This window comes from Oncorhynchus masou, chromosome 18, assembly GCF_036934945.1.
Source record: "Oncorhynchus masou masou isolate Uvic2021 chromosome 18, UVic_Omas_1.1, whole genome shotgun sequence".
In the NCBI taxonomy this organism is placed as follows: Eukaryota; Metazoa; Chordata; class Actinopteri; order Salmoniformes; family Salmonidae; genus Oncorhynchus; species Oncorhynchus masou.
Window position 1 is genome coordinate 33,184,264 of NC_088229.1, and position 72,089 is coordinate 33,256,352.

The 72,089-nt window shown below is 42.5% G+C and overlaps 3 protein-coding genes and 1 pseudogene across 5 annotated transcripts in view; 1 reads left to right on the top strand and 3 right to left on the bottom strand.

Moving 5' to 3' along the window:
- The window catches only part of LOC135504442 (methylenetetrahydrofolate reductase (NADPH)-like), a 16,849-nt gene extending 14,093 nt beyond the window's left edge, over positions 1 to 2,756 (bottom strand). The window contains exons 1-4 of one of the 3 annotated variants that reach the window (XM_064923051.1): positions 2,641 to 2,756; positions 2,029 to 2,149; positions 1,500 to 1,751; positions 1,128 to 1,366 (exon numbers count right to left, since the gene is read on the bottom strand). In XM_064923051.1, the coding sequence (XP_064779123.1) occupies positions 1,128 to 1,366; positions 1,500 to 1,750 (490 nt within the window). In that variant the 5' untranslated portion in view covers position 1,751; positions 2,029 to 2,149; positions 2,641 to 2,756. Of the gene's footprint in view, positions 1 to 1,127; positions 1,367 to 1,499; positions 1,755 to 2,028; positions 2,316 to 2,640 lie in introns of those variants that run through there. The other 2 variants (XM_064923049.1, XM_064923050.1) reach the window with 2 other exon arrangements.
- A 3,313-nt stretch (positions 2,757 to 6,069) lies between these two features.
- On the top strand, positions 6,070 to 51,622 carry LOC135559351 (H(+)/Cl(-) exchange transporter 6-like; annotated as a pseudogene).
- A 4,919-nt stretch (positions 51,623 to 56,541) lies between these two features.
- Positions 56,542 to 57,427, bottom strand: LOC135503674 (brain natriuretic peptide-like). The gene is made up of 3 exons (XM_064921823.1): positions 57,258 to 57,427; positions 56,807 to 57,101; positions 56,542 to 56,629 (listed from the first exon to the last, which is right to left on the bottom strand). Exons 1-3 carry the CDS (start codon positions 57,372 to 57,374, stop codon positions 56,613 to 56,615), a joined length of 429 nt encoding a protein of 142 aa, XP_064777895.1. The 5' UTR covers positions 57,375 to 57,427; the 3' UTR covers positions 56,542 to 56,612.
- Positions 57,428 to 66,805: 9,378 nt separating this feature from the next.
- Positions 66,806 to 67,845, bottom strand: LOC135503675 (ventricular natriuretic peptide-like). The gene is made up of 3 exons (XM_064921824.1): positions 67,735 to 67,845; positions 67,226 to 67,520; positions 66,806 to 66,834 (listed from the first exon to the last, which is right to left on the bottom strand). The coding sequence occupies exons 1-3, from the start codon at positions 67,843 to 67,845 to the stop codon at positions 66,806 to 66,808; spliced, it is 435 nt and encodes a 144-aa protein (XP_064777896.1).
- Between the last annotated feature and the right edge of the window lie 4,244 nt (positions 67,846 to 72,089).

Sequence of the window (72,089 nt, forward strand, 5' to 3'; positions counted from 1 at the left end):
CTATGGATTTCACATGACTGGGCCTTGGAGGGCATGGGCCCACCACTGGGGAACCAGGACCTGCCAATCAGAATGAGGTTTCCCCAAAAAGGGCTTTATCACAGATTGAAATAGTCCTCAGTTTCATTAGTTGTCCGAGTGGCTGGTCTCAGACAATCCAGCAGATGAAGAAGCCAGATGTAGAGGGCTGCCGTGGGCTGGCGTGGTTATCCATGGTCTGCGGTTGGGAGGCCGGTTGGACATACCGCCAAATTCTCTAAAACAACGTTGGAGGCAGCTTATGGTAGAGAAATGAACATTAAATCCTCTGGCAACAGCTCTGGTGGACATTCCTGCAGTCAGCATGCTAATTGCACCATCCCTCAAAACTTGAAGACGTCTGTGGCATTGTGTTGTGTGACAAAACGGCACATTTTAGAGTGGCATTTTATTGTTCCCAGCACAAGGTGCACTTGTGTAATAATCATGCTGTTTAATCAGCTTCTTGATATGCCACACCTGTGAGTTGAATGGATTATCTTGGCAAAAGAGAAATGCAAACAAATTTGTGCACAAAATTTGACAGAAATGAAAACTGTGCGTATGGTACATTTCTGGTATCTTTTATATCAGCTCCTGAAACACAAGAGCAACACTTTACATGTTGCATTTATATTTTTGCTCAGTATAGATAATTTAGCCTATTTGCCACGTTATGGACTGACTTGTTGCCATGCCTCTTGCTATTTTGATTGTATTGACATGCACAGCCTTTGATACATTTGTAGGTTTTTGTAAACCACAGCTGGCCTGGTAGACAAATTGATAGCAATATTTGTTGGACTACCAAGAATAGTATTGGTGAATTAGCTAATTAATCATGCATTGAAATGCATCCATCTATTCTGCCAAAAAATGCCTTCCTCTACATCATGAAGTTGAATAAACTAGAACCACATTTTTTATTTCTCATGTCAGTTTTGTAGCATAAACAATGAATTTGATATATTTGACTGATATGAATGTCAGTTTCAGAGCTGCAAAGTAATTAAAACGCTGTCAGTTCCACTTTAAGAAAATAAGTGAAAACCGACCTTAGAACTGGGTCTGGGTATAATGTCACCCTAGTCCATGCAAAAAGGCCCTACCTCCTCTTAGAGCCATGATGTTCTTCAGGCCAAGGCGTTTGGCTTTGCTCAGGTACCCAGTGATCTTTTCTTTGGTCTGGTTGCAGCAGGTCAGGTGCAGGATGCTCTCCAGGCCACAGTAGTTGACCGCTGTGCTGGCGATCATCATGGAGGAGGTCTCCTTGTCTGAACCCGGGTCCCCTGCCGGATGCCAGGTAACGTCTATGAACAGGGGCCCCCCTGAGCCCATGCGATCAAATCTGAATTGGGATATATGGGAGAGAAATTTGCATTGATTAGCAGGTGATACATTTCCACAGGTGATAGTTTTGAGTTTGAAAACGAAGTGCCGGGTTACTAGAACAAGCCAACGCCAAAGTTTCTGCTACATACCTAGAGATGAGGTTGACAGCTCCACTTGCAGTGCGAGGGGGGAAGAACTCGAGGGAAAACCAGTGGTCGCCCGACTCCGTTCGGCGGCGCATCTTGTCCCGTAGCCTGTCCGTGCGGTCGGTGTCCAACACCGGCGTCGAGGAGCGAGAGCTTTCCTTGGAACTCTCGCAACCACTGTTGCTCGCGCCACTTGAGTCGCTTTTGCTGCATGTTCGCCATGTGTCTTCGACTCTCTGCACTTGATTCACCATGCTGCTACAGCCAAAAACAGTGTTTGAAGTTTGGGAGTCAAACTATCACGAGTTAGCTTACACTGAAGTTCTCTCACTCACACACAGTCGCTCGCACACGGGCGAAAACATGAATGACTGAATGACACGCTAGCCAGCATGTATTACTGTTAGCTAGCTAGCTAACGTTACCCACTGAACATAATAAACAAAGCAGCTAACGTTACAAAGATGTTAGCTAGCTAGTTAACGTAAGCAATCATGCACAACATTCGGCAACAAATGCATAACTAACTTACCTGTTTCTCTCAATTCTTCCACAAATTCTTCTACAGGCGTAACGTTAGCTCACAGGCTCGCCTGCTTTGTGAGCTGCTACAACGTGCGACTGGTCTTATATTCCTCGTCCTGCTCCAGTGTCTGGGCAGAGGGGGAGATTCAGTGCTCAAACAATAGCCCAATTAAACACGAGTTACGACTTTGTTATGTGTGCTATTCTTTGGGTGCTTAAATAAGTCGTTTTAAAACAAAAATACAATTTTATGTGAGGCCAGAGCTCCAGTCCACTCACACTACTTATCGCACAACTGCATCGTAATCGTTGAGTTTAGTCGGCTAAAAGGGGGAGACAGACGATGACTATGAAAAAATACGCCTCGATCACACCGAAAGTGTAAAAGTTTTGGTACATACATGTCGAATGTAATGCTGTGTTTGCCTTGCACCATTGTATTGCAGTGCGTTATGTGTGGTGCATAGTTGGATTTATCGAACGTATGCATCACATTGTGTGCATAGATGGAATGACAGAAATGGTAGCAGATGTTACATATCATTTTTGCACTGCAGGTGTGATCGAGCCGTTAGACAGCTCTGCACATGTTAATGTCAAAATATTTGAATTTACTAACCAAATATGGAGTTTGGCTGAGCAATTATTTTCATTTACTGCCGTCACGCCCAGTATGTACTTCCAAAAAGGTATAAATAATGATGTACAAGCAACCGAAAACAATGTATTGTCTGGAATTATGTAAATGTAATGAATTATGTAGTGGTTTTGGCCAAGTGCGCATGCGCCAAATCACTCATTATTGACAGGTAGGCTGATCCAGCAGCAGTATAGTCAAAACCAGCAGTAGGAGCATGAAGGTAGGCAGAAACTGCTTCTGAAAACGTCAGTTTGTCACTTTCACGAGGTTGGAGTAGTGTTTAACTACTTAAGACATTGGACAGTGGCGATTTTAGCAAAAAAAAAAAGTGGATGCATGCCAGCAAAGCCACTACACAACACAACACAACACTAAACAATACAAGCATTGCACTATAACGGTGACAAACCGTGCCCACAAACTGTTAAGGCCTACATAAAGCTGTCCCAACAGCAGAGTCACAACACCTTACCACTGAAAAACCTGGCTCTAAAACAGATTATAGGCTATTTGTGCACCACCAAGTTAGAACAGTAGGCGAAATTAAGAGGTGAAAATAGACCAAATGATTAGGGTGAGGCACATTGAACGCCGTTTGGCGTTCTGAGAAGATTTGGCATGGCTCCTCAGATCCTCAAAATGCATCATCGACAGCATCCTGACGGGTTGCATCACTGGTATGGCAACTGCTCGGCCTCCGAAGACAAGGCACTACAGAGGGTAGTGCGAACGACCCAGTACATCACTGGGGCCAAGCTTCCTGCCATCCAGGACCTCTATACCAGGCGGTGTCAGAGGAAGGCCAAAAACATTGTCAAAGACTCCAGCCACCCTAGTCATGGACTGTTTTCTCTGCTACCACATGGCAAGTGGTACCGGAGCGCCAAGTCTAGGTTCAAGAGGCTTCTAAACAGCTTCTACCCCCAAGCCATAAGACATCTAATCAAATGGCTACCTAGACTGGCTAGCCCCATCACCACAGAAAGCACTGAGCTAGGCTGAAACACCTGCATTTTGGAGCTGCCTTACTCAAGAAAGCAAAAAAGAGACCATGTTTGTGTGGCTTTATTAACTCAATTACATGTTTTAATATATTTTTTACATTGTTTGCAAACTGATATGGAACAGTGGAATAGAGATACTAAGTGCAGGGATTTTTTTAAAGTACAGAGGAAAGTCCGGGAGGGGAGGACGGCAGGAAGGGACAGAAGAGAGGAGGCTATTTTTACAAGTTTAAGGGTGGGACACATCAGGTTGAATAAGACCTTAAATGTGATAGGAAAGTATCCAACAGGAAAGTGTGATTATTGCCTGGAATCAGAGACTGTGGAACATGTATTGCTACCATGTGGGGCATATCAGAGGGAAAGAGAGATGCTGAGATCTAGTATGAAGGAGAAGGGGATACAGGAAGTGTATATTGAGCAGTACGTTATTAGATATTATCTCAAATATTTTGTTATCTTTTTTTAAGAGCAAAGTGGCTGGAAGGTCGACTTGAGTTTCTCCCTGTCTCTGGCCCACACTCCAGTACAGTAGGTGGCGGTAATGCTGCATAACGTTGGATGACAGCTGTCAATAAAACCCACCGAAGAAGTACTTAATCGTAAACTAGTCTCTCCGGTCTTTGTTCATCACATGACATTGTGGGAGGTGTGGTGCTGAAGAGACAACAGCGAAGATGGCGAGCTGTGGGAATTGCTTATGTTGTCAATGCTGCTGCAGGGATGAAGAGACCCGCACACCCGAGGAACTGGTATGAGATAATTTACATAATGTGTTGAAATGCCTAAATTTGCATAATATTTTGTGCGTGATTTCCAAGAAAAACCACGCCTGTGTCCTGACTTCTTCGCCATGGCTGGAGAAAGCTAAACCCTCTTCTGTTGTGATGTTCTCATACGCTAAACATTTATGCACGCATGACTTAGTCGCTTTGGATAAACGCATCTGTTAAAAATGGCATATATTATTATATAATAGAAGTTTAGCTTGCTAGCTGTATTGTATGATAGCTAGATAAATGAAGAAATATTGAGTTAGACTATGTTTGCTATTTTGCTGTCGGAATAGCAATGGGCTGAATAAATGTTTTGGAGGAAATGTGTACTGAGTCAAACTAAACAACACGACAGCTAGCTAGCTGACAATGGTTAGAAACTAGGCTGATTATTAGCCACTGGCACTACACTAGATTGATGCTTGGCAAGCACAACCCATTCCATTTATCAAGAAACATTGTATGATCATGATGTTCATTGTTTAAGAGGCCCTTGTCAAACACACTGAAGAAGTGTATGTTGAAAGAGAGTTAAAACATCTAGCTGTTAATTTCCCTCAAACTATTCACAGCCTTGCACGATGACCCAGGAAGAAACCTCTGCAACAGCTTGCTCCTTTGTTGGGGGTATTACTTATGTGGCACTATGTGTAGTAAGTGCCAGCTATCTTCTAATGAGGACTGGGAAGCAGTACTGCAATAACCTTATTTGTCAGACATAGTTCTGCATTGTTTTTTTTTTAAATTATTATTCATGCATAGGGCCTAATGTCAATGTCACATTCTTCAACCATCTCATTTCCAGACTATTCTTGATGAAACTCAAGATGAGGAGGATGAGATCCTTCCAAGGAAAGATTATGAGGTGAGAAAATCCCTTAGAAGCAGATGAACATCAAGATGTTGGCTTGACAATGGAGTAGGCAAGAGCACAAACAGATCTGGAACCAGGCTAGCTCTTGACCACATATTTTGCCAGTGTACTAATATTGAAATATGTCTCGCCAGATAAAGATACTAGAGACTCTATACAATTAAACACACTCTGACTCATTTCCAAATGGTTCTCTCTCTATCTTTTGGCAGAGCCTGGATTATGACAGGTGCATCAATGAACCATATGTTGAAGTTCTGGAGGGAATGAACACTAAGGTATACTAAGAAATTAACCTTTGTACTGTGGTATTGTTTAAGTGATAAATGCATGTTTTAAGTTAGTTACAAAGTTGTTACTTAGTGATTAAAATGCTTTTTTTAAATTGCAGTTAATTTCCACAAACTGCATATTGCAATTGCGAGGAGTTGGTCTATATTTACATTTTATTCTAACAGGTACTCCTATCACATATTAGAAAGCCCAAAAGTATGAAGCTGTGAGGTGGATGCTGGTGTTTGCAATTGGAGTTTCAGTAGGCCTGGTAAGTGCCTTCATTTTCTATCCTGCATGTAGAGTCAGAGATGCTGATTTTTGGTTAGCTTACATACCGGTAAGCAAAAAACAATGACACTCTGTACATTCTCTGGAAAAAATGTATGACAAATTTATGGACGATGCCAAGTGCTACTGCCAAATGGCTGCATTCATTAGAAAATGCATATGAAACTCTTGACACTATTTTCTTTTCTTTCATGTGGGCCTTTTCGTGGACTTTTTTGTAAGGCTCTTCACTAAGCTCAAATTCAACTTGGTGGGAAAATGTATCTATTTTTGGAAGATGGAATATTTCACTCGAAAACTTCAATATTTCTAATTAATCATGTCTTTCTGATATTGAACATGCATGACAGTAGTCATAATTCCCAAATCAACATATTAGTTAGTTGAGAGCAGTGAGGTGTGTGACAGACAGGGTTTTTCCTTAGCCAGTGTTTGCTAGCTGTGGAGGAGTGCAGTGAGAAAGGCTGCCTGACACTGTCGCTTTTCGAGCTGCTGGCCTTCAACATGACCTTCATCTTCATCACCAGTGTGTTGGTCCTCATCGAAGTAAGGCCGATCTACACAAATACCTAACATGTCCTTTCATGCTATTGTTATGCTATTACAGTCGACTCCTGAAAAATGCAGTGTCTTGGGACTGTTGGGATGGCGTGTGCTAAATCAAAGCATGCAGTTATCAGGAGCAATTAAAAAGGGACGACCAAACTATAGTGCACTTCAAGAGTTCGCATTTATCTGAAGTGCACTTATCAGTAGTCTGCCTGTACTGACCATACCCTCATTTTCATAAGTAATGTGCATGCTCATAATCCCTCTGACAATACACTTATTTTCAAAACTGCTGTTTTTTTTCTAACTGTGGGATAGTTCTTTACATTTTATTTGCTTGTCTAGTGGTATCATATTAGAATTTTCCCAACTCCTACTGAACTTCCCTGTCCTGTGTCATTTAGCCAGTAGCTGCAGGCTTGGGAATCCCCGAGATCAAAAGCTAACTGAACGGAGTAAAGATACCCGGAATAGTCCGACTACGTACTTTCCTCTGTAAGGCCGTCAGAGTCCTCTTCACCGTAGTCTGAGGTACTTCAACATAGATGGAACTGGGTCGTATCCACTAGGCACCAAACAGACTGCAACAGACTATCTGAACTTGTCCAATAGAACGGTTAATTTTCGTTTTCTGTTGCAAAACATTTTGCTTCGGTGTGGACTAATGAATACGACCCTGACTTTCCAGATGCAACCATTATAGGATTAAACTAAACGGAATCCAGGACCAATGCGTCTGTTCCGCCTCTGACTACGTGTTTGATCCTTCAGGTCTGTTTGTGGGGAAGGAGGGTCCAATGATCCACAGCGGAGCCATCGTGGGAGCCGGCCTACCTCAGTTTCAGAGCATCACTTTCAAGAAGATCAACTTGGACTTCCACTACTTCCGCAGTGACCGGTGCAGGGACACACTCTACTAGTGTAAAGTGCTAATAGCGCAGGAGTTCATCATTATAAGTTAAATGTCTGTACTTAATCTTTGTTACAGGGACAAGCGGGACTTTGTGTCGGTGGGGGCTGCGGCCGGGGTGGCTGCTGCGTTTGGGGCACCTATAGGGGGCACCCTCTTCAGCTTGGAGGAAGGCTCCTCTTTCTGGAACCAGGCACTCTCCTGAAAAGTGTTAGGTCGATGGACACGCATACATACGTACACACACACAGGCAATTGATCTGTTAGTTGAAGTCATTGTAAGTCAGTTGCTGCTCTGAGGTACCCCTCTTCCTGTGTCTCCCTCCCCTCAGCTCCTCTGCTCCATGTCGACTACATTAACCTTTAACTTCTTTCGCTATGGGATAAACTACAACAAATAGGGTTCGTTCCAGCTACCCGGCCTGCTCAGCTTTGGAGAGTTCAAGGTACAAGCACTCATTCACATGCACAGACATTGCTTGTTCATATTTGAGGTGTGAGAGTATTATGTGGGTATTTTTGTAGATCCGCTATGAAACAGGCAGACAGAACTGGAGTCTATCAAATGACTTTCATAATTTATTATCCCCCTTTACTGAAAAAAAATATAAACACAACATGTAAAGTATTGGTCCCAGGTTTCATGGGCTGAAATGATTGATCCCTGAAATGTTCCATTTGCACCAAAAGCTTGTTTCACTAAAGTTGTGTACAAATTGGTTTACATTCCTGTTAGTGAGAATTTTCCTTTGCCAGGATAATCAATCCACCTGACAAGTGTGGCATATCAAGAAGCTGATCAAATAAGCATGATCATAACATGGTTGCATTTTTTGCTGGGGACAATAAAAGGCCACTCAAAAATGTGCAGTTGTGTCACAATACAATGCCACAGATGTCTCAAGTTATGAGGGAGCATGCAATGTCCACCAGAGCTGTTGACAGAGAATTGCATGTTCATTTCTCTATCATAAGCTGCCTCCAACATTGTTTTGGGCAGGGGTTCAGCCATGGGTGGACCTATGGTCTCCCAGGCCCACCCATGGCTGAACCCCTGCCCAGTCATGTGAAATCAATAGATTAGGGCCGAATGAATTTATTTCAGTTGACTGATTTCTTTATACACTGCTCAAAAAAATAAAGAGAACACTTAAACAACACAATGTAACTCCAAGTCAATCACACTTCTGTGAAATCAAACTGTCCACTTAGGAAGCAACACTGATTGACAATAAATGTAAAATGCTGTTGTGCAAATGGAATAGACAACAGGTGGGAAATTATAGGCAATTAGCAAGACACCCCCAATAAAGGAGTGGTTCTGCAGGTGGGGACCACAGACCACTTCTCAGTTCCTATGCTTCCTGGCTGATGTTTTGGTCACTTTTGAATGCTGGCGGTGCTTTCACTCTAGTGGTAGCATGAGACGGAGTCTACAACCCACACAAGTGGCTCAGGTAGTGCAGCTCATCCAGAATGGCACATCAATGCGAGCTGTGGCAAGAAGGTTTGCTGTGTCTGTCAGCGTAGTGTCCAGAGCATGGAGGCGCTACCAGGAGACAGGCCAGTACATCAGGAGACGTGGAGGAGGCCGTAGGAGGGCAACAACCCAGCAGCAGGACCGCTACCTCCGCCTTTGTGCAAGGAGGAGCAGGAGGAGCACTGCCAGAGCCCTGCAAAATGACCTCCAGCAGGCCACAAATGTGCATGTGTCTGCTCAAATGGTCAGAAACAGACTCCATGAGGGTGGTATGAGGGCCCGACATCCACAGGTGGGGGTTGTGCTTACTACAGCTCAACACCGTGCAGGACGTTTGGCATTTGCCAGAGAACACCAAGATTGGCAAATTTGCTACTGGCACCCTGTGCTTTTCACAGATGAAAGCAGGTTCACACTGAGCACATGTAACAGACGTGACAGTCTGGGGACGCCGTGGAGAACGTTCTGCTGCCTGCAACATCCTCCAGCATGACCGGTTTGGCGGTGGGTCAGTCATGGTGTGGGGTGGCATTTCTTTGGGGGGCCGCACAGCCCTCCATGTGCTCTCCAGAGGTAGCCTGACTGCCATTAGGTACCGAGATGAGATCCTCAGACCCCTTGTGAGACCATATGCTGGTGCGGTTGGCCCTGGGGTTATCCTAATGCAAGACAATGCTAGACCTCATGTAGATAAAATGTATCAACAATTCCTGCAAGAGGAAGGCATTGATGCTATGGACTGGCCCGCCCGTTCCCCAGACCTGAATCCAATTGAGCACATCTGGGACATCATGTCTCGCTCCATCCACCAACGCCACGCTGCACCACAGACTGTCCAGGAGTTGGCGGATGCTTTAGTTCAGGTCTGGGAGGAGATCCCTCAGGAGACCATCCGCCACCTCATCAGGAGCATGCCCAGGCGTTGTAGGGAGGTCATACAGGCACGTGGAGGCCACACACACTACTGAGCCTCATTTTGACTTGTTTTAAGGACATTACATCAAAGTTGGATCAGCCTGTAATGTGGTTTTCCACTTTAATTTTGAGTGTGACTCCAAATCCAGACCTCCATGGGTTGATAAGTTTGATTTCCATTGATCATTTTTTGTGTGATTGTGTTGTCAGCACATTCAACTATGTAAAGAAAAAAGTATTTAATAAGAATATTTCATTCATTCAGATCTAGGATCTGTTGTTTTAGTGTTCCTTTATTTTTTTGAGCATTGTATGAACTGTAACTCAGTAAATCTTAGAAATTGTTGTTATATATGCAGTGCATTTATAAAGTATACAGACCCCTTCACTTTTTCCACATTTTGTTACGTTACAGCCTTATTCTAAAATGGGTTAAATTGTTTTTCCCCTTCAATCTACACACAATACCCCTGCCCCATAATGACAAAGCAAAAACAGGTTTTTAGAATTTGTGCCTTTTAATGAGGAGTGGTTTCCGTCTGGCCACTCTACCATTATAGACCTGATTTGTGGAGTGTTGCAGAGATGGTTTTCCTTCTGGAAGGTTCTCCTATCTCCAGAGTAACTCTGGAGCTCTGTCAGAGTGACCATCGGGTTCTTAGTCAGCTCTCTGACCAAGGCCCTTCTCCCCTGATTGCTCAGTTTGGCTGGTTGTCCAGCTCTAGGAAGAGTCTTGGTGGGTCCAAACTTCTTCCATTTTAGAATGATGGAGGCCACTCTGTTCTTGGGGACCTTCAATGCTGCAGAATTGTTTTGGTACACTTCCCCAAACTGAGCCTCGACGCAATCCTGTCTCGGAACTCTACGGACAATTCCTTAGTCCTCATGGCTTTGTTTTTGCTCTAACATGCACTGTCAACTGTGGAACCTTAAACAGGCTTGTGCCTTTCCGAATCATGTCCAATCAATTGAATTTAGCACAGGTGGACTCCATTGAAGTTGCAGAAACATCTCAAGGATGATCAATGGAAACAGGATACACTTGACCTCAATTTGAAGTCTCATAGGAAATGGTCTGAATAGTTATGTAAATTAGTTGTTTTTTTTATTTTTAATACATTTTCAAAAATGTCTAAAAACCTGTTTTTGCTTTGTCATTATGGGGTATTGTGTGTATATTGATGGTAAAAAAAAATCTCAATCCATTTTGAAATAAGACTAACGTAACAGAAAAGGGTCTGAATACTTTCCGGAATGCATAAGTTGACACCTCATTCAAGGATTCCTTCATTTTTACTATTTTATACTTTGTAGAATAATAGTGAAGACAAGCTATGAAAGGAAGACCCAGAGTTACCTCTGCTGCAGAGGATAAGTTAGAGTTACCAGCCTTAGAAATTGCAGCCCAAATGCTTTATAGAGTTCAAGTAACAGACACATCTCAACAACTGTTCAGAGGAGACTGCGTGAATCAGGCCTTCATGGTCCAATTGCTGCAAAAGAAACCACTAAAAGAAACCATTAACAAGAAGAGACTTGCTTGGGCAAAGAAACACGAGCATCATGAATCATGGAGGTGTTGTGATGGTGTAGGGGGGTGCTTTGCTGTTGACACTGTTGGTGATTTATTTAGAATTCAAGGCACTCTTAACCAGCATGGCTACCACAGCATTCTGCAGTGATACGCCATCCCATCTGCTTTGGCTTAGTGGTACTATCATTTGTTTTTCAACAGGACAATGACCCAACACACCTCCAGGCTGTGTAAGGGCTATTTGACCAAGAGCGTGATGGAGTGCTGCATCCGATGACCTGGCCTCCACCATCACCTGGCCTCAAACCAATTGAGATGGTTTGGGATGAGTTTGACCGCAGAGTGAAGGAAAAGGAGCCACCAAGTGCTCAGCATATGTGGGAACTCTTCAAGACTGTTGGAAAAACATTCCAGGTGAAGCTGGTTGAGATGATGACAGCTTTACACACTCTTGGCATTAAGGTAAAGGGTGGCTACTTTTGAAGAATCCCAAATATATTTGTATAAGTTTAACACTTTTTTGGTTACTACATGATTCCATATATGTTATATCATAGTTTTGATGTCTTCACAATTATTTTACAATGTAGAAAATAGTAAAAATAAAGAAACACCCATGAATGAGTAGATGTGTCCAAACTTTGACTGGTACTGTGTGTGACACACACACACACACACACACTAATTGGAAGACTTGGTGGGAAACATTACAATTAAAAATTAAAAATACTGTATACAGATAACTGTCAAAATAATGGAAACACTATTGGAAATGAGGGATACAATGAATATCGAAAGTAGGTGCTTCCACACAAGTGCATCCCATCATTTGCTTACGTTTAATTTATAACATTGCTGGGCAGGCCATCATTTTGTCTATTATACTAAACAAAAACATAAATGCAACAATTTCAAAGATTTTACTGAGTTACAGTTCATATAAGGAAATCAGTCAATGGAAAAATTAATTATGCCCTACTTTATTGATTTCACATGCCTGGGAATACAGCTATGCATCTGTTGATCACAGATGCCTACTTTTATTTTTAAAAGGTGAGTGGATCAGGAAACCAGTCATTATCAGGTGTAAACACAATTTGCCTCATGCAGCGCGACACATCTCCTTCACATAGAATTGATCAGTTAGGCTGTTTATTGTGGCCTGTGGAATGTTGTCCCACTCCTTTTCAATGGCTGGGAAAAGTTGCTGGATATTGTCGGGAACAGGAACATGCTGTTGTACACGTCAATCCAGAGCATCCCAAACATGCTCAATGGGTGACGCCATGTCTGGTAAGTATGTTGGTCATGGAAGAACTGGGACATATTCAGGTTCCAGGAATTGTGCACAGATCCTTGCGACATGGAGCAATGCGTGATCATGCTGAAACATGAGGTGATGGAGGCGGATGAATGGCATGACAATGGGCTTCCAGGATCTCGTCACAGTATCTCTATTGTGTTTGTTGTCCGTAGCTTATGCCTGCCCATACCATAACCCCACTGCCACCATGGGGCACTCTGTTCACAATGTTGACATTACAAACCACTTACCCACACAACACCAAATTCTCTAAAACAATGTTGGAGGTGGCTTATGGTAGAGAAATAAATATTAATTTACAGCTCTGGCGGACATTCCTGCCGTCAGCATGCCAATTGCACGCTCCCTCAAAATTTGAGACATCTGTGGCATTGTTGAGTGACGACCACACATTTTAGAGTTGCCTTTTGTCCCCAGCACAAGGTGCACCTGTGTAATGATCATGCTGTTTAATCAGCTTCTTGATATGCCACACCTGTTGAATGGATTATCTTGGCAAAGAAGAAATGCTCACGAACAGGGATGTAAACACATTTGTGGGATCTGTTATTTCAGCTCATGAAACATGGGACCAACACTTTACATTTTGAGTTTATATTTTTGTTCAGGTTATTTTGGCTACCATGGATTTGCCCCCATAGGTGGACAATACCCCCATCCACAGGGCATGAGTGGTCACTGAATCATTTGATGAGCATGAAAACGATGTGAACCATATGTCATGGCCATTTCAGTCACTAGATCTCAGCCCAAATGAACACTTCTGCAGCAGTGCCTGAAACAGCGTTTTCCACCACCATCATTAAAACAACAAATTATGGGATGTCTCGTGGAAGAATGGTGTCGCATCCCTCCAATGGAGTTCCAGACGCTTGTAGAGTCTATGACGAGGTGCATTGAAGCTGTTCCAGTCGTGGTGGCCCAATGCCCTATTAAGACACTGTTGGTGTTTCCTTTTATTTTTGCAGTTACCATTATGTATAAAACAAAAAAAATCCTAATTACACTGGATTTAAAGTGTATCGTCCAATCAACTAATCACTCCAATCTTAATTCCATGTCCACAGACTAACATATCTTTCCCAATACACTACCATTATATTATTTCTCCCAGGACACTACCATTTTACGATTTCCTTTTGCAATACATCCTTATACACCGAGTGCACAAAACATTAGGAACACCTGCTCCTTCCATGCCGTAGACTGACAAGGGGAATGCTATGATCCCTTATTGATGTCACTTGTTAAGTCCTCTTCAGTCAGTGTAGATCAGGGGTCTCCAACCGTTTCTAGCATGAGAGCTACTCTAACACCATGCCCGAACCAGACGCGCAACATTGTGCGCAAATTGATTCTGGCCCCCCACACCAAATGCGTTCACAACACGCAGGCTGAAATATATATAAAAAAAAACCTCTGAACCAATTATATTAATTTGGTGACAGGTCGAAAAGCATAACATTTGTGGCAATTTAGCTAGCCAGTTTGCAGTTGCTAGCTAACTTGTCCATTTTAGCTAGCTTGTTGTTGCTAGCTAATTTGTCCTGGGATATACAGTTGAAGTCGGAAGTTTACGTATACCCTAGCCAAATATATTTAAACTCGTTTTTTTGCAATTCCTGACATTTAATCCTAGTAAAAATTCCCTGTCTTAGGTCAGTTAGGATCACCACTTTTTATTTTAAGAATGTGAAATGTCAGAATAATAGTAGAGAGAATTATTTATTTAAGCTTTTATTCCTTTCATTACATTGCTAGTGGGTCAGAAATGTACATACACTCAGTTAGTATTTGGTAGCATTGCCTTTAAATTGTTTTATAGCTTGGGTCAAACGTTTCGGGTAGCCTTCCACAAGATTTCCACAATAAGTTGGGTGAATTTTGGCCCATTCCTCCTGACAGAGCTGGTGTAACTGAGTCAGAATTGCACGCGCTTTTTCAGTTCTTCCCACAAATGTTCTATAGCATTGAGGTCAGAGCTTTGTTGGCCACTCCAATACCTTGATTTTGTTGTCCTTAAGCCATTTTGCCACAACTTTGTAAGTATGCTTGGGGTCATTGTCCATTTGGAAGACCCATTTGCAACCAAGCGTTAACTTCCTGACTGATGTCTTGGGATGTTGCTTCAATATATCCATATAATTTTCCTGCCTCACGATGCCATCTATTTTGTGAAGTGCACCAGTCCATCCTGCAGCAAAGCAACCCCACAACATGATGCTGCCAACCCCTGTGCTTCACGGTTGGGATGGTGTTCTTCAACTTGCAACCCTCCCCCTTTTCCTCCAAACATAACAATGGTCATTATGGCTCAAACAGTTCTATTTTTGTTTCATCAGACCAGAGGACATTTCTCCAAAAACTACAATCTTTGTCCCCATGTGCAGTTGCAAACCGTAGTCTGGATTTTTTATGGTGGTTTTGGAGCAGTGGCTACTTCCTTGCTGAGGTGCCTATCAGGTTATGTCTATATATTACTTGTTTTGCTGTGAGTATAGATACTTTTGTACCTGTTTCCTCCAGCATCTTCACAAGGTCCTTTGCTGTTGTTCTGGGATTGATTTGCACTTTTTGCACCAAAGTACGTTAATCTCTAGGAGACAGATTGCGTCTTCTTCCTGAGCAGTATGACGGCTGTGTGGTCCCATGGTGTTTATACTTGCGTACTATTGTTTGTACAGATGAACTTGGTACCTTCAGGCATTTGGAAATATCTCCCAAGGATGAACCGGACTTGTGGAAGTCTGAGGTCTTGGCTGATTTCTTTGGATTTTTCCATGATATCAATCAAGTTTGAAGGTAGGCCTTGAAATACATACACAGGTACACCTCCAATTGACTCAAATGATGTCAATTAGCCCAACAGAAGCTTCTAAAGCCATGACATAATTTTCTGGAATTTTCCAAGCTGTTAAAAGGCATAGTCAACTTAGTGTATGTAAACTTCTGACCCACTGGAATTGTGATACAGTGAATTATAAGTGAAATAATCTGTCTGCAAACAATTGTTGGAAAAATTACTATGTTGTGTAGTCCAACTTCATCTGTACTTTCAATGTGTTTTCCCCAGAAGGTGCGTAAACTGTTGTGGGAAAAAAAATAAGATTTACATTTACTCTTCACTACAACACTGTCAAATTTATTGGATACGGGAGCTTTATGTTTCTGACAGTTTGTGATGGAACGCATGAAGAAAATGCATGTAGCGTACTTTCAGAATTGCTTGGCGAACTACGCACAGGTAGGCTGTGAGCTACTGGTGACTCACAAACTACCTTTTGGACCTCTCGTGTAGATGAAGGGGATGAGACCGGTTAAAGAAGGATGTTTAAGCCTTGGGACAATTGAGACATGGATTGTGTATGTGTGCCATTCAGAGGGTGAATGGGCAAGACAAAAGATTTAAATGCCTTTGAATGGGGTATGGTAGTAGGTGCCAGGCGCACCGGAGTGTGTTAAAAACTGCAACTCTGCTGGGCTTTTCACACTTAGCAGTTTCCTGTGTCTATCAAGAATGGTCCACCACCCAAAGGACATCAAGCCAACTTGACACAACCGTGGGAAGCATTGGAGTCAACATGGCCCAAGATCCCTGTGGAATGCTTTCGACACCTTGTAGAGTCCATGCCCCGAGGAATTGAGGATTTTCTGAGGGCAAAAGAGGGTGCAACTCAATATTAGGAATTGGTTCCTTATGTTTGGTACTTTACTGTGATGTCTGTGATATTTTAATTAGTGTATTTTACTGTGATTACTGTCTTGAACCTCTATTTGTAGCAGTTTTACCAAGATTGCCCTAAAAATAAATAGTTTACCTAAGTGTATAATTTCACATTGATTGATTGGTCTTTTTCAGATCTAACAGTACTATTTGTAGGTTAATCTGAACACAGACATAGACTTAACAACCACTACTGGACCTGGCTCGAAAACTGAGCCAGCGAAGGATAGTAACAAAAAATAAGATACATTGGTTCACTCGTGGCAGTCTGCACCGGTCTGACTCTTCAATAGTTGTCAAACCTCTCACCCTTTTTAACGATTTTCTAGTAGTCATTTTAAGCCTGGCATGGTTTTTCATTGGAGGCAAATGTAACAGTGTTGCTTCCGTCCCTCTCCTCGCCCCGACCTGGGCTCGAACCAGGGACCTCAACAACTGCCTCCAACGAAGCATTGTTACCTATCGCTCCACAAAAGCAGCGGCCCTTGCCGAGCAAGGGAAACAACTACTTCAAGATCTCAGAGCGAGTGACGTCACCGATTTGAAATCCTATTAGCGCGCACCCCGCTAACTAGCTAGCCATTTCACACCGGTTACACAGACAAACCAATTAATTCCTTTCTCTTTTGAGTAATTGCCTCTTCCATTTTTGTGGTAGCTGCGATGTGGGTACAGTGTTTTGTATGTGGCTCTGTGTGTGCATATGATGATAAAGTGACTTGAGTTCTACACCTCCATGTATGTCCATCCCTCTCCCTCTCCCACAGTGTTCAGATGGGGATAAGAAGTGCCACCTGTGGACTGTGGTTGACCTGGCCTTCTTTATCCTGATGGGGGTGGTGGGAGGGCTGCTGGGGGCCTTCTTCAATTACATCAACAAGAGGCTGGACAAGTACCGCATGTGACATGTCCACCCCAAGGCCAAGTTTGTCAGGTAACTGCTGGGAAACACACTGTACCATACAAAAGCATGAACACACACACACACCTTTTTATGCTCCTATGTCGTTGCTGCAGTTGTTGAAAATATTTTTTTCTAATTATTAATATGAAACGTATATATGTTGTGTAGTCTTCTACTTTTAGCCTAATTATCAAATAATTTCAATCAATCAACATTCCCATCTGAGTGGAAAGGCATTCGTCTGAGTGGAACGGCATTCGTCTCAAAAAGGTCGTCATTTATCTTTCATCTCTTATTCTTCCTCTACTCCCCCTCTAGGGTCCTGGAGAGCCTGCTGGTCGCCATGGTGACAACGGTGGGGATATTCGTGGCGTCCATAACGTTTGCGAATGTCGCGACTTGGCCTCCCCCACAACCAACAACAACAGTACAGCTCCGGGACGTTTGGTAGAGCTGAACTTCGTTTAAAAAAAAGTGAAGCATATAAAAAAGCAAGTTTTAAACAAACATAAAACAATGTCATAATCATCCTGAAACAAGCACTGAAAGCATATTGGAACACACCATGATCATAAAAACAACCTATAATCAAACAAAAGCCATCCTTAAAAAGTTTGTCTTGTGTGTTTTCTATTGTCTCTCTGACATCTTTTGGCAGATTAGTCTCCTGTGTTGAATGACTTAAAATGTAATTGATCCCAACCCTGCTAACAAGGGGGGCCGGTTCAGGAGGGTGCATTGTTTCAAACCAATGTAATTGTCTGTCATGTAGAATAGAGAATCCGGTTAGCTCGGCTCATTACATTTCTATCTGCAACGTCACTGAACATACCCCAGTTTCAACATTTCTTTAATTCAACATACCCAGTACCACTGCTCAGGTGCTTGAGCTGTGTAGCAACTTGCGTAGTGTAAATGAACCAATTCATCTGGCAGACAACAATCCCACTCCAGTATTACACAGTCACTGTGTTAATATTTCACATTTCAATACTTTGGCTGTGATCTTTGGTATATTCCTTACCCGACTCTCCAGGCCTCCAGTCTAGTGTACACTCAGGACCTTCAGAAGTGGAATTTTGCATTTTTAATGGATCCCACACTGGACAGACATTTTGCAGTGAATACATGTAAGAATAGATAGTTAATAGTAATAGTAGTTATTCTGTCCCAATAAGACGTACAATGACATGGCCACTCTGTTCTTCAACTCTCAGGTGGTGGCCATCCACCAACTTTTCCACCAGGATGGTGAGACAGGACCTGACCTAGGATCAGTTTGACATTTTAGATCAGGGTGTCCCAATAGGCGGCCTGCGGGCCAAATTCGTCCCATTGCTGAATGTAATTGGGGACCCCTATTTTAGGCCATAACAAATGAGATTATGGACAGGCTCCCATTTGATCTGAAGGGCAAAACGTATCCCACTCCTGTAGTAAAAAGCATGCTCAATGAAGAATCTCCATGTAAAAGTACTTCTTAGTTCCAGGACCAGGCTTAATCTATGTTTTCTTTGAACAGGGCTGTCTCTATTTGGTGCATGTGCGTGCGTTACATTGTTTATGGGCCTAATAATAAAGATGTCATCTAACCTTTTAATGTGGCATTAACACAACCAGTCATGATGTTTTTTTCTGATTTGTAAAACAAATCCCTTCAAAAAGTAGGCTACCTGTGCATGTTCATCCATGCCAAAATAATTCCAGTGTCCAAACTGTCACTGCATGTACACTCTGATGAATGGAAATAGATATCTGTTTATTAAAAAAAACTAAAAGTGGGCCTAATGCCCTAATGCCTCCATTGATTGGGCCTCCATTTATTAGGCCTCCATTAATTGATGCGTCTTGTTGACAAATTGACCTTTTTTGTACCCTGAAAAGTCAGGACACCTGAAATGGGGCTGAAACAGGGATGGTCACCCTAACACACTCATGGTCAATTTACTAGACTAGGCTACAATGTGAATTACCATAAACTTTAAATAGGCCTATCAGTAGCCAGTGATGTAGTAGTAAAAAACACTAGGTGGGTAAACTCTGATTGCTGGTCGCGGTGAAATAAGTAACTCTTCCTATACTTTCAATGCATTTTTTCAGAAAAAGGTGGTCAACCTGCGTTTACCCACCACCAGACCTACAGTGCCAGTAGCCTACCCTCTTAGCCGAGGCAATTTTACACACATGAGCACACATAGAACAGGTAACCTACATTCAATTTATTAGACCTACATGAGATGAATCAAAACATGTGTACACCATAGTTCATGAGTTGAATGCTTGGAAACTTCACATACAGTATGCCTACCCAATAGTTAATTGTGCTTCGCAATGTAAACTGTTGTCAAGGGTACACATATACAAAATAATGTAGGACTATGCCATTGCAAAATCGAATGCTTCTAACCCGAAAGTCAACTACTGTCATTAACATATACTTGAATGGATAGGATGCACATTGGTGTCGAGCTGAAGGCTAGTTGTCTAGTGTTATTGTAGACCATGATCAGCTGAGCCAGGAAAGAAAATATTAGATGATCGACTTCTTCTTGCCATGGACGGCACGGAGAACACAAATACCAGAAATTACAAAGCAATGAGCGCTCTAAACAGCTGAGTGACAAAAGCAAACAATTATAAATCAACGGATAAATGTAATGCATTGGAATAAAGGCTATTTTACCAAGGACACATGGCAAACAAATGGCACAAATGAGGAAGTGCAAAGGAAAATCTATGCGTTTTTAGAGGAGCTCAGCTGAGGCTGAAATTCAGCAATACTGAGTGGACAGCGCCACTGTCGAGCCAGCTATAGAATTATACAGTACCAGTCATGGACAGGGAGACAGTTTGTGCAGCCACGTACAAATAAATCATTTAAACCATGACAGAGAAGTGGGGGTGTTCGTTTCATTTGAAAGCTTTTATTTTCATATTTACCACTGTAAAACATGTTTATCCCTGGATCGTAAACACATAAGAGAATGGTTTAATTAGCGTTATTTAGAGACCACCCCAAAGTTTGACTTTTGTTGCATTAAGGGGAGCTAATGTCTCATTCAGGGGAGCTCCCCTGTAATTCGCACCCTGGCCCCTGGTCTCACTCCCTATACATATACACACTGAAAGATATAAATGTGCTTGTTTCAGTTTGATGACTAGACTTTAGTCAATCATTATACTGAACATAATGAACACCTCTATGGCCTGCTATATATTTATCCTCAGGAGTGAACAACTCTGCAGTTCTGCTAGCTTTTTTCTTCTTCTCCCTGGCACTTTCTGTTACTGCTGTGGTTGTTTTACGAGGTAGAACATCAGCAAGACTGAGGCCCCTGAGGACTCGGCTGGAGTTGTGCAGCCCCTCCTTGTCATGTGACGTGTCATTTAATGTGTTTCCTGTCTGTCTCTGTAGGTACTTTCAGCCCTGTGACGCTGACAGTGTTCTTTGTGCTGTGCTTCCTCTTAGCGTGCTGGACGTATGGCGTGTCGGTGCCCAGTGGCCTCTTTGTGCCCTCACTGCTCTGTGGTGGTGCTTTCAGACACCTGGTGGCCAACCTCCTCAATATGTAAGGACAACGTTCTGATAATGTTCTAGAAATGCTAGGCCAACGTTCTCACAATCAAATGTTCTCAAAATGTAAACCCAGCATTCAGATAATCTGTACTCAAATATGGAAGGCCAACCGTCTCATAGCAAAAGGTCTATGAATGGTGATGGTGTATATCAGAGTCATATATATGTATAGACATGTAGCTATATACTGCTCTGGTTTCTATGATTTGAAATCTGTTGGTTTGGAAATCTCTCACCTACTTTCCCAGCGCCAGTATTTATAAAGAATAGTTTTGGCTCTTCTCATGGAGTTTCTATCTCTTGGAAAATGACAAATGCTTACAAATGCAACTTTTTAGAGATGACATCCTCTGAGAGGGAATCTGCTGACCGGACATGTTCTCTCAGCGCCTCTCTCTCCCGCTCTATGAGTTTCTCTCTCTTCAGCCCACTTCTACTTCTTTCTCGGCTTTGTCAGACTTGGGTATTTTCAGTTATGCTCAACTGAGGGTAATGACTGCTATGTGTCACACTAGGATGTCTGGGAGAGAGTTATCTTAACTTTTTTTGGAATAAGCAGCCAATCTTTATAGTTATTGGTTCATGGATTAGTTTTGTGTTTCTAGGAACAAGAAGATAATGCAATTTGAGTTGACACTGCTAGAAGTAAGCCTGAGAGTCTTCTGCATGCTTTTATGCTCACTTCCTGACACTGCTCTTCCTGATTGGCTCCTTTGGCTGTCCTGTTGCCACTGCAACCTGGGGATAGACATCTACTCCGGGACCTTTGCTCTAATTGGAGCAGCTGCCTTCCTGGGAGGTGTGGTCTGGATGACCATCAGCTTGACTGCCATTCTCATCGAATCAACCAATAAGATCACCTACAGCTTGCCCATTATGACAGCCCTCATGGTAAAGTACACTTCATTGATTTGAACTTACATTCACAATTTAGTGCACTTGTGTCAGTGTTGGCGCTTACAGGATGGTGTGTGTGTGCTCAGGTGGCCAAGTGGACAGGGGATTTCTGCAATAAGGGCATCTATGACGTCCACATTGATCTGAGAATAGTGCCAATGCTGGAGTGGGAAATGGAGATGGACAAGTAAGAAACACATACTACATTTATGATAGTAAAGATCAGTAGTCATTTAACAGACACTTGTATCCAAATGAACTTCAAGCTAACACGTTTTTCTTCAGTATACACATACAGTATGCTGCGTGGCCCTTTTACAACTTTAGCCAACTGTGTCATCTGCTGCTGTGTTCAATTCCAATTCAAGTCACTCAATTCAGGAAGGGATAAAACATTTTTTTTCTAAATAAACACTTGATATAAATAGCTTCTGCTTTTCAGTTTCTTGAAGACCTTGAAAATAGATTACCTTTTTTTCAATGAATGAATTTGGACCCTAACACGGGCACGTATGTGTCTCCCAGGCGGACAGCCAGTGACATCATGGAACCCAACCCGACGTACCTGTACCCCTACACGCGCATCCAGTCCCTGGTGAGCATCCTGCGCACCACCGTCGACCACGCTTTCCCCGTGGTTCCCGGGAACAGGGACAACGAGCACAAGTTCATGAAGGGCAACATCCTCATCAGCAACAACATTCGCTTCAAGGTAAGGAGCCAGGGCCACGTGCAGATAGAAATGTCATGAATAGAGCCGACATGATTTCTTATTCCAGATGTTAGAGGTATGTTTGTTCCACATAACTTGTTTCTATCTGAACCTTTCACTAAGTTTTGTCCTGGGGTGTAATCATAGTCGCAGACCGTAGCAAAATGTTTGGCCTTTTGCAAAACTCATTGCAATGGAAACCGTTTACTGAACCAAACGGAAGCAACTGGTGGGGGGGAACTACCTGAATTTGTCCAAAATAAACTAGTTTTCGTTGCAAAACGTTTTCCATTGTTCCCGTTTTTGCAACAGACCAAACGTTTTTGCTACTATCTGCAACTAATGAACCCCACCCTGCTGAAGGTGCCCTAGCCATACCACAAGCTGCCACCAGGCGGAGTCAGAGCTCTGTTATACTGTATAATGCATGGGCTGGTGCCATCTACAGTACCTTAAAGTATTCATACCTCTTGACTTATTCCACATTTTTTTGTATTACAGCCTGAATTCACCATGGATTAGATGATTTTTCTCTCACCCATCTACATACACAATACCCCATTTTGACAAAGTGACACGATTTTTGTTTTTTATGTTTGCAAATATATTGAAAATGAAATACAGACATGTAATTTACATAAGTATTCACACCCCTGAGTCAATACTTTGTAGAAGCACCTTTGGCGGCGATTACAGCTTTGAGTCATCTTTGGTATGTCTGTATCAGCTTTGCACATCTGGAATTGGGGATTTTCTCCCATTTTTCCTTGCAGATTTTCTCAAGCTCTGTTAAGTCAGATGGGGACAGGCGGTGAACAGCCATCTTCAAGTCTTTCCACCAATTTGTAAGTCGCTCTGGATAAGAGCGTCTGCTAAATGACTTAAATGTAATGTAAATGTTTCCACAGATTCTTGATGGGATTCAAGTCTGGACGTTGGCTGGGCCACTCAAGGACTTTCATATTCCAGCGTTGCTTTCGCTGTATGTTTGGGGTCATTGTCCTGTTGGACTGTAAATCTTTGCCCCAGTCTTAAGATTGTTTGCACTCTGAAACACATTCTCGTCAAGGATTTGCCTGTATTTGCCTTCATTCATTGTTCCATCTATCCTTACCTGTCTCCCAGTCCCTGCCGCAGAAAATAAGATATTTCTGTATTTTATTTTCAATACATTTGCAAACATTTCTAAAAACATATTTTCACTCTGTCATGGGGTATTGTGTGTAGATGGGTGAGAAATATATTTGATACATTTTGAGTTCAGACTGTAACACAAGAACATGTGGAATAAGTCAAGGGGTATGAATACTTTCTGAAGGCTCTGTATAAGCCTGTTAATTTGGCCCTATTTGTAGGTTATCGTTCCTTTCCTTGTAGTGTTGTTACTGTAAAGCACGGTGTGACGTGTTGTTGATTTTAAAGGGCTGTGTAAATCACATGGGATTTACTGATTTGACACGATTGGATAGGCAACAACAAACATTCTATTTCTATGTCAGGGCAGTGGTTATATCAAGGGAATGTAGGAAACAGGGATGCACAGACAGTGAGTTGTTCATGGTCTCTTGCTGTAAGAACCTTTACACTAAATCAACAGGAAAGTGTGTGTGTGTGTGTACATGGGAGCTTAATGGTTAGAGCATTGGGCCAGTAACCGAAAGGTCGCTAGTTTAAATCCCCGAGCCGACAAGGTGAAAAATATGTTGACGTGTCCACGAGCAAGGCACTTAACCCTAATTGCTCCAGGGTCGCTGTTGATAATGGCTGACCCTGGCCATGACCTCACTGCCCGAGAGTGTCTCGGGGAGAGTTGGGATATGCATAGAACACATTTCCATGTCACAAATGTGTATAATACACACTTGTACATGTGTGAAAAAGGACAAATATAAGCATCCACCAAATAATGTTTTATTATTTTCTATGCGCATGTGTGTAACCCTGCCCCCCCCCCCCCCCTCTCAGAAAGCGAGCGTACTGACACGGGCAGGGGAACAGCGGTGGCGCTGCCAGTCCATGAAGCCGTATCCGTCCAGCGAGCTGCGCAAAGTGTGTGACGACCAAGCGGTGGCCGTGGTGCCTGCCGCGTAGGAGGGCCAGGACATGCTGCAGCAGATGCTGGAGAGGAGGTGAGACCCACATACACTCATACACACCTTCATTCCCACCATCCCATATTTTACAATATCAACCATGTGACCATCCCTGTAACTTTGACTTGAATCAAATGTGGATTTTGAGTCCCTCATTCTTCTGAACTGTATTAGAATAAACATTGCACACATTGTAATCAATAGCTTCAGTGTGTAGGATTCTGAGTTGTCATGGTAATGTAGATATTGAGAACAAACAACACTCTTGAATCCAATTCAAGGCTTTAATTAACGGCATACACGTAGCATACAATGTCAACATACATGAGTCTCAACCAGCCTTTTATACTTTCCACTTACATAACATTTACATTCTCATTGGTCAGTACAAAAACATCAGTTATATGATCAGCATGGCTGCGTTTACACTGACAGCCCAATTCAAATATTTATTTCCACCAATTGGTCTTTTGACCAATCACATCAGATCTTTTTCAGGGCTGATCTAATTGGAACAGAGGACCAATTAGTGAAAAAAAATCAGAATTGATCTGCCTGTGTAAACGCAGCCTTTGGAAACATATGTGGCCAATATGGAAACATATGGGGGCCTATTACAACCATCGATGGTGACCAGATTATCGGCAGCTGATCTCTTGTGATGAATTTACCGGCACAGCTAATCTCAATTGCAACCATTTTTGGTCACCTCATTACCACTCCTTATTTTATTTGTTTCATACAGTCCATTAAAGTCGCAGTAGGTAGCTTTTGGGGCAACCTGGGCAAATTCACGTAGAAATGTGAGTTATAGAAAGTCTGAGAAGCGGTATATCTGTTCTATATATCTGTTCTATGTGTGCTATTTATATTCATAATTATATTATGTGAGATACATGGACGACTGCTTCTTCTGGGGAGTGCCAATATGGCCCACTGGTGGCTTCAAAGCCTCTCATTGGACAATAGATAGTATCAGCGTTCCAGGGTTTATACGTATCATTGGTTAACACAGTGGTATGTGCGAAGTTCAGCTTTTTTGTTGTAATGGACCCATGGCTTCTAGGTCTTAATATACAGTGCCTTGCGAAAGTATTCGGTCCCGTTGAACTTTGCGACCTTTTGCCACATTTCAGGCTTCAAACATAAAGATATAAAACTGTATTTTTTTGTGAAGAATCAACAACAAGTGGGACACAATCATGAAGTGGAACGACATTTATTGGATATTTCAAACTTTTTTTTTAACAAATCAAAAACTGAAAAATTGGGCGTGCAAAATTATTCAGCCCCTTTACTTTCAGTGCAGCAAAACTCTCTCCAGAAGTTCGGTGAGGATCTCTGAATGATCCAATGTTGATCTAAATGACTAATGATGATAAATACAATCCACCTGTGTGTAATCAAGTCTCCGTATAAATGCACCTGCACTGTGATAGTCTCAGAGGTCCGTTAAAAGCGCAGAGAGCATCATGAAGAACAAGGAACACACCAGGCAGGTCCGAGATACTGTTGTGAAGAAGTTTAAAGCCGGATTTGGATACAAAAAGATTTCCCAAGCTTTAAACATCCCAAGGAGCACTGTGCAAGCGATAATATTGAATGGAAGGAGTATCAGACCACTGCAAATCTACCAAGACCTGGCCGTCCCTCTAAACTTTCAGCTCATACAAGGAGAAGACTGATCAGAGATGCAGCCAAGAGGCCCATGATCACTCTGGATGAACTGCAGAGATCTACAGCTGAGGTGGGAGACTCTGTCCATAGGACAACAATCAGTCGTATATTGCACAAATCTGGCCTTTATGGAAGAGTGGCAAGAAGAAAGCCATTTCTTAAAGATATCCATAAAAAGTGTCATTTAAAGTTTGCCACAAGCCACCTGGGAGACACACCAAACATGTGGAAGAAGGTGCTCTGGTCAGATGAAACCAAATTTAACTTTTTGGCAACAATGCAAAACGTTATGTTTGGCGTAAAAACAACACACCTTATCACCCTGAACACATCATCCCCACTGTCAAACATAGTGGTGGCAGCATCATGGTTTGGGCCTGCTTTTCTTCAGCAGGGACAGGGAAGATGGTTAAAATTGATGGGAAGATGGATGGAGCCAAATACAGGACCATTCTGGAAGAAAACCTGATGGAGTCTGCAAAAGACCTGAGACTGGGACGGAGATTTGTCTTCCAACAAGACAATGATCCAAAACATAAAGCAAAATCTACAATGGAATGGTTCAAAAATAAACATATCCAGGTGTTAGAATGGCCAAGTTGAAGTCCAGACCTGAATCCAATCGAGAATCTGTGGAAAGAACTGAAAACTGCTGTTCAAATGCTCTCCATCCAACCTCACTGAGCTCGAGCTGTTTTGCAAGGAGGAATGGGAAAAAATTTCAGTCTCTCGATGTGCAAAACTGATAGAGACATACCCCAAGCGACTTACAGCTGTAATCGCAGCAAAAGGTGGCGCTACAAAGCATTAACTTAAGGGGGCTGAATAATTTTGCACGCCCAATTTTTCAGTTTTTGATTTGTTAAAAAAGTTTGAAATATCCAATAAATGTCATTCCACTTCATGATTGTGTCCCACTTGTTGTTGATTCTTCACAAAAAAATACAGTTTTATATCTTTATGTTTGAAGCCTGAAATGTGGCAAAAGGTCGCAAAGTTCAAGGGGGCCGAATACTTTCGCAAGGCACTGTAGGTCAGGGTTCCCCAACTGGCAGCGATTGGTTTTATTTGGCCCTCAAAGTTTTCTGAGCAAAAACAGAAAACATGTTTTATTTTTTAGTATTTTTTTCATTGTGGGACATAAAAGATGATGATAACCAGGAAACATTAGCGTGCCATGGTTCTGGGGCCTGGGCCTTCAGTGAAGTCCTACACAGTCCCACCCAAATTAATCCACCTCTTATTACCATCATTATGATGCCATGGCTCTAGACACTATACATTTAGACAGAAACGCAGTATAACCAGGCGTTGCGTCACCTTGAAATTGACATTTTTATTCAGAAAATTGCAGGGGAAGAGTACAATACCTTTTCATTGTGCAGCTTCGTTTCCCTGCGCGCTTGTTCGTTGAGCTGTAGATCCAAAGCTGTAGATCCTTTCGGGTGTCCCCAAAAGTTTTCAAAAGCACCATTGCTTGTAAGTGCCCAGCCGTACTTTGGTGTCTCGTTGCTGCCTTGGTTAGACAACTCAGGTTTTCAAAGCCAGTGTGGCTCCAAACACCAAATCGATCACTTGCAAATAATAAGCATTCCCAGCAGTACAGTTTGCAGTGCTTCTCGGAGCCTGTGAGTCATTGATAGCGCCCATAATTGAAAGTGGCGAACGAACCCCTTTCCCGCCTGTGACAGGCTTTGTAGCGTCGGCGTCTACCTCTCCTGACAATGGCTAACTTTTCTTGAAAAGTTTGTCTTGAGAATGGCGTTATAATTATATCCTCGACCAAATCGATATCTTCTCCTTCCGCCATTGTGGGTTGAAAAAACAGCTTAGTAGTACGCAAATTAATTCGTTGATCAATTTCAGAGACCTGCCCATATAGGACCTGCCTCTCAATATTGGTAATCCAATCAAAAGACGTGCACGCACTACGCCTGCTAGCTGGCTCCTGTGTAATACTGGAGCCAGCCAGCAGGTGTACAATAGCCAACTCTAAAGCTGATTGGTTGACACTAAATTTTAATTTCCATTCACTTTAAGCTACAAGCGCCCGCACTGTTGATTCTGAAGGTCTGAGGGCAGATTTTAGACCCCTGGCAACACATGATGGCTAAATATGATTGGATAAAATATCTAACATAAAGACCAGCCCTCCAAATCTCAACCTGGGGCTGGAACGCTATGAAATGAAGAGTGTAACTCTTACTCTGGGGAATAATTTAATACATATTTGTGGGAAAATATATTTAAAAAAAATATATATTCTGATAATGTTTAGGCCAGCAGAGAAGGCCTTGCTGGCCCTGACGGCCCACCACTGCCAGGAAATTACCTCCAAGTGATTTTTAATTTTGTAAATCTGTTCCCAAGTATTCCCACGCATAATAGAGAGATGTTATCATGTACAAATGGTAGGTTTGAAATGATTGTTTTAGTCCAAAATACACGAAGTATACCAAACATTAAGAACATTTTCTGAATATTGAGTTGCACCACCCCCTTTTGTTCTCAGAAAACCTTAAAATTGTCGGGCATTTACTCTACAAGGTGTCGAAAGCGTTCTACAGGGATGCTGGCCCATGTTGACCCCAATGCTTCCCACAGTTGTCAAGTTGGCTGGATGTCCTTTGGGTCGTGAACCAATCTTGATACATATGGGTAACTGTTGAGGATGAAAAACCCAGCAGCCTTACTACCATACCCCGTTCAAAGGCACTTAAATATTTTGTCTTGCCCATTCACCCTCTGAATGGCACACATACACAATCCATGTCTCAATTGTCTCAAGGCTTAAACATCCTTCTTTAACCTGTCTCCTCCCCTTCATCTACACTGATTGAAGTGGATTTAACAAGTGACATCAATATGGGATCATATCTTTCACCTGGTTTCACATGGTCAGTCTATGTCATGGAAAGAGTAGGTATTCTTAATGTTTTGTGTACTCAGTGTATATCTGTTTAGTCTTCTTGATCAATTTGCCGTCTACAAATGATTGGTGATTATGTTCCGCCCCCCAACCATCCGCTCAAGAAGACATTGACCTGCAGTTGAATCTAGTTGATGATCCCAGATGTAGGGCTTCAAATCAAATGTTATTGGTAACATACACATTTAGCAGATGTTATTGCGGGTGTAGTGAAATGCTTGTGTTCCTAGCTCCAACAGTGCAGTAGTATCTAACAATACACACATCTAAAAGTAAAAGATTGGAATTAAGAAATATATCAATATTAGGATGAGCAATGTCAGAGTGGCATTGACTAAAATACAGTATATATGTATGAAATGAGTAAAGCAGTCTGTAAACATTATTAAAGTGACTTGTGTTCCATGTCTGTGTATATAGGGCAGCAGCCTCTAAGGTACAGGGTTGAGTTACGGATGGTAGCCGGCTAGTGATGGCTATTTAACAGTCTGATGGCCTTGAGATAGAAGCTGTTTTTCAGTCTCTCGGTCCCAGCTTTGATGCACAAGTTCTAACCTCGCCAACTGGATCATTGCGGGGTGAACAGGCTGTGGCTCGGGTGGTTGATGTCCTTGATCCTTTTGGCCTTCCTGTGACATCGGGTGCTGTAGGTGACCTGGAGGGCAGGCAGTGTGCCCCCGGTGAAGTGTTGTGCAGACCGCACCAACCTCTGGAGAGCACTGCGGAAGCGGGCGGTGCAGTTGCCGTACCAGGCGGTGATACAGCCCGACAGGATGCTCTCAATTGTGCATCTGTGAAAGTTTGTGAGGGTCTTAATGTATACATCGGTACATCTTCTTTGTTTCCTGTGAGAAGTGGAGAGATGCCCATTCTTTTCTAAGAAGAGTGCAGAGTTACCTAGCAGACACACAACGCTTGACTACTAGGTGAGGTGTCCAAACAGATACTATGGTATGTTCTAACCACCGAAGTCATAACCACATGTTAGCACTGATGTCTTTACCCCATTACTGCAGTCATGAACCAGGTAATGACACATCCTCTATTTAATTAACAAGCATGTTTAGAAGGAGAAGCATGTGTAAGGGAGTGTGTACAATTATTACTGTGAATTGGGGCACCAGTCTGTTATGGGACAGAAATTGTATTTTAAGGCGACCTGACTTATTTTAACAATACATTTATAAGACGACAATGAAAATACTAGGAATAATATGGATCCATCTGAAGGTATAAATTATTTTGAGGTCACTTTTACCAAAATAAGAAGACCACACAATTCCTTTATACAATCAACATTTGAAGACGCTAATCAAAATATCTACAAAACATAATGAAAATGATCATGGAAATAGGTAGTATAGGTAACAGAATGAAATATGAAAAGCTTAAGTATACTGCTTAGTGTATGGGCGCTTCAGTTCCAATTCCTGTACCAGATCTTATTTAGGGGCTTCATAGCAAAGGGGGTGAATACATATCCACGCACCACAGGGCATGAAAGGGATAACGAATCCCGTTGTTTGTGTCGTCCATTTCGGGAAAGTACCTGCGTAAATGCGCTAACTCAGGCGCTTTGCTAAATAACATTTGACATTGTCCGTAAGCTTGAGTTAATTTGCACACAAAAAAAATCATACAATGATGGAAAGACCTGTGTGTTGTCCTTGTTAATGCAGACAGAGAAGAGCTCCAACTTCTTAACCATAGCCTCAATTTTATCCCACACATTGAATATAGTTGTGGAGAGTCCCTGTAATAGATTCAAAAATTCAGGCAAGATAAAACATCATCCAGATAGGCCCATCGTGTGAGAAATTCATCATCATACAAGCAGTCAGACAAGTGAAAATGGTCAGTAAAGAAACGTTTAAGCTTGTCCCTCAATTTAAAGAAATTTGTCAATACTTTACCCCTTGATAACCAGCGCATGTCTGTATGTTGTAAAAGCGTTACATGGTCACTGCCCATTATCATTGCATAATGCAGAAAATACTGAGAGTTCAGGGGCCTTGCTTTAACGAAGTTAACCATTTTCACTATGTCTCCCTGTCATGGTTTTTGCGCCATCAGTACAGATACCAACACATCTTGACCACCAACGTCCATTTGATGTCACAAAGCTGTCCAGTACTTTCGAAATATCCTCTCTTGTTGTCCTGGTTTCCAGAAGTGGATGTCCCCCCCCCCCATATATAAACGTAACGGACATGTATCTGGGCTGTGCCAGGCCCGCCACATCTGTTGACTCATCCAGTTGTATAACGCATAAAATTCACAGGCTTGTATGCAAAGCAGTACTTGTTTACAAACATCTCCTGCCATGTCACTAATGCGTCATGAAACAGTGTTATTTGATGAAGGCAATTTTTGGGCCCTTTCCCCCAACATTGTCCCAGCCATATCCACGGGAGCAGGAAGAATTAAGTCCTCCACAGTAGAATGGGGCTTGCCTGTTCTAGCCACTCGGTAGCTCCCATATAAAACTCTTCTAGCCCCTTCTTATTAATGGTATGTTGCCTTTATTCATGTCTTACTACTCGAAAGTCATCTTAATTCTCGATCAAAAAACTTGCGTGGCATGTTTCGTTTCTAAATGTCTTCGCAAGAGTGAAGGTTTCATTGAGTTGTGAGACCTTTGCACATATAACACACTGTGGCTGAGGAAAGGCACTACTCCCAATATAAGTGAACCCCAAATCAATGTAGTTCATCGTATTTGTGCCTCTTCGAGGGTCCAACGTCCCTGTCTGTTTGGTGCTTTCCCGGGTAAGGGGGCATTAGCTCTTTGGCTGCATCAGATTCACAACTGTCAGTGTCCATGCTAGCTGGGTTAGCGATCTTTCAAAAAAATCCTTGTTAGGAAGGATTACCTACACATACTGTGCAGCTCATGTTATAGACAGATGCTACATGGCAGACCAATCTAATCTCATCTCATCTCTCGGAATGTCCAGCCCATCCATAATCTCAGCCAATCATGGCTAGTGGGAAGGTTCCTGGCTTTTTCCATGGCTAAACCAACTACGCTCGTAATTTAACACTTATGTGTTTACAGATGGCATACACATGTGTAAAGCACATGAAAGTTCACATGTTCCAGAAGGCATTTCTGACACAAAAAAAAAGCATTTTGATCAAATAAAGTGTCCTGTGAAGTAGTGACGTGCAATATACGCCTAGTTTCCCGAAACAAGTCACACATGTTGCCTGCCTGTGTCATCACTAGGCGGTAAATTAGTTAATATACCAATAAAGGGGTTGCAGTTGCATCACAAATCACCTAGCAACCACACCAGACACCGTGTTGGAAGACCAGAGTCAGTCTGGTGGAAGTCCTCCAATCGTCCATATGGCTGGCTGCGTTTTTCTACCACCAGAAACATCGGGAAGATTGCCCATTTATTAAGGACCCAGAAACCAGATGCAGTTGGAGAAGCTATTCAAGTAAGTAAATATATTTTGAAAATGATAAATATTATTATTAGCTAAAATTGTCAGAGAAGGGGAGTAGGTTACTCTGGATAGGGCATGTACCTTTGTGGGTGGACATTTTGAAAAGATTCTTCAGTTCCAGTCCTTAGCAACAACAAAAAGACATAGCAACGTAATATTCCGTGCTCTCTGATTTGAGTATAATGAACCCCGTTTCTTTGTGATGTTTTCTGTCCTCAGATACAGAGAGCTGTGAAACCCTGTCTGCAGATGAAGAGAAAGGTCCCAATGAATGTCCCAATAGAATAAGGGTACATCTTTAGCAAATGTTTTTAACAAAAATACAATTAACAGACAATGTATACGCCTATTACAACGGGAGTAGGCCAACCCTGCTGGGTGTGCAGGCTTCAGTTCTAGCCCAGCCCTAACACACCTGATTTTATTTATCCTACCTAATTAGTTGATAATCAAGTGTGTTATTGCTGGGTTGGAATAGAAGTTTGCTCACCAGGTAGATCAGGGATCAGTGGAGCGATGTTGGCTACCTCTGGGATTGACTAGAGCTGTGTTCGAATACCCATACTAACATACTGTATACTTCATACTTAATGAGTATATACTACATAAATACATTTTAGTATACTGTAAATTAACAGAATGCTTTCAGTTGAGTGTACTAGCTCTTTGCCTGTCTACCGGAAGTTTATGCTGTTACTGTGCAACCTCTTGCTAGCTAGTTAGCATAAATTACTAGTTAGACATTTTACGACTTCGGGTGTGTTCTTAAATTCAATGTGGAGTGCCAGAGTGAGCTCGTAAAGTTAAATCATTTTTCAGATTGTCCGCTTGTACATTCAGAGTGTTTTGCTCTCGGAGCACACGCTGGACGAGGAGTAGGGTTGATTTGAGCGTTCTGACCTGACAACGGCACCCAGCTAACGTTGGCTATGAGACCACTCTGACCATTTTAATTGGTTAGGCAGTTTGTTATCCAGAGCGTTGGTGACTAACTGTGCTGCTGGCAAAACTTTTATGCCTTTTTGCCGACGTTACACCGGCCAAATTCAACGGGTGTTGAGCGCTCGTAAATTCATTATTCTGCGCTCTGGTACACTCAGACGAGAAGATAGCCAGGGAGAATTTACGAAAGCACCCCATTTTCTTCAAACCTGAAAACGATGTGAAGCCACACCCATTTCCTAAATAATTGCATTATGGGCCCTAAAGTACAGAAATATTGTCCTCTGCGTGTATACTTCATATTTAGGCGAATTTAAATACGACATCCGGGAACTCTTGTCATACTAACTATAATCAATAAGCATACTATATACTCAATTAATGTCACAAATAGTACAGTTAGTATGCGTATTCGAACACAGCTTTTGTTTCCCTTATGCTTCGTATTAATAGCCTACTTGTTACTGAGATGTCTAACCTTTGAGTTAGCTTACTTGCACACTTTGAAATTATATGTAATAAAGTGCTGATTCTTTGAAGGTAAGTGTATTATTAACTCTTATTCAAGATTAACTAGTCAATGATTCATCAAAGATCACAATCCTGCAATAAAGAGTGGAAGGATTATGTCTCATGTGTTTGTGTTGTATTCTCAAATGAACATGACCTTTTTGTTCAGTTGTAAGCTCTCCAATTAGTTTTGTCACTCGGGATGTCAGTCATGCCCATTTCACAGCTGATAATGGCACGCGACGCCAATGCAGCAGTGGTTCCCAACTCCGGTCCTTGAGTCCCCTCAGCGGCATATGTTATAGCCCCAGACAAACATACCCGATTCAACTAATCATCAGGCCCTCATTGTAGGGCCTATTGATTACTTGACAAGTTCATTGGAGGCCCTGATGATTACTTGACAAGTTTATTGGAGGGCCTGAGGATTACCTGACAACTTCATTGGACGGCCTGATGATTACCTGACAACTTCATTGGAGGGCCTGATGATTACTTGACAACTTCATTGGAGGGCCTGATGATTAATTCACAAGTTGAATCAGGTGTGCTTATCCGGGGCTACAAACAAAATGTGTAGTGTTGGGGGTACTTGAATACCAGAGTCGGGAACCACTGGCCTACAGTCTGACGGCATTAGCCTTATGGGCATTTGCAATGCACCCCATGACATGCATCTGAAGCAGAAAATAGCATACCTCACACATTGTTTACATAATAAGTTGTTGAGCTATATGTTTTCAATTAAAAAACAATACCAGTAGACAATGTATATTAGGCTCATTATACTCGATCTTGTACATTCCTTACGCTGATATGAAATTGTTTAGTGCAAATCCAACCCCAGTGAAATGTCAAAGCAGGAGATTGGATCCTTAGCATAAAAACAGACACAACTACTTCTACAAAGTTCAATGCCAGATACTTTTCTTCCAGAAGGTCCGACTGGCACTTGGAGGTATCTGACCTAAGGATAAGACCCAGATGCAGACAGTTAAAATCACAGAAGTTTATAAACAAAATGGGGAAGGCAAAATGACAGGTCAAGGGACTAACGCAAACCGGAGTACAGAAAAACACACTGGTAGGCTTGACAGGACAAACTGGTAACAGTCAAACAGAAAACACAGGTATAAATGCACAGGTGATAATGGGTCAAATGGGTGACACCTGGAGGGGGGTGGAGACAAGCAAAGACAGGTGAAACAGATCAGGGTGTGACAGGAGGTGCCACTGATAATGAAGATGGTTTGTCTAAGACTACCACAACAATTACATTGTCCGCTAAATGTGTTTAAATTGTAAAAGAAAGAAAGAATAGTTAGGCTGTAAGAAATCATTTTATTTAATAAGACAAGGTGCTCTCTCCTCATGGCACAACAGAATCATTCAGATTGACCAAGGCACAGCAAATGAAAACCATTTTGTCTAACTGAGGGATGTCTCCTTTCATATCTGGAAAAGGGCGAAATAGTAGAAGTGGAAACTGATGCTGCTGCAGCATTGCTCATCTTCACAGTGGGAATCTGGTCGACATGGGCTTCTTGATAGTGTGAAATGTGTTGATCAAAGGCCAAATTTTCCCTGTGCAAAGGAAAGAAAATAAACATAATTGATATAGCCTATAGGCCTATTTATTTATTTATTTGAACCTTTTTTTATTTAACCTATGCCACTGCACGCTCAGCCTTGTACAAGGATTAGATTCAGTTATATTTATATCCGAATAAATCATGACTATCCAATCATCACATTAGGAATAGTAGGCTTACATTAGTTTGCAAATGTGTTGATAGATGCATGCAATGCTTTATTATAAAGGAACATTTTTATGGTGGAAAAAATAGCTTCCCCAAAACTTGAAACTCATGCACAGCCTATGAGAGAGACACATAATAATAGCTAGACTACACGCTATTAGGTAGCTAATGTTGGCTAACTTAGTCTTGTTGTAATCACCTGGTTAGCATAACATGTAAACTATAAATCGATCAGAATAACCAGTGATGAAATGGTCGGAACAGATCCTGTGCTGACAGTTGTCTGGGTTCAGGTCTTGACTGACAAAAAGGTTTCTTTGTTTTTCAGACAGTTCTTGAGTCTTATCTTCTTGGTGTTTCATGATTACGGGTAATCTGTTTTTCCTGCCTTGTTAGAGCAGTCAAATACTGAACAGAAATTGACCACGGTGATGAATCAACTAGTTTTAGGCACTGTTATCATGCAGCTTGGGGTAACCACTCAGCTGTTGTTGTTGGAAGAATTGACGTGGTGATCTTCCAACATGGCTTCCAGGAGGCGTCATACGCAACCTGGCAACCCTCTATAAGAAAGAGTTCCAAATAACAGCTAATTTTCAGTTTTCCCCTCCTCACTCAGACTAATCCCAGACAGTCCTACTGTAGCTAATTCTTTGCTTAAGAAATTGCTTTTTGCTATGAAGGAATTATTAGATTTCTTTGACCATTTTCATTGAAAACAACCACAGTAATGTACTTAATTGTTACCCAGAAATTATTTGCTATTCAGATAAAAACAACTGCGTTGAACCTTTACTTTATTTGGCACTTAATAGCCACTTACAACAAGCTTGTCATGGAATACAATAAATGGGGGGGGTGCATACCCTCATCCTCATTGATGGGTCCATAGTGGAGAGGGTCAAGTTCCTCGGTGTCCTCATCACTGAGGAATTGGCACCAGCACAGTCGTGAAGAAGGCATGGCAGCACCTCTTCGCCTTCAGTAGGCTGAAACAATTTGGCATGCCCCCTCAGATCCTTAGGAACTTTTACAACTGCACCATCCTGACTGGTTGTATAACTGTCTGTTATGGCAACTGCACCATCCTGACTGGTTGTATAACCGTCTGTTATGGAAACTGCACAACTCTCGACTGGAAGAGAGTGGTGTGGATGGCCCAGAAAATTGCCTAAGACTCCAGCCACCTCAGACAGACTGTTCTTCATGCTCCCTTCCGGCAGGTGGTACCAGTGCATCAAGGCTCAGACCAGCAGACTCCTAAACAACTTATCTCCTGGCCATAAGACTTTTAAATGGATAACTACTGCTCTCCCTCTCCCCCAGACTATCCACACGGACTCTATGCCCATCCACTGGTCTCTACCCACTCAAGACGCGCACACCTTAGGGCTGTTGCGGTGACCATATTTCCCCCACACTGTCAGTCATAAGTCATGACCGCAGTAAAATTCTAAAAGAGCATGCCCAGGGTGCATAAAAGGAGATTACCGTGCGTACATACAGCCCTAGGCGATGCTGTTGGTTCATTGATTGTGCAGGGCGGCTTACAGGTAGTCTACAATTATAGTGAATTTGTATTTGATTTTGAATAGCCTATTAATAAGGATTTTTCTATATTTTCATAATTAATTGGGTGGCACATTGCCTTTAGCTATACAGAATATCTCACCACCATGTGTTTCCATCTCTTCTCCTTTATTCCTTTCTTGAGCGTGCAGAGGGGCTGTCAACAGTTAAGTGAAATATGTTTTGTTGAGATAAACATGTTACTATCGATGTTCCCAAACAGATTTCACTTGGTTTCCCAAATTAAGCGCTGGGTAGCTGCAGGAACAGGGTTGGAGAGTCCATGGCATAGAGAGTTTGGGCAGAATATCACCTGTCGGGCAGCGAGAGCATGCTCCTCAAACAGTGGTTGACGCGTGGAGTGAAATAAGTGTTGTACTATTTATTTCTCAGCTGCTCATATGAAGCACAGGTCTGCTATAAAACTGAAGTAGCCTACCCAGCATCATTGAAAAATGGACTGGTGGGGAAACACATGGCCTCCATTCGCCATTTGAGGAGATTCAGCTGACATGTATTCTTCCCTTGTTCCTGTCCATTTGATAATGGGCCATTCTAAATCAAAATGGATTTTTCACGTTAGTAAAGTCCAGATTAAATTGAGGATAGTCTGATGGGTGAAAATATGATCACTTGGTGAGAGAACAGTGTGTGCAGCCTGGGGCAAGGAACATAGCGCAAACTTTTTCTGCGGCTTTCTCAAATCATCAATATCCTATAGTTGCATCATGTTGCCCATTTATGTTTGGATTTCTAAAACATTCTAAGGTTTGTATCAGTAACAACTACAGTTGCCAAATAACTCTAAATCTAGCATGTAGGACCTGTTTCAAAAGATCACTTTTAGCTCAACATAGCCACCTTATATGCACACTCGCTCCAGAATGGGAAAAATATCCTTTCTATTTTATTCAGTTTCAAGTCATCTTTATTCAAGTAAAATCATATAGTATCAAATAATGGCACAGGACTTATAAGCATATCTTGTCAGCGAAATGAACAAGCCTACAGCCAATGGCATGGACCATAGCCAGATACTATACAGTAGGCCAACTCATATTCTGCTCTTTGGGAAAATACATTTTCTTCATACTATAATGTTTCTTTAGACCTGACTAAAATAAACAAAGGATTTATTGTGATGGTCTATATGAAATTGATTTATTATGCTTTTTTAAAATGTAGATGTTCCAAAGGTGCGCATCAGCGGCTTGTATGTAGCTTGTATGCTTGAAGGCCTGAATGTGTGTTAAATGTGTGTTTATGTTAATTAACAGTCAATTACCTTGAGACCGGCATTCTTTTGCATGACAATAACCAGCTGACAAAATGTCATGACTGCCACAACTCTAACACACCTTCACTGTCACTCGTACTCACATGCACACACACATACTCACATGTGCACACTCACATACTGTACACCCTCAGTCACACAGTCATTACTGACAGCACACACTTTCGCTTTTGCTAAAATGATTGTTGATTAATCAACACCCACACACATACACACACTCACCACCACGCACACACACACACCCAACCACCACTTATGCTGCTGCCATACTGATAACTGTTATTATTATTGTTATTGATCCTGCTGCCTGTCACTTTCTCCTAATCCCTGCCTACATGTACATAGCTATCTCAAACACTCCAGTATTCCTGCACCTTGTAAATATGGTACTGGTCCTGGCCCTGTATATAGTCTACATTGTAAATGTGGTACTGGTCCTGGCCCTGTATATAGTCTACATTGTAAATTTGGTACTGGTCCTGGCCCTGTATATAGTCTTCATTGTAAATGTGGTACTGGTCCTGGCCCTGTATATAGTTTACATTGTAAATATGGTACTGGTCCTGGCCCTGTATATAGTCTACATTGTAAATGTGGTACTGGTCCTGGTACTGGTCCTGTCCCTGTATATAGTCTACATTGTAAATGTGGTACTGGTCCTGGTACTGGTCCTGTCCCTGTATATAGTCTACATTGTAAATGTGGTACTGGTCCTGGTACTGGTACTGGTCCTGTATATAGTCTACATTGTAAATATGGTACTGGTCCTGGTACTGGTCCTGGCCCTGTATATAGTCTACATTGTAAATGTGGTACTGGTACTGGTACTGGTCATGGCCCTGTATATAGTCTACATTGTAAATGTGGTACTGGTCCTGGCCCTGTATATAGTCTACATTGTAAATGTGGTACTGGTCCTGGTACTGGTCCTGGCCCTGTATATAGTCTACATTGTAAATGTGGTACTGGTGCTGGTACTGGTACCTGGCCCTGTATATAGTCTACATTGTAAATGTGGTACTGGTCCTGGTACTGGTACTGGTCATGGCCCTGTATATAGTCTACATTGTAAATGTGGTACTGGTCCTGGCCCTGTATATAGTCTACATTGTAAATGTGGTACTGGTCCTGGCCCTGTATATAGTCTACATTGTAAATGTGGTACTGGTCCTGGTACTGGTCCTGGCCCTGTATATAGTCTACATTGTAAATATGGTACTGGTCCTGTTACTGGTCCTGGCCCTGTATATAGTCTACATTGTAAATGTGGTACTGGTGCTGCCCTGTATATAGTGGTACTGTATATAGTCTACATTGTAAATATGGTACTGGTCCTGGTCCTGGCCCTGTATATAGTCTACATTGTAAATGTGGTACTGGTCCTGGCCCTGTATATAGTTTACATTGTAAATATGGTACTGGTCCTGGCCCTCTATATAGTCTACATTGTAAATGTGGTACTGGTCCTGGTACTGGTACTGGTCATGGCCCTGTATATAGTCTACATTGTAAATGTGGTACTGGTCCTGGCCCTGTATATAGTCTACATTGTAAATGTGGTACTGGTGCTGGTACTGGTCCTGGCCCTGTATATAGTCTACATTGTAAATGTGGTACTGGTCCTGGTACTGGTCCTGGCCCTGTATATAGTCTACATTGTAAATATGGTACTGGTCCTGGCCCTGTATATAGTCTACATTGTAAATGTGGTACTGGTCCTGGTACTGGTCCTGGCCCTGTATATAGTCTACATTGTAAATGTGGTACTGGTCCTGGTACTGGTACTGGCCCTTTATATAGTCTACATTGTAAATGTGGTACTGGTCGAGGTACTGGTCCTGGCCCTGTATATAGTCTACATTGTAAATATGGTACTGGTCCTGGCCCTGTATATAGTCTACATTGTAAATATGGAACTGGTCCTGGCCCTGTATATAGTCTACATTGTAAGTGTGGTACTGGTCCTGGTACTGATCCTGGTACTGGTCCTGGCCCTGTATATAGTCTACATTGTAAATGTGGTACTGGTCCTGGTACTGGTCCTGGTCCTGTATATAGTCTACATTGTAAATGTGGTACTGGTCCTGGTCTGGTCCTGGCCCTGTATATAGTCTACATTGTAAATGTGGTACTGGTCCTGGTCTGGTCCTGGCCCTGTATATAGTCTACATTGTAAATGTGGTACTGGTCCTGGTCTGGTCCTGGCCCTGTATATAGTCTACATTGTAAATGTGGTACTGGTCCTGGTACTGGTCCTGGCCCTGTATATAGTCTACATTGTAAATGTGGTACTGGTCCTGGTACTGGTCCTGGCCCTGTATATAGTCTACATTGTAAATGTGGTACTGGTCCTGGTCTGGTCCTGGCCCTGTATATAGTCTACATTGTAAATGTGGTACTGGTCCTGGTACTGGTCCTGGTACTGGTCCTGGCCCTGTATATAGTCTACATTGTAAATGTGGTACTGGTCCTGGTACTGGTCCTGGCCCTGTATATAGTCTACATTGTAAATGTGGTACTGGTCCTGGTCTGGTCCTGGCCCTGTATATAGTATACATTGTAAATGTGGTACTGGTCCTGGTCTGGTCCTGGCCCTGTATATAGTCTACATTGTAAATGTGGTACTGGTCCTGGTACTGGTCCTGGTACTGGTCCTGGCCCTGTATATAGTCTACATTGTAAATGTGGTACTGGTCCTGGTACTGGTCCTGGCCCTGTATATAGTCTACATTGTAAATGTGGTACTGGTCCTGGTCTGGTCCTGGCCCTGTATATAGTATACATTGTAAATGTGGTACTGGTCCTGGTACTGGTCCTGGCCCTGTATATAGTCTACATTGTAAATGTGGTACTGGTCCTGGTCTGGTCCTGGCCCTGTATATAGTCTACATTGCTTTTGATTTTTTCTTCCTCTTATTTCTTCTGTTTTATTTTTGTTATACTATTTTGATATTGAATACTGCACTTTTGGGAAGGGCTTGAAGTTTAAGCATTTCACTGTACTTATGCATGTGACAAATTAAACTTGAAACTACTATAGTAATTTTGTAGATGGGAAAATGTGTTTTTGTTATGAAGTTGAACATGTGCTCTTTATGACAGAATGTTAAAATGAGGTGAAATCGGCTTTTTTTTACCAACTTCCAATTCTGAAAAGACACCAAATTGGTGGAACAAACCTTATATGATTATGTCTTGGTCAATATGTAAACATATGGCTTCTAAGTCTTGATGTAGGTCTTAATGTATACATCGGTACATCTTCTTCGTTTTCCCGTGAGAAGTGTGAAGATGCCCATACCTTCCCGTTCCTAAGAAGAGTGCAGAGTTACCTACGTAGCAGACACACAATGCTTGACTACTAGGTGATGTGTCCAAACAGATACTATGGTATGTTCTAACCACTGAAGTCATAACCACATGTTAGCACTGATGTCTTTACCCCATTACTGCAGTCATAAACCAGGTAATGACCCATCCTCTATTTAATTAGCAAGCATGTTTAGAAGGAGAAGCAGGTTAAACATAGATAGTTCCCATTAACTGTAATGAGTCAGTCTGGTGTTTTTTATTTGGAGAAAATGTTGTGCTGACGTGTGTTTCTGTGTGTATCTTTCCAGACACGTGCCCTACCCTAATCTGTATCCAGACCAGTCCACTAAGCGAGGAGTGGACCATGGAAGAGCGCTTCCGACCTCTGACCTTCCACAGCATAATTTTTGCGCGTCCCAGTTGGTCAACCTGCTCATCCTGTGGCGTCTGCTACACAGAGAACAGTCGGTTAGTGTTCCAATCCACTCCTCATGAGGGTCGTATTAGTTAGTGATGGGGAGGAACCATTTACACAAAAGATTATTGTGAGATTATCTTAATCTTATCTTGATTTTAATCTTCTTTTTATATGGTGAGCCAACGTGTTTTCAGCACTTTCATTTCCATGACTGCTCAAAACTTGTTGACTCATGGCTCTTTTGTTCCTCTGCAGCAGACATGTCGTGAGTATCGATTCGCAATATATAAAATAGTGTGACATAAAGAATCGCAATACATATAGTTTCTCACCTAAGTATTGTGATAATATCATATTGTGAGGTCCCTGGCAGTTCCCAGCCCTAGTGTTCATTAGGCACCAAATGGAAGAAACTGTGGAGGAACTACCTTCACTCTCATTCTTGTTCTCTGTTGCAAAACGTTTTGCTATGTTTTGCTACTTTGTGCTATGCACTAATGAATATGACCCAGGAGTTAGTCACTGTGTCTAGGGGAGAGAAGAAGTGAAGGAGTGTCTGTGTTTGTGCACTGTTCTCTTTCACTGTATGTCTGTGAGTCCACATAGAGTGCCACGCAGCCCAGACTGTCATGCGCTGAGACGACTGAGGAATACCCCTGTTTCCCAGACATCCACAACTTGGACCTGGCCCTCCTCAACCCCCGCATGATAGTGGTATGACCCAGTCCATCACACAGGAGCTGTGTTGTTAGACTTCAATGCAGCTTCTTATATTATCGATCATAATCTGTTGCTGAAAAAAACATATGTGTTATCTGCCATATCGTGGATTGAGAGCTACCTATCTAATAGAACACAGAGGGGTTTCTTTAATGGAAGCCTCTCTAATGTAAACCAGATAGAGTGTGGTGTTCTTCAAGGCAGCTGTCTTGGCTCTCTACTGTTCTTCTTTTTTGCTAATGACCTACGACTAGCATTGAATATAGCCTGTGTGTCTATGTACGCCGATGACTCAACATTATACACGTAAGCTACCACGGGAAGTAAATCCCTTAAATTCCTAACAAAGAGCTGCAGTCAATTTTAGAATGGGTGGCTAGTAATAAGCTAGTCCTAAATGTATTGAAAACTAAAAGCATTGTGTTTGGGACAAATCGTTTGTTAAACCTGAATCTCATCTAAATCTAGTTGGGAATAATGTGATCAAACAGTCGTCCAGAAGAGCTGGTGCTCTCATGCATGTTTCAGTGTTGCTTGCCTCGAATCGAGCATAGAAGTAATTTAGCTCGTCTGGTAGGTTTGTGTCACTGGGCAGCTCGTGGCTGTGCTTCCCTTTGTAGTCTGTAATAGTTTGCAAGCCTTGCCACATCTAACGAGCGTCGGAGCCAGTGTAGTACGGTTCAATCTTAGTCCTTATTGACGCTTTACCTGTTTGATGGTTTGTCGGAGGGCAAAGCGGGATTTCTTATAAGTTTCCGGGTTAGAGTCCCACTCATTGAAAGTGGCAGCTGTACCCTTTAGCTCAGTACGGATGTTGCCTGTAATCCATGGCTTCTGGTTGGGGCACGTATGTACGGTCACTGTGGGGACGACATCATTGATGCACATATTGATGAAGCCAGTGACTGATGTGGTGTACTACTCGGTGCCATCGGAAAAATCCCGGAACATATTCCAGTCTGTGCTACCAAAACAGTCCTGTAGTTTGGCATCTGCTTCATCTGACCACTTTCTTATTGACCAAGTCACTGGTGCCTCCTGCTTTAGTTTTTGCTTGTAAGAGGAATCAGGAGGATAGAATTATGGTCAAATTTGCCAAATGGAGGGCGAAGGAGAGCTTTGTATGCGTCTCTGTGTGTGGAGTAGAGGTGGTCTAGAGTTTTTTTCCCTCTGGTTGCACATTTAACATGCTGATAGAAATTAGGTAAAACTGATTTGAGTTTCCCTGCATTAAAGTCCCCGGCCACTAGGAGTGCCGCCTCTGGATGAGCGTTTTCCTGTTTGCTGATGGCCGTATACAGCTCATTGAGTGTGGTCTAAGTGCCAGCATCGCTCTGCGGTGGTATGTAGACAGCTACAAAAAATATAGATGTAAACTCTCTGGGTGAATTGTGTGGGCTACAGCTTATCATGACATACTCTACCTCAGTTGATCAAAACCTTGAGACTTCCTTAGATTTCGTGCACCAGCTGTTGTTTACAAATATACATAGACCGCTACCACTTGCTTTACCAGAGGTTGCTGTTCTATCCTGCCGAATAAGCTTAAAACCCGCCAGCTGTATGTTAATCATGTCGTCGTTCAGCCACGACTCTGTGAAACATAAGATATTACAGTTTTTAATGTCCCGTTGGTAGGATATACATGCTCGTAGTTTGTCTATTTTATTATCGATTGATTGTACGTTGGCTAATAGGACCGATGGTAAAGTTAGATTACCCTGCGAATGCCGGGGATGAAGGTTTTGTCGGGTGTCTGGAGTAAATCCTTCCCGTCCGACTCGTTGAAGGAGAAGAATTCCTCCAGTACGGGGTGAGTAATCGCTGTCCTGATATCAAGAAGCTCTTTTTGGTCATAAGACACAGTGGCAGAAACATTATATACAAAATAAGTTACAAATAACATGAAAAAATATACACAATAGCACAATTGGTTATGGGTTCGTAAAACGGCGTGCATCTCCTTCGACGCCATTATATGGTCAAGTGCTGCATAGAGGGACATAGGCAAATTACAGTTGACCCAGAACAGAGCAGAATGTCTGGCCCTTAAATGTACACAGAAGACTAATATCAACAACATGCATATGAATCTCTCATGGCTCAAAGTAGATGAGAGATTGACTACTGGTCTTTGTGAGAGTTCGGTACTTTTAACATGTCAATACCTATCTGTTAAATCGGTTAACACACAGCTCAGACACTTATACATACCCTACAAGACATGCCACCAGAGGTCTCTTCACAGTCCCCTAGCCCAGAACAGAGGCTAGCAAACGCACAGTACTATATACAGTTGAAGTCAGAATTTTACCTACACCTTACCCAAATACATTTAAACTCAGTTTTTCAAAATTCCCTGTCTTAGGTCAGGTGGGATCACCACTTTATTTTAAGAATGTATGAATGTCAGAATAATATAATTATTTATTTCAGCTTTTATTTCTTTCATCACATTCCCAATGGGTCAGAAGTTTACATACTCTCAATTAGTATTTGGTAGCATTGCCTTTAAATTGTTTAAGCCATTTTGCCACAACTTTGTAAGTATGCTTGGGTCATTGTCCATTTGGAAGACCCATTTGCGACCAAGCTTTAACTTCCTGACTGATGTCTTGAGATGTTGCTTCAATATAACCACATCATTTTCCTACCTCATGATGCCATCTATTTTGTGAAGTGAACCAGTCCTTCCTGCAGCAAAGAACCCCCACAACATGATTCTGCCACCCCCGTGCTTCACGGTTGGGATGGTATTCTTCGGCTTGCAAGCCTCCCCCTTTTCCTCCAAACATAATGATGGTCATTATGACCAAACAGTTCTATTTTTGTTTCATCAGACCAGAGGACATTTCTCCAAAAAGTACGATATTTGTGCCTATGTGCATTTGCAAACCGTAGTCTGGCTTTTTTATGGCTGTTTTGGAGCAGTGGCTTCTTCCCTGCTGAGCGGCCTTTCAGGTTATGTCGATATAGGACTCGTTTTACTGTGGATATAGATACTTTTGTACCTGTTTCCATTAGGTACAATGTTTTGTTTGATATGTTTTATCTCTGTTTGGACCTCATTAAGAGTATTTGTTGCCTTGGCAACAGTTTATGGGGATCCACATTATAGTGGTACGACCCAGTTAATCATTATGGATGTGTGACATCTCTTTATCGAGTCAATACAATGGACAATGCGTAAAAGGGACAATTCTTTTACATCTTTCCCTTTCAGGACGTCACCCCGTACATGAACCCGTGCCCCTACACAGTGTCCCCAAACACGCATGTGTCCCAAGTTTTTAACCTGTTCAGGACCATGGGCCTCCAACACCTGCCTGTGGTCAATGCCGTAGGAGAGGTGAGTGTTACTGCAAAGGGTTCCTCAACTTCCTGTTTCTACTTCCTGTTTACTCTCTGTGGACAGGGTTTTATTCATCAGTGAACACCGTAGCCAAACGGCTTGCAATGGAAAAGCGAAAGGAGTGTTTCTTGTTGGACAAGTTCAAATAGTCCCCCCTTTGTTTCCTTCTGTTTGGTGCCTCGTGAATACAACCCAGATTTATAATAACAGCCATTCACATCGCAACATGTCTCTGTTGGTCCATCATAAAGACAGACACACCATAGACTCATTTCAAGTACTTGACACAGTATGTATTAAATGTCCATATTGTTCAAATTCAAACCGGCATGAATTATCAACATTCTCTCTGACATAAACGCAGCTTCAAGCGAGTAACTCGACTTATTTTATCTGTCAAAACGAGCTCTAGAATTTTATTTTACCGGTTCGTAGAAGCACTAAGCAGAGAAATTGCTTTCTCCATGAACTACTGTAGCTAATTAATTATTTTTGAGAGTCTGTCCAGAGTAGAGGAAGCAATTTGCTCCATGATGTCCCTGTCTGTACCTTCTCTTTCAGATTGTGGGAATAATCATGCGACACAATTTAACCCACGAGTTCCTTTTGGTGAAACTCAGACAGCACTACATCACCATTTGAGCTCCAGAGTCCAGTCTTTAAAGCCAACAAGAGCCGCCTGCGTCTTGCTGTCCTTGGGACACAATCCCCCCTGTAACTGGACCTGTACCATGCTTTTCCATGTCTTATCCATTACACACACCCAACCGCACGGCATCCATTCTCTGTATGAGATAATAGGCACACACCCCTTGTAATGAAAGCTGGTGACTTTTGTCTGCTGAAGAGCCTTCCATCACCCAAAGACGTCCTCCGTGTCCCAACAAATTTCCATGCTTTACCAACCAACCAACCAATGATTCATCATTATTATCACTGTAGCACTTTTGTTTAGATTTCTGACTGTATTTTTTTAATTTTATGTTTACTGTATATTTAAATGTTCTATTCTATATATTTGCACTAAAACCATTTCACTGTTCCGCCAGGGCTTCGATCAAAGTAGGCTCATCAAGAGATCGAGATTAGGGACCGTTTCTAATCAAGGGATATGTTAGTGTTAACACGAAAATATGTAAAGCTGAACAACAGACAGTTGTTCTCACAAATATTCAGCCAACAGGGTTATGAGAGTGGAATGGAATCGGCAAAAGTTTATTCATTTTATTTTTGTTATTTTGACTAAATTTCCTGGGCCAAGGAAGGCTCAGCATATTTTCTAGACAGAAAATGGTGGATGTCTGTTTGTCAGTATTAATCCTTAAGAGTCTATTGGCGTACCCGTGTGTCAATCTATGTAACATAACAAAAACACCCCCATCAAAATCTGTCAGGTTAAGCCAGAGATATCAGTGTTTTTGCATAGGCTGCGTAACAATCCACCACATCCGCCTCTGTCAGGCATTCCGCTATCTGCGGTTGAAGGTGGCTGAGCTGCAGCTGTGTTTGTCAGACCACGAAACATCCTGAAAATTGGTATTGTCACAAAAACCTCTATAGCGTCCGAATGGTTTGGCCTACAAACTCTCACAAACACTATTGTGTTCTACGTTTTGCTCTACGACCCAACCACAAGTGTCACGGGAATCGTCTGAAGGTAACTCACACAAATGAATGGAAGTAGTTTTGTGCCAACAAAAAATGGTGGTAGTTTAAAGGTAGAATCTGCAATATGACATCATCACATGACTCAAGGGATGGTGTAGATTGGGATAAGCCAGTAATGGCTTTCTTGTTAAGTTGTGTGTAAGTAGGAAGTTGCCCCACTGTGTATGGCACTGGTACTTATTGCGCGGCCTGCGGGCTGCATGTACTTAATTTGCGTCTCGCTGTGATTTTCTTATTTTCCATGCATAATACATAACAATGATACAATTTCAATTCAATGTGTTTAATGCAGGCCTAAATCACTTCATTGAATAAATCTATTGCTCCCTGGACGGCAGATAGATGGCAGTATAGCACAGCTGTTGGACAGAAAGGCCAAAATAGAATGTTTACCGAAATAGAATGCATCTACTCAGGTCCAGTGACCAATACATATCAGTTTGCTACTAGCTAATTTTGCAGACTGGTTGACATGGATCGATTTATTGGACGGACAAGTATTTTTTTGTACTGCATGATGGGACTAGCTCACTTTGTCTTATTTGCCAGAAGGCAGTCAATTGTTTTAAATGAGCAAATTTAGAGCGACATTTCCAGTCACGCCATGCCCACCTTTAAAGTACCACCATTTTTTGTTGGCGCAAAACATATCTGTCACAAAGCAACCTCAGAAACAACAAAATAGCTCAACTCAAAGGACAGCTCAAAGCACAACAATAAATGATGGACAGATCTAGCACTTTGCAGAGAAAACGACAGAGGCAACATATGAGATTGCTTGGATACTCGCGAGAAACAAGAAGGCCGTCACAGACGCGGAGATTGTCAAATAATGTTTTTTGGCCTCACCCGAAATATTGTATGCTGATTTCACAAACAAGGAAGCTATTTTAATACAAATTAAGGGACTGAAACTCTCAGAATTTACCATAACAAGACGCATAGAAGCGAGGACATCGGTAAGCAACTGATTACCGACATATCCGTGGCGCCATGTTTTAGTATTGCGCTTTACGAAAGCACTGATATAAGTGGCATTGCACAATTATGTGTTTGGGTCTGCTTCCCTCAAAACGAGTCGTTCAGAGAGGAACTTCTATGTTTACTGCCCCCTCAGGGCAAACACAAGGAGAGGATGTTCTGAAAGCCCTTATTACATATGTTGCTGATAATAATATTGACTGGTCAAATCTGGCATCTGTGCACTGACGGCGTCCCAAACATGCGAGGGAAGGAGAAAGGAACTCATAGACCTGATGAGAAAGTTAGAGGATATTCCCAAATTTGTTGCATTTCATTGAATCATTCATCAAGCACTTGTGGCTAAACTCAAAGACTGTGACTTACAGAATGTGATGCAGCAAGTCGTGCTCATGGTGAACATTATTAGAGTTGCTGGAGGAATACCAGACAATACGGCAATTTGATATTTTGCAATGAGGTGAGATGGTAATCTTGTGGCAGTTTTAGAACGATTTCTCTCTCTCTTCCCTCAAATCTGGGAATGTGTTGTAAGCAAGGGGAGAGAGGAGCCAGAGCTGGATGTTCCACAGTGGATATTAAAGCTGGCTATTTTAACTGACATCACCTGCCACCTGAACCCGGTGAATCTCCGGCTCCCAGGGAAAGTTAAAACTCCGGCAAAATGCTGCATGTGGTCACAACATTTCAAAATAAAACCACCACACTGTTCATACCTGACAGACAGTTTGTTCATTTCCCAAAACTCAGAGCAGTCACCACATCCAACCCAGACATACCGCAACATTTTAGCTATGATGCATTTGTGTGTGTGTTGGAAGAGTTGAAGTTGGAGTTTGAGTCAAGATTCAAGGATATCATGGAGTACAAGGAGTTTTTCGACTTCATTGAGAACCCCTTTCATGTGCCAGTGTCATCTCTGACCCCAGTCATCACAGCCCTCTGTCCTGACCGTGATGGAACAGAGAGTGAGATAGTGGAGCTGCAGTCAAGTAACACATTGCAAGGTGAACTAAGATCAGGTGTTACCCATTTCTGGAGCCTTGTGTCAGACACAGAGTATCCACTTCGGAAGCAGTGTGCAAAAGGTGACATCAGTTTTTGTCAGCATTTATTCATGTGAAGCAACATTTTCAACAATGAACATTGTGAAACAAAAACAGAGAAACAGGCTGATCAATGCACACCTCGATTGCCTCAAAAGGATAGCAACAACAGACTATACATTTAGAATGAATTCAGTCAAGAAGCAGAAGGGACATTTTTGCTCATCCAACTACTGAGGTAACCCTTAATATGGGTCTTATACATGTGATGTAGCCTATTTGATGTGTGTATGTATATATTTGTGATGTACTGTACATCAAATCAATTGCATGTGCTCTATTTCTCTGAATTTGCTCTCAATTAATAATTGATAATATTGGAAGAAAAAGTACAACAAATTAAAGATCTGTGCGGCCCTCTGAATGATTGTCTCAACCCAAAGCGGCCCCCTTACAAAACAATGGTGAGTAACACGGGTGTATGGTGATGTCATATTGCAGAGTCTACCTTTAACATGTGACTAAACATGATGATGAGGCGAGTGCAGCTCTTCTATGCCTTCTAAACAGTGTGGATAGATGTAAAGATAATCAATTATGACAAACCATGATGACACATATTTATACACTAAGTATTCTTTGTTGTATTTGTGTGATATTTTTTGCTAAATGTTTTATTTAAGAAATTAACATTTTATTTTTCATGATTTGCTTCATGTACTATGAATGGATCACATGAAATGGCGTTCATTACATTTGGTCTATAACAAGATGGACCGATGTTACTCTGGGAAAAAAATACATTATTATTATTTGTGTCATCGCCATAGAGTGGGTTTCAAAATGTAAGGGTAATTTTCCCAAAACCGGGGAATTTTGGGTAAGTTACTGGAATTTTGCAACCCTAGCCATAACACACTTGTTATTTTAAAATCAATGCTTTTATCAGAGGAGGTTGGTGTGAGGAGCTGTAGGAGGATGAGCTCATTGTAATGGCTGGAATAGAATTAATGGAACGGAGTCAAACGTGGTTTCCATATGTTTAATGTGTCGGATACCATTCAGATTTTTTTCCATTCCAGTCTTTACAATGAGCCCGTTCTCCTATAGCTCCTCCCACCAGCCTCCTCTGGTTTTGTGTATCATGCTACTTTATATCCACACTAAATGTTGTGTCTCTGCATATGACATGCCATCAGATGAGGTTGTATGACAAATGGTAAATGCGCTACGCTTAGTTAGCGTTGGGACCAGAGGGATCCGTTTCTTTGCCAAAAAACATTATGGACACACCTGTGTTTAGTACGTCTGCTGTGGAGGTTTAGGCATTGCTCTGAGCTTGTTGAGAAGTTTGTGAAAGCTTGACAAATGTAGGAAAGCAAGCCAATGGCAAACACCATAGGTCCCTTGAAAAGAGCAAGCAGAGACCTCTGTCTTGTGCCTTGACGTTACTCTTCAAAATAAAGGTCTCTTTGTTTTGTAAATCATTCAAATGTATCCACCTTATTTTTGTATAATTATCACTGTAGAAAATATGTTTTAGAAGATATAATACAAAAGTGTTGTGTTATTTTCAATGATAGCATATTATATATAGAGATATATTGTCATAGTGCACAACTTCACCTTTCCAATGCTTGAGTTGTCCAGACTCCTTGTTGCCTGGTACTAAAATGACATGCATGGTCAGGCTGGCTGTGTAAGGTGTTCTGATGTGTCGGATACGGAGGGATTGCACGAGGTCCTGGTCACGGTTTTCCACATTTGACTGGCTCTGGGAACCTAGCCCACACTTATAAGCTACCAATTACCAATCCGGCAAATCGTCCGCCACAGTGGAAAAATCCTCCCAGGGTTGTTATTCCATGGACCATCGCACCTGTTCTTATCACTGGGATCACAGTCACTGAAAAGTCCAGGAGTCAGTTGCGGTGCCACTTTACGGTTTTACAAGTGATCCTGACACCGTTAAGGAGAAGTCTCCAGGCACATCATTTGTGTTTGATTAGTTCCTGCACGGCTCAGCTGCTCCTCCTGAAATTGTAGCACCTTCTCTCAATGGGTCGTTGCCATCTGTGGTGATCCTTCACTGTAACAGACTACCAGAGTCTAATTCATAAAGAGTAACCCAACTTGACATGAGTGAGACTGGAGTGACAGGGCTTCGCTTTAGCGTAACCAACACTGGCGTCCCATTCATGCTGCCTGTCAGAATACATCCCCACCAGACACTCCACACTGTAGCATTTTTTATTAGTTATGAATGAATCACATCTTTATTTCAGGGTGAGATGGTTTGCCTAGAAGGCCAGCATCCCGGAGTCACCTCTTCACTGTTGACGTTGAGACTGGTGTTTTGCGGGTACTATTTAATGAAGCTGCCAGTTGAGGACTTGAGGCGTCTGTTTCTCAAACCAGACACTCTAATATACTTGTTCTCTTGCTCAGTTGTGCACTGGGGACTCCCACTCCTCTTTCTATTCTGGTTAGAGCCAGTTTACGCTGTTCTGTGAAGGGAGTAGTACACAGCGTTGTACGAGATCATCAGTTTATAGCCAATTTCTCATGAATAGCCTTCATTTCTCAGAACAAGAATAGACTGACGAGTTTCAGAAGAAAGTGCTTTGTTTCTAGCCATTTTGAGCCTGTAATCGAACCCACAGATGCTGATGCTCCAGATACTCAGTCTAAAGAAAGCCAGTTTTATTGCTTCTTTAATCAGAACAACAGTTTTCAGCTGTGCTAACATAATTGAAAAAGGGTTTTCTAATGATCAATTAGCCTTTTAAAATTATAAACTTGGATTAGCTAACACAACGTGCCATTGGAACACAGGAATGATGGTAGCTGATAATGGGCCTATGTACGCCTATGTAGATATTCCATAAAAGATCTGCCGTTTCCAACTACAATAGTCATTTACAACATTGACAATGTCCACACTGTGTTTCTGATCAATTTGATTTATTTTAATGAGAAATTTTAAAAAACAAGGACATTTCTAAGTGACCCCAAACTTTTGAAAGGTAGTGACAGACATATAGTACCAGTCAAAAGTTTGGACACACCTACTCATTCAAGGGTTTTTCTTTATTTGTTATATTTTCTACATTGTAGAATAATAGTGAAGACATCAAAACTATGAAATAACACATATGGAATCATATAGTAACCAAAAAAGTGTTAAATAAATCAAAATATGTGAGATTCTTCAAAGTAGCCACCCTTTGCCTTGGTGACAGCTTTGCACACTCTTGGCATTCTCTCAACCAGCTTCATGAGGTAGTCACCTGTCATGGATTTAAATTAACATGTGTGCCTTGTTAAAAGTTAATTTCTGTAATTTATTTTCTTAATGCGTTTGAACCAAACAGTTCAACGTGTTGTGACAAGGTAGGGGTGGTATACAGAAGCTAGCCCTATTTGGTAAAAGACCAAGTCCATATTATGTCAAGAACAGCTCAAATAAGCAAAGAGAAACAACAGTCCATCATTAATTTAAGACATGAAGGTCAGTCAATATGGAACATTTCAAGAACCTTGAAAGTTTCTTCAAGTGCAGTCGCAAAAAACATCAAGCGCTATGATGAAACTGGCTCTCATGAGGACCGCCACAGGAAAGGAAGACCCAGAGTTACCTCTGCTGCAGAGGATAAGTTCATTAGAGTTAACTGCACCTCAGATTGCAGCCCAAATAAATGCTTCACAGAGTTCAAGTGACAAACACATCTCAACATCAACTGTTCAGAGGAGACTGCGTGAATCAGGCCTTCATGGTTGAAGTGTCACCAGCAAAGCAATGTCAGTGATTTATTTAGAACTCAACACAAAACAAGCATGGCTACCACAGCATTCTACAGCGATATGCCATCTCATCTGTTTTGGGATTCCAGTAGATTCTGTACAACATGGAATTGACATGGACATCACAATATTTCATGACTTGATTTAGTTGCAGTATCATTGGCACTGTTTTGGTCATCTACCACAGACAAACAAGTTCCTGAAGCCATTGACATGGAGGCGATTCAAAATGTATTTACCTTTAAATACAAGAAACCTTAATTCCAAAAGAACTCAATTTTGTTTTTCTCAAAATATGTTTTTTTAAGAGTGCATATTAGGTCAGACATTTTATCTTTGACTAGCTGTTGTTAGATCACAAAAGTTTCCAGGCCATTTTATCAAACAACCATCCATCAATCTAATTCAACACAACTTTATTATCAATTATATCAGAGACAAAGAATCAGTGTGCCCTACCTACATCAACTGACGGGACTAGTAGCTACCTATCTCCAATTGGGTCAAATTACTAGCAGGGTAGGGTCAGCCCAACACATGGACTGCCACATGGAGTCCCCATGAGGTGGCCTTCCTCGCCATGCCTGACTCCGTTTAGGTTCTGGTTTGTTAGTGCTAAGGCAGGTTGTTAGCCAAGCACGCTCTTATATAGGCACTTAGACATAAACACACACACACACCCACAGAGGAGACGATCTGGTGTCAGTGGCTCATCATTTTGTGCATTGTCTGAAGTGCATTCTGACACTTCTGTCTGATAAGGCTGCTGGTAAAATGTCATTTTAAGTGGCGGCTGGCTGGTGACTGATGTGTGTGTGTTCGTGTGTGTGAGAGGATACTCATGGTAGGGCCCGGTCACACAAACAGCAGTCTTTTTGGCCTGCGCTCAGACAAGGCCGTGCGTTGCCGGGAATCCATCCGCTACACAAATACTTGGCATTGCTCTCGCTACAAACCCTAAATATCCATAGTGGGTTAAAAGAATGCTCTGCTAGTCTATATATAGTGGGAGGTTATTCATGAAGCATTTCTCCAGGTTAGAATATGTGTTAGGGAATGTTGATTGCATCATACTGGCTTACTTGGCAAACATAACATATATAAAGACATTAGAAGACATAATGACAAGGCAAAAATACGCAATTAATAAGTGTTAGGTATGGTCCTAAGAAGCCTGTAGGTACCTCATTGAACATTCAATAACCTTTAGCTCTGTCTAAATGGTGTGTAATCCACACCTTTATCTGAACAAACACTTACATTGGCCTAGTTTAGAATGGTTCAAGCATCCTTAAAAGAAGCAGAATATCTTGCTTTGAGTGTGTGGACCCACTTTATAGTGTTTTCTCTTGGAGGAGTTTCCTAATTGTCTTGCATGGCCCAAGAGAGAGAGAGACCTATGAGAGGCAATGTATGACTTAATTAATCTTGAGTGGTGGTATTTACGAGTCGTCAATAATAAATAGTTGACTTGTGTTGTGGCAATAGTTACCAGGCCCTCCTATTATAGAAAAGCATGTGAATTGTCTGCTAAGGGGACTGTTGTTGGGCATTCACTGATATATGGATGAGAATCTTGGGTGCTGAATATCAGACTACATATCTCATGTCCTATCCATGTCTGGCCAGAGTCATGGGTTTGTCAAGGTTGTGAAATCATGGAACTATTGAACCAAAGTATAAAGTTACACGTCAAAAATACGTCTGGATGAGTCAGAGGGGTAGCCAAAGACTATTTCCCGAGCGTTCACTCTCCATGGTGCTGAAATAACAACAGCAGTGCCGAAGACGGTGTTGAAGCAAACCTCGAATTTGAGGTTTATTCCTTGTGATTTTACTTAGAACCAAGTTGTCACTTCTACCCCCCCGGCGCTTGGGGGCACCAGGCTGCCCTGCATCACGCACTCCCATCATCCATTACGCACACCTGCCTTCCCTCGTCACGCGCATCAGCGATATTGGAGTCACCTGGACTCACTCATCACCTGTTATTTCCTCCAATATATTTGCCAGTTCCCCTGCTCTGTTCCCCGCTGCTGCATTGATTGTTTTTTGTTTGTGTTACTCGTTTGCTGACGCTCTTCCTGTCTCATTCCATGTCTGTTATTCATTAAATGTTTTACTCCCCGTACCTGCTTCGTCTCCCCAGCGTCAACTCATGTGACACAAGTCATTTTTATTTGCGTCTCCCGTCCCGTAACGGATTGTTCTGTGTGTTTTTATTGTTTTGTGAGGGTCACCCTGCTAGGTCTTTTGTGAGTTAGTGGGCTATGGTCAGGTCATCCCAATTGATAGTCACCTGACTCAGTTTGGCTTATGATAGGCCTATGAATAGGATCCCAAGGTGTTTAGGCAAACTTCACATCTTATTATTTTCTCATTGATTATTCAGCCTGAACCTATGACTTCTGGCATTCTGTCATTTTGAATAATTCATTTTTCCTAATGGATGGTATCGAAAGTAATCAGACAAAACATGTCATGAGCAATTGTAAACATTTATTGTACACCAATGACACCATATAAAGAGAACATCTTGCATTGGTTCAAATAAATATATTGGCAATAAACAAAAATGTAATAAATTGAAAATAAATAGGTAGCCTACAGACTATAAATAAGAATAACCCTTGGTAGGTATTGACTTTGCTGTTCCAGGTAATGTGTAAGACTTCATCTTCTCTTTGGATCTGAAAATAGAGAAGCAAGAAATTAGCCAACACAATTTTGTCTCTCAACATAACTCTCACAATGGATATTAGTCAAGTTAACCACGCGGTTTTGGAGTCGACTACTTGGACCCTATTTGATTAAGAGATTTTGTCTGATGCACAGTAGTCTATGATATTAACCTTAACTATACCCACTGTATTTGCCAACCGTGTTGCATCCAAGAGAGCTCATTGAGCCGATTCGGTCTAGCCTTTGCCCGAAGCAGCCCGAGTATCTCTTCGATGTTGAGTCGTTTCGGACAGTTTTCAGGTCCCGAGCCGAGAGGAACTCTCTTATTGCGGATTTGTCGAGTCGGTTTTGTTGTTGCTCATGCTCATCCTCTGCAACCATTGCGATGGCTTCGAGAGTCATGTTGTCCATCTTTTCTGTGGCGACCCGCTCGACCTCGCTCTGCTCAGGAATGGACTCTCCAAGTCGATGGAGAAGTACCTAAAATGCCAAAAGCAAGTTTCAACAAACGTTTTCAATGGTGTCTATCCTTGGGCTTTAACGTACAGGAAATATGAACTACATGATCTATCCACAACCATATCTCTCAAAGGCGTAAGAATGAGCCTATATGCCCATAGCCTAAAAGGGACTCACCTTTAAGACATCCATGTCGTCATTGGTCAGTAACCCGTTGTAGACAGGATATGCGCTGAGCAGCGGCAGATTTAAGAACAGGATAAGGCCAAAAAGAGGAATGTTGGAGAGCTGCATTATTCTCTTTCTTCTTCAGTGAAGGTGAAGTGGTGTGTGTGAAGCTTATTGATTTTCTTCTCAGTTGTCGTTGTTTCGACACACCTACCGCATGGTCTTTTATATCTAGTCTGACACGCACGGTTATGCCAGGAATTGGAGTTGCATGCCAACACCTGATTGTGATAACAGTAGCTGTCGGAAGCAACTCCTTTTAAAGCGTTGTCTTCCTAGATAATGGGGCATACCAATGACATAGGCCTAGTCAGTTCAATCCTTTCTTTAGAAACACACGTTCATCCATTTTATTGTAAGAGATAGTTGACTTGGAGTAGGCCTACAGGAAGTCATAGGCTTAACACGGGCTTTGCCAACAGTGTGCCGCTGTCTAGCATTGAGGACAGACCTCGCGGCTTGTTTATTGTTACTAAATGTGGCGATATTCATGATTAAGTCAGTTCTTAGTAAACCTCAATGATTCAATGACTATATGTCATAAGCCTAAGTGGGTTTTAGGCAAACTATATGCATAAAAGTGAGTTTAATGAGATATACCCAGGGGTGGACTGGGACAAAAATGCAGCCCTGGCATTTCAGCCACGTCTGCCCGTATCACTGCATGCGCCCACACAGGCAGTAACGCTACTGACACATAACATAGGCAACTATAGTACACCTTTTCTCAACTTTTACTGTACCAGTGACCGGTGAAACGTAGTCATCCTTTTTTAACCAGCTCATGTTTTAAAACAAATACAACATGTAAAAGCACCACTACAACCCACCACTATAACTGTGTCGCTGTTGCCTCCCTGTTGTGCTGTCTGTCTCTGCATCTTCTCTGCTGTGCTCTGTCTCTGTCTGTCTGTCACTCTGTCTCTGTCTTTGCTTCTCCTTGTGCTCCTCTGTCTGTCTGTCTGTCTGTCTGTCTGTCTGTCTGTCTGTCTGTCTGTCTGTCTGTCTGTCTGTCTGTCTGTCTGTCTGTCTGTCACTCCTAAGTGTTAATTGCTATTATATACACTATAGAGCCAACAGATTAAGGAACTGGCAGTGCATCTGTCTCTTTGTTTTCTTCCTACCTCCACTGCACTCACCTCTGAGTTGTGTCTGCTAAGCCCAGCATCCTTTCCCACAGCGCTGGCACCAGAAGACCAGGGGACCACCCTGCCTGTGCTGGACAAGCAACATCCTAGTTGTGAATGAATAAACACATTTCTTAGATTCAAAATAAAGATTACTGAATAAATGGCACATAGATGACCATTGGCTCATAATACCTTATGAAAGTATATAAGTGCCTGGCTGTCATACATGTTCTCCCCTAATTACTGTTACATATATACTATAGAGCCAAAATATCAATAAACTGACAGTACATGTGTCCGTGTGTGTCTCTCTCTGTCTGTGTGTGCAGTAACACTTTATTTTAAGGGTCCATAACAAACCAAATATAAGACATTTACAAACCGTTTGCTCACCATTTATTAATCATTATTCCCACATTTGTAAATGTTTGTAAGCTAGTTATTCACACATGTAAATACACTTCCTTAAACATCCTGTGTTGTGTGCTTGTTATTTTACCAGGTACTGCAGGAATGTCTACCAATGGCATGCCCATATGTTTGTGAGATATTACACTGGTCAGTCAAAACATTTAGCAAGTACTTATAAAGTATATATATACCACTCACCTTAGATTAGGCACTGCAAAAATACATCAGTATACATACAGTACATTAGACAAAGAAGAAAATCACTGAATCAATCCCTTATAGATGACCATTGGCTTATATAATATCTTATAACAGCCTGACTACATATTTCAATAAGTACATGTCAAGTGTTAACCCCTGTACACTTAGTTAATGTGTGTTGAAGGGGACACAGAATATCTTGTCAGAAAACACTTTATTGAATTACCCTAATAAATTGTTTAGTGCATTCATGTTTCCCCATATATCTAGTATTTCATTTCTCTTAATGTCACGCCCTGACCATAGAGAGCTTTTTATTCTCTATGTTGGTTAGGTCAGGGTGTGACTAGGGTGGGTCATCTAGGTGATTATATTTCTATGTTGTCCTGGTATGGTTTCCAATCAGAGGCAGCTGTTTATCATTATCTCTGATTGGGGATCATATTTAGGCAGCCATTTCCCCTTTGTGCTTTGTGGGATCTTGTCTCGGTATAGTTGCCTGTGAGCACTTCTTTGAGCTTCAAGTTTTGTTTTTTCGCGTTATTGTTTTTTCTTTGAGTTTCTTTTCCTAATAAAGAGGATGGAAAGATACCACGCTGCATCTTGGTCCACTCCTTTCAAACGAGCGTTACAGAAGATCCCACCAACAACGGACCAAGCAGCGTGCCCTGGAGGAAAGCCAGGAGTGGAGGACATCCTGGACGTGGGACGAGATTATGGCAGGAGACAGAAGCCTACCATGGAAGCAGGCAGAGGCAGCGAGGGAACAACAACAACCCCGGGGTTCGCGGCCAAAACGGAAGCCCGAGAGGCAGCCTAAAAAAAAAACGGGTGGGGGCACGGGGCGGTTGGCGGAGCCAGGTTTTGAACAAGAGCCAACTCCCCGTACTCACCATGGGGAGTGTGTGACCGGTCAGGCACCATGTTTTGCAGTGATACGCACTGTGTCTCAAGTGCGCATTCACAGCCCGGTGCGTTCTGTGCCAACTCCTCGCACTTGTGCTAAAGTGGGTATCTGTCCAGGACTGGTTGTGCCAGCTCAGCACGCCTGGTCTCCAGTGCGCCTCCTCGGTCCAGGATATCCTGCGCCGGCTCTACGCGCTGTATCCCCAGTGCGCCTTCACAGCCCAGTGCGTCCTGTGCCAGCCTCCTGCACTTGCCGTGCGAAGGTGGTAATTTGTCCAAAACGCGTTGTGCCAGATCTACGCTCCAGTGCGTCTCCACAGTCCAGTACGTCCTGTGCCTCCTCCCCGCACTCGCCCTGAGGTGCGTGTCACCAGCCCGATGCCACCTGTACAGGCCCCACGCATCAGGCCTCCAGTGCGCCTCCACAGTCCAGAGCTTCCGGCGACAGTTCCCAGTCCAGAGCTTCCGGCGACAGTTCCCAGTCCAGAGCTTCCGGCGACAGTTCCCAGTCCAGAGCCTCCGGCGACCTTTCACAGTCCGGAACCTCCGGCGACGGTCCACAGTCCGGAACCTCCAACGACGATCCACTGTCCAGAACTCCAATGACGGTCTGCGGTTCCGGAACCTCCAACGACGGCCCGTGGTCTGGGAACCCCCTGAGACGGCCCGTGGTCTGGGAACCCCCTGAGACGGCCCGTGGTCTGGGAACCCCCTGAGACGGTCTGCGGTCCGAAACCTCCTGAGACGGTCAACAGTCCGGAGCCTCTCGCGACGGTCTGCGGTCCGGTTCCTCCGGCGACGATCTACGGTCCGGGTCCTCCGGCGACGATCCACGGCCCGGAGACCCCGGCAACGATCCACGGTCCGGTTCCTACGGTGACGACCCACGGTCCGGTTCCTCCGGCAACAACCCATGGTCCGGTTCCTCCGGCGACAAGCCACGGTCCGGTTCCTTCGATGACGTATCCACGAGCAGAGTGGGTACTTCGCCCCGCACCGGAGCCACCCCTGACGGTAGATGCCCACCCAGACCCTCCACTATTGAGTCAGGTTTTGCGGTCGGAGTCCTCACCTTTGGGGGGGAGTACTGTCACGCCCTGACCATAGAAAGCTTTTTATTCTCTATGTTGGTTAGGTCGGGGTGTGACTAGGGTGGGTCATCCAGGTGATTATATTTCTATGTTGGCCTGGTACGGTTCCCAATCAGAGGAAGCTGTTTATCATTGTCTCTGATTGGGGATCATATTTAGGCAGCCATTTCCCCTTTGTGCTATATGGGATCTTGTCTAGGTATAGTTGCCTGTGAGCACTACTTTGAGCTTCATGTTTTGTTTTTTCACTTTATTGTTTTTTCTTTGAGTTTCTTTTCCTAATAAAGAGGATGGAAAGATACCACGCTGTAGTTATAGTTGCCTGTGAGCACTACTTTGAGCTTCATGTTTTGTTTTTTCACTTTATTGTTTTTTCTTTGAGTTTCTTTTCCTAATAAAGAGGATGGAAAGATACCACGCTGCATCTTGGTCCACCCCTTGCAAACGAGCGTGACAGAAGATCCCACCAACAACGGACCAAGCAGCGTGCCCTGAAGGAAAGCCAGGAGTGGAGGACATCCTGGACGTAGGACGAGATTACCACGCTGCATCTTGGTCCACTCCTTATAATGATCGTGACACCTAAATGTATACATTGCTGGTCAAATTGCTGTCATTGCTGTCACGACTTCCGCCAAAGTCGGCTCCTCTCCTTGTTTGGGCGGCGTTCGGCGATCAACGTCACCGGCTTTCTAGCCATCGCCGCTCCATTTCTCATATATCCATTTGTTTTGTCTTGTTTCATACACACCTGGTTTTCATTCCATAGTCACACTACATGTATTTAGTCCTCTGTTCCCCTCCATGTCTTTGTGTGTAATTGTTTATTGTTAATGGTGTATGTTCATGCTATACTTTTGTTTATTGTTCATTGTTTTTTGAGCACTTAGATGTCATTTTGAGCCTATTTTTTGACCAGAATAAAAGTGTGCCTGTTTACTCTACTCTGCTCTCCTGCACCTGACTTGGCCTCCCTTACACAGCCTTCACAGAATTACACACCCTACTATGGAGTCAGCAGGAGCAGGTACCCCGGTTTGAGGAGACGAGGAGTGCGTCCAGGAACATTCCGCTATGTTACATCATCTTGGTGCCATGATGGATCGCGTTGTCCAGACTATGGGCCGCTGGGAGAGACAGGAAGTCTCCCCAGTGCCTCGACCTGCGCAACCGGGGTTACCTCTACCCGTCCCGTCCAGAGCCAGTCCCAGTGGGATGCGTCTCTCCCTTCCCAGGGAGCATGATGGGACGGCAGCACAGTGCCAGGGATTCCTGTTACGACTGGACCTCTACCTGGCCACTGTGCACCCAGCTCCCTCAGGAAGGGAGAGAGTGTCTACCCTCATCTCATGCCTCTCAGGAAGAGCTCTGGAGTGGACAAACGCCGTGTGGGGAGAAGGAGACGTGGCGTTGGACCACTTCGAGGAGTTCACCCGTCGCTTCCGGGCCGTCTTCGACCATCCACCCGAAGGTAGAGTGGCTGGGGAACGGCTCTTCCATTTGAGGCAGGGGACGAGAATCGCCCAGGAATTTGCTCTTGAATTCCGGACTTTGGCCGCTGGAGCAGGCTGGAACGACAGGGCCCTCATCAACCACTATCGGTGCAGCCTGCGCGAGGACGTCCAAGGTGAGCTGGCCTGCAGGGATGCCACCATCTTCTTTGACCAACTGGTGGATTTGTCCATCCAGGGGGCTCTGTCGGTGCCATCTTCCAGCACCCCCGCTCCGGTGCCCATGGAGTTGGGAGGGGCTACGCGTAGGGAGACTGGAGGAGGAGCCATCACGTGCACCATCTGTGGCCGCAGAGGGCACACTGCCGGTCGGTGCCGTGTCGGTTCCTCTGGGAGTCGAGGCAACAGGCAGGGCACTCTGGTGTCACCCCAGGTGAGTCTGAACCACACTCATCCAAAGTCCTCTGTTGACCATGTGTTTGTATCTGTTTGTTCCCCTGATTTTTTCCCCCCTGCATTCCCAGCATAAGGCACTTGTCAATTCAGGCGCAGCTGGGAATTTTATCGACAGAGCGTTAGCCCTTAGTTTAGGGATCCCTATTATTCCTGTAGTTAGACCTTTCCTAGTTCACACTCTGGATAGTTGACCATTAGAGTCCGGGCTAATCAGGGAAGCGACTATCTCCCTTGCCATGGAGACGCAGGGGGGTCACGAGGAGAAAATCCATTTTTTCCTCATTGACTGTCCTGCATTTTCCGTGGTACTAGGCCTTCCCTGGTTGGCTCAGCATAACCCCACTATTTCCTGGCAACAGAGGTCTCTCACGGGGTGTTCGCGAGAGTGCCTGGGGAGGTGTGTACGAGTTTCCATTGGTGCGACTACGGTGGAAGTCCGGACCAGGTCTCCACCGTGCGCATCTCCCCAGATTATGCCAATTTGGCTCTCGCCTTCCGTAAAAAGAAAAGACTCAATTACCACCTCATCGACTGGGGGATTGTGCGATAAATCTCCTGGCAGATGTTGCGCTTCCCAGGAGTCACGTGTATCCCCTGTTGCAAGCGGAAACGGTGGCTATGGAGACATATGTTTCCGAATCCCTGCGTCGGGGGTACATTTGGTCCTCCACTTCACCCGCCTCCTCAAGTTTCTTTTTTGTGAAGAAGAAGGAGGGAGGTCTGCACCCGTGCATTGACTACTGAGGCCCAAATCAGATCACGGTGAGGTACAGTTACCCGCTACCTCTTATTGCCACGGTGATTGAGTCAATGCATGGGGCGCGCTTCTTCACAAAACTGGATCTCAGGAGTGCGTATAACCTGGTGCGTATCCAGGAGGGAGACAAGTGGAAGACAGCGTTTAGTACCACCTCAGAGCATTATGATTACTTAGTCATGCCGTATGGGTTAATGAATGCTCCATCAGTTTTCCAATTCTTTGTAGATGGGATTTTCAGGGACCTGCACGGGCAGGGTGTAGTGGTGTAAATAAATGCTTCACAGGGTTCTAGTAACAGACACATCTCAACATCCACTGTTCAGAGGAGACTGCATGAATCAGGCCTTCATGGTCGAATTGCTGCAAAGAAACCAATAATAAGAAGAGACTTGTTTGGGCCAAGAAACACAAGCAATGGACATTAGACTGGTGGAAATTTGTCATTTGGTCTGGAGTCCAAATTTGAGATTTTTGGTTCCAACTGCCGTGTCTTTGTGATAGGCGGTGTGGGTGAACGGATGATCTCTGCATGTATATTTCCCACTGTGAAGCATGGAGGAGGTGTTATGGTGTGGGGTGCTTTGCTGGTGACACTGTCTGTGATTTATTTAGAATTCAAGGCACACTTAACCAGCATGGCTACCACAGCATTCTGCAGCGACACGCCATCCCATCTGGTTTGGGCTTAGTGGGGCTATCATTTGTTTTTCAACAGGACAATGACCCAACACACCTCCAGGCTGCGTAGGGTCTATTTCATCAAGAAGGAGATTGATGGAGTGCTGCATCAGATGACCTGGCCTCCACAATCCCCTGACCTTAACCAAATTGAGATGGTTTTGGATGAGTCTGACCGCAGAATGAAGAAATACCAGCCAACAAGTGCTCAGCATATGTGGGAACTCCTTCAAGACGGTTGGAAAAGCATTCCAGGTGAAGCTGGTTGAGAGAATGCCAAGAGTGTGCAAAGCTGTCATCAAGGCAAATGGTGGCTATTTGAAGGATCTCAAATATAAAATATATTTTGATTTGTTTAAGACTTATTTTGGTTACTACATGATTCCATATGTGTTATTTCATAGTGTTGATGTCTTCACTATTATTCTGCAATGTAGAAAATAGTACAAATAAAGAAAAACCCTTGAATGAGTAGGTGTTCTAAAACTTTTGACCTGTTAGTGTATACTGTTGTTCTTTTCCTCTTTTGCCAGTGTCATGAGTATTTACTGTGAGCAAGGTTAATTATGTGTCTAGGAAATATTGGTCAAGTTGCATTTTGGCACATTTCAGTTTCATATTGAAATGCAGTAATGTATCCTTTTGCAATCCTCCAAGTGGATGTGATGTTCAGGTGCACATGAACACTTGCTACACTGACGAGAAAGAAGTTGTTTATTTCCTTATTGTAATGCATCCTGTGTTTGAAGTTCAAAAGTCTGTGAGCTCCATATCTTGTCTGTCATGTATGTGCTTAATGGGAGCACGGGTGGGTGCTCGGCTCCATAAGTAATACGTTTTGCTGTTGCTTGTTGACCTGCAGGACAATCATTATTAAATATGTATTCATTCATTGAAATTATTCCTGTTTTGATGATAAGCCAGAAATGTTTATGATGCTTATTAGGACAGAATATGTAAATGTGGGTATGATGAAAATGCCTCTTACGTGATTTAATGCCATATTTGGGTAAAGAGCTCCATGGTTAATGGTATGGGCCATAGGAAGGGGCCATGGGTGTAAAGCTGTACCTGTTTCACCTGAGGGTTTCAGTTATGTTCAAGCTCTGGTATGTGAGCTGTGTGGGGAGGCTGTCCCTAGCCTATATAATCCAATCTGTTATAGTTGGTTTAGCAGGATAGGCCTGATTGAGGCTTAGGTTTTTGATTTGTATTCAAAACTGTATTTTGAGTGTTTATTTTGTAAATACCTTTTGTAGATGATTTAAATATTAATTGGATTTCTCCATTCACCTGGAACCACCTTTCACTGATAATAAACTGGACACTGTTTTGCACCTGATCCTGCTGCCTCCTGCTAATTACTGCGCTTAAGGCTGCTCCAACATCTGGTCCCTTTTCGCATGTGCATTTTAGTACATTTGAATCATTTAGACATAATTTAGCTAATGTGTGTGTCTAAGGTGTGGTGTGTCCTGGGCCCTGGGCAGATGCTCTCTCTACAGACCTACCATATAGATTTGGAAGTTGGACTTCTGTTGCGTTATTAAATGGTGTCATATCGATGTGGAATAATAGGCTACTGCGTCTGTCACATTCGTGTATCTGAACATTGCATACATTTATTTAGTGTCAGTAACTTTTACTTTCCAATTTTCTGGTCCAACAGCAATAGTTGGGCTTATAATGAGAACAAATCCATGAACTGTGTCATACTACTTGACTACAAGAATGCGAAATATTTTTGATAAATGGTTTTATCATAATAATCGTCAGATTATTTGGACCTCGTGTGCTTTCATTGCAGCGCATGAACTATTCCTTGTATTGCAGTAAGTAGTTCATTAGAAGGTATGACTTGAATTGATCTCATTATCTTTCTCTCTGTGTGACAACTAATGTGACCAACTATGTAAGGCTGTGATGTATTTAATTCATAAGAAATATATAATTGGATAATTGATAAGATAATTAAGAAAGGTTCCATATCTAATAATTTATTGCAAATAATGCCCTCTCACAACATGATCAAACATATACATCGATTTGATACACACAAGTAAACAATACTGTCCTGGCGTCCAACACGTAACAAAGGAGTTGTATTAGGAATTTCTGGAGAGTGCGATTAGGAATCAAATTTTCCTTTTCGTGGCAGAAATACAATATGCATGTCCAATTGTCACTGACAGTCTAGATACCAACCAAAACAGAAATTAAGAGAATTAATTTAGCATGTTTTAATATCGAAATTATTTAGTATAAATTCGTTTATGAAATACATATTTCTCAGTTTAGGACTATTGTTTGAAGGGGGAAAAAGGCATTCCCCAGAATGCCAGGGAGAGTTCCACAAAGGTCAGACATGACACAGTTTTTTGACGTCCATGAATGGGTAGGCCTACGTTGTTCTTCAGTTCCCACATATTCTCTTCTTGTTACCTGCAAATACAAATTCAAATCATATAATAATCAACTGATTAATTTCATTTTGTTGTGGTTATATTGTTGTCGAACATCACTATGCAGAAGTTCAAGTCATAGCCCTAAATTATATCAATGAATAATTAAAATACAGCACTTTCTTGATTATAATAATGTAATGGAGTTAATATCGATGTGTGTGTGATCTTGCAACAACCTTTATGTTATGTCTTACAATAGACAGAGCTATGCGTAAAATCAATTCGTGCGTAAAGCCAATACATTTTACGCATTCCTTTTAGCCCCACAGTATGGACTTTTTGCACACACATTGACATGATACTACATTCTTGTGCTTATTTGTACGTTTTTAAAGGCATTCCACTCAAATAATTGCCTTCAAATGTACCAGTCTTGACGTTATTGCACCCCAGTCCGATTCTCTCAATCCGGTTACCGAAACAGCTGTTGAACGATTTGGCCGTCCTCAAACCGATTAGATCTTTCAGGCGTGACACCACAGGGCTTTCGGGGGCAATTATTTTGGCTGCGTTGATTACCATTCTCTCCTTCTGCCCCCGGATCGCCGCGGGCGAGTTCTCAATGTCCTCCATATGGGCTGCGACCACGTCCTCAGACTCTGACGAATAAACGTCATTTTCCTCGTTAACCGTCAACTTGTCCTCGAGCAGCTGGATCAGGTCCTATAAGTGAACAAATGGCGCGTATTAATGTCACATAGTCATAACGTATTACTTTGAAAGGTGATTTTAATATAGAATATAGGCCTGTGTGCATATAATGTATGCTGATGTCACCAGTTACAATTTGTCTGCCGAAATGACACAATTCTAAGAACTTAAATGAACTTGATTGCCTTTTTTATGTTTTTGTACTGCTTGTAACTGTATGTCCTACCTTCATATTTTCCAACTCTTGAACATTCCTACTGGCATATAGATTTCCCCAGCTCACACTGTGCGTCATTATTAATACGATATATCCAAAGAAAGTCTGAAATTTTGCCATTCCGATAACAATCCCCTGTGGTCTTTTTGAGGTGTTCCAGATATCCCGTTCAGTGTTTTAATGACGGGATAACGAGGGGCCCGTTTTATGTAGACCCCTTGCTTCAGATAGTAGCTTACTTATCAAGGACTGCATGTTATGACATAATTCAGCTTGACATTCCGTCGCATTGACAGTGATAAGGGAGCAGGATTGTGTACGACGCCCGGACCGACTGCCTTTTAAGATAATATTTTGTTTGGACCATTATTTGGACCGGATAGGCTTATTTTCTGTAGAGTCGATGGTAGCTGTTGAGGTGTCATGTTTATAGTTTGCCTTTGGGGTGAGAGGAGGATGAGGATGAGGATGGGAGATGAGGTCAGGTGGAGGATGGAGAGGTGAGAATGAAGTTGCAATAGGCTACTGACCGCTGTTGGCAGTTATGATGATGATATTGGCAAGTCAGAAACAGATGCTTCACTTGCTTGAGTGAGGAGAGCGTAAGTCTCGGTATGCCAGACCATGATTGTAAAAAAAACGGAGACAATAAAACTCACAACAAAGTAATTTATTATGCAAAATATTTATTTCACCGCATTAGGCTACAATCTATCGCAAGTCTGCACGTTCTTTTTCTTACAAGAAAATAAATAGATAAATACATACAACAATAGTATATTATAGCAAGGGACAAAGATGATAATTCATCATCAGTATACAGTTCTAAAATAATAACCATTTAAATATTCCAAATGCGAACCACAAATTTAAATACATCTCATCACAAACGCCATTGTAAACTCTCAGTCGGGACTTTCTGAGGTGAAGAGGTTCATCCTTGTTGAAGAGTTCAAGTAAGGGTCGTTTCTTGTGCTCTGATCAACAGCCCAAACCCTGCAGAAACAACACAAAACATAGAGCTGGTCTTGAGTAACAATACTGCATTTATTTGATAGTTCAAATAAACCCATTATAATATAAATTCAACTCCAACATACTGTAGCGACAGCTTGAATGGATAATCCCATTCGGTTAGATTGACGCAGAGGATAACCATACCTGTCCTTTAGCATCCAAGCCCACTGAATGACCCAATTCGCTCTAGCCTGACGCCGAAGCAGCTTCTCAGTCCACCCTTCTTGAACCGGCTCCACGAGCGCTTGGGGGTCGTCATAATGTCATTGAGAAGACGCGCAATTACGTCCTCCTTTCCTGTCAGCGCAGAATTCCTTGCGTCTTCGGAGTCCCAATGAGGCACCTCTTCCGCGATGTTCTCTGTATTCAAGTCTTTCCCATCCACCCCCATCTCCTCCGACGCGTAATATGGTAAACGACTCTCCTCCTCCAGAAGCTGTTTCAAGCTCTAACGGAGAGAAACCATGGAATTATTAACCTCAATGTCACCTAAAGCCACTTGAAACAGTCTTTCATCAATTACAATATATACACACACATCATATATATATATATATATTGGTGGAATAAGAAGAACAGAAACATAGCAATGATCAAGAGAGTTTGGCACATGACGCACCAGCTTACCTGTAGGTTTGACATTGGGTTGGCTCCGACCAAGTTCAGAAGTACAAGCGCAGTTAAACAGAAAAATTGGATATTTGAAATCATTTTCATGTAGTTCGTCTCCTCCCCTTCGCTCTGTAGGTAGACCAAATCCTTCCTCTTGCCTGTTCGCCTTTGGCAACTAAACGTCACCAGGTGCGCTTTTATACCTGTGCGTTTCGTCACGGAGGCCCAAGAAAACATGAACCGTGATTAATCTAGAGTGGAGCAGACAATGCTGTGGGAGTGTGTAGCTAATTCGACTGGATCTCCACCTCAATTGACATGTGCCTAAAACGGTGACGCCAAGAGGGCTCTACCCAATTACCCCTGTCTCCATACCCGTGTCAAGAGATGCATAAAGGGGACTATACCTCCAGCTAAACGTTTTATATGTCTCTGTGGTTCATTTGAAATCATGCTGTTGTGTGATGGTTTCACAAGGAGAGACAGTGAGACAGACAGACTAACGGACAGACAGCCCTCTGGGCAGAAACTGGTTGAATCAATGTTGTCTTTTCAAACCCCCAAATCTATGTGATGACGTTGAATCAATGCGGGAAACGGAATTGGATTAATAAAAAGTCATCTATTTCGGGGGTTTTCACCCAACTTTTAACCTAAATCCATTGACATGGTGATTTGTTTGTGTATTTCATGTTGAATTCACATTAGTTGACAACTCAACCAAATGTTTGCCATCTTCTGTTTGAAAACATTGTTTATCTTCTGCTCTCCTTGTGTCATTTTTGTGACGTTTTTTAGTTAACAATCAATCACCTCAGCAATTGTTAACTATAGTTCCCTAAAGAAGAAGTGAAAGGTGATGAAGAACATTGACTATTTAGTCTTGAGGTGTGTAACAGATGGCACCATATTTCCTATAAAGTGCACTACTTTGGACCAGATCCCTATGGGCCCTGCTCAAAAGTAATGCACTATAGAGGGAATTGGGTGCCATTTGTGACTTAAACAGGGTTTTGATATTTCACCTGCCCCACATGTTTGGTGAACTTGGCATCAGCCTGAGAGTTATACAGTGGTTTTAAGTGAAAAAACAGGGGTATTATGGTGATTATATGTTGATGGGTTGACAGACAGACAGACAGACAGACAGACAGACAGACAGACAGACAGACAGACAGACAGACAGACAGACAGACAGACAGGTAGAAAGGCAGACAGGTAGAAAGGCAGACAGACAGAGGCAGCCAGACAGACAGACAGAAAGGCAGCCAGACAGACAGACAGAAAGGCAGCCAGACAGACAGACAGGTAGAAAGGCAGACAGACAGGTAGAAAGGCAGGCAGCCAGAGAGACAGATGGACAGACAGACAGACAGGTAGAAAGGCAGACAAACAGGTAGAAAGGCAGCCAGACAGACAGACAAGTAGAAAGGCAGACAGACAGACAGATAGGTAGAAAGGCAGGCAGCCAGAGAGACAGACGGACAGAAAGACGGACAGACAGACAGACAGACAGACAGACAGACAGACAGACAGACAGACAGATAGGTAGAAAGGCAGACAGACAGACAGGTAGAAAGGCAGACAGACAGACAGACAGACAGGTAGAAAGGCAGACAGACAGACAGGTAGAAAGGCAGACAATATGAGTCCCAATGCGGTGAAGTGGAGCAAACAAAGAATAAAGAAAAAACTCAAGAGAAACTTGTTGATACTATTATATGACCTTGAACAACAAAGTGAACAACAAAGACCTTGAACAACATTTTATTCTATTTATTTCTAATTAAGTGATTGTCTTTCATTGAATAGGCTACATACAGAAAAGTTGGTATTGGGAACAAAAATTGATATCCAGGACCTGCTCAGAGACAATAGATATGTGTGGATATACAGTTTTCCTGTTTGGCATTGTGAGTTACCAAAACTCTACATGCATTACAATCATTCTGATACGTTTTGTCATCTCATCCACAGGAGTGAATGGAGTTTACACATTACATTTTATCAAGCTCAAGTGATCCTAACATTGCTTCTGTAACCTCCTCCACTCCTATTCAAGTCTTGCATTTGTTCTGACATACTTGTTAAGAAGCATATGGATGTACAGCTGTTACTCCAGGCTGGATACATTTCTCTAACTCAGTCTGGATCCCAGTCAATGAAGATGGAGTTATGACCTCTCCTCTCCTCTCCTCGACACATTATATCCGTAAATAGTTACTCAGTAAGGCAGTGTTTTTATTTTTGTTTCTCTCCCTATCTTTGTGGGAAAGTCCAACCAGTGTGAATCAAGAAGTCATGAACACATGTTGTTTTCCCCCTGTGGAGAAGTCTGCAGAAAATACCTTGAAACTAAGAAAATGTATTGAGATACGTCTTGGACAGTGTTTGAAAGATGTATCTCTTGGCCTTCAGATACCAACCTTACATTTAATACTTGGCCAAAGAGTCAGACATTTGCTGGTCTACTGTTCAGTAATCCTGTCTCATGCAAAAGATACTGTTGAAAACAAATCAAATCATGATTGCCCTTGTATCCATGGATACAGAAATGGATCTAGCCTCTATAACAACAATGCCTTAAGGCTGCTTCTACTTTACGTTATTGAAACATAAAGTACCAAAACTGGAGAAAGCATCTATGCTATTATGATATTCCATAATATAATACTTTTCTATACTGTTTGAACTGACGTTTTTTTTGGCCCTTATTGCTGCAATGTCCAATATAG

Excerpts from the sequence above, each read along its gene's own strand:
- LOC135503674 (XM_064921823.1), bottom strand. The coding sequence starts at position 57,374 with ATGCAGCTCTCCAACATTCCTCTTTTTGGCCTTATCCTGTTCTTAAAT. Across the intron at positions 57,102-57,257 it reads ACGACATGGATGTCTTAAAG|GTACTTCTCCATCGACTTGG; the intron begins GTGAGTCCCTTT and ends TTGGCATTTTAG.
- LOC135503675 (XM_064921824.1), bottom strand. The coding sequence starts at position 67,845 with ATGGCAAAATTTCAGACTTTCTTTGGATATATCGTATTAATAATGACG. Across the intron at positions 67,521-67,734 it reads AAGAGTTGGAAAATATGAAG|GACCTGATCCAGCTGCTCGA; the intron begins GTAGGACATACA and ends GTTCACTTATAG. Across the intron at positions 66,835-67,225 it reads GTGCAATAACGTCAAGACTG|GTAACAAGAAGAGAATATGT; the intron begins GTACATTTGAAG and ends TTGTATTTGCAG.